At 37.9% G+C, this 72,089-nt stretch overlaps 1 pseudogene; it reads right to left on the reverse strand.

Annotated features, from left to right (window-relative positions):
- Positions 1-3,831: 3,831 nt before the first annotated feature.
- Positions 3,832-5,540, reverse strand: LOC143389116 (protein-L-isoaspartate O-methyltransferase domain-containing protein 1 pseudogene; annotated as a pseudogene).
- Positions 5,541-72,089: the final 66,549 nt, after the last annotated feature.

Consider the following 72,089-nt stretch of genomic DNA (forward strand, 5'->3'; position numbering starts at 1 on the left):
GCAGCTCCTATTGAGATATTTGCTAAAATGTTTCTTGGAGGTTTTCCTTGTTGGCAAAGGGGAAAGGAATAGACAGTAGAACTTCACATTGACTTTTAGAGCATTAATTTGAAAGTGATGTACATTACTTCTGCTCATATCTCATTGACCAAGGCAAGTCAGTGATGATGCCTGACATCCATGAAGTTGGATGTGATCATTCTCTCACCATGGATGGCAGCAGACATTGGAAGCAATAATATAATCTACCACAGCTCTTAGCTACTTTGCTCACTGGGAGTGAGAGAAAAGTAATATGCTATTATCAGTAGAACTATCACAGAGAGTTAAGAGGAATGGGACTTTCTATAGTGGCACATCACCCACTTCCAGGCCAGCTTGACTCCTGGGTCTGTGTAATCAGAAGCCACTTAACTTGTATAGGGGGAGATTTTCAGATCCTGAAATCTTCCTTCATTCATGAGCCCAACATGGCTAACACTATACCAATGGAAAGTTCTGCCACCTAAGGACAGCTATGCACTGAGTTATGACTTGTTCTTCACAGGGACTTTCTCCAGTCCCAGCTAAGGACAATAGATTCAAGTGGAGTTCCCTCAAATTAGAAGATGACAATAATGTTCTCCAAAGGTCCTCTCTAGTCCAAAAGCATTTAGGATTCTAAACCATATGAAGAACACTCTTCCCCTGAGGACAGTTCTTAGAAATCAAAGCCTGGGAATGATGATTGCATCACTATGTTTTAGAAATCCATGTTCTATAAAAGAGTCTCAGAAAGAGCCAGTGAATTAAAAAGAAACAATCAGGAACATGAAGAGAGAGCCTAAGAATGGGAGAAAACCTTTACCATCTGCACCTCAGAGCATGAATCTCCAGGATCTATAAAGAATTCAAAAAACTAATGGTCAATAAATATATGAAAAAATGTTTAACATCAACAGCAATTAGAGAAATGCAAATTAAAACTACTGAGATGTCAGTTCATTCCAGTCAGAATGGCTATTATCAAGAATAAAGCAACAATAAATGTTGGCGAGGATGTGGGAAAAAAGGTTCACTCATACATTGCTGGTGGGACTGCAAACTGGTGCAACCACTCTGGAAAGCAGTATGGGGATTCCCTAGAAAACTTGGAATGGAACCACCATTTGACCCAGTTATCCCACTCCTCAGTTTATACCAAAAGGACTTAAAATCAGCATATTATAGTGACACAACCACATCAATGTTTATAGCAGCTCAATTCACAGTAACTAAACAATGGAATCATGCTAGGTACCCTTCAACAGATGAATAGATAAAGAAAATGTGGCACATATATACAGTGGAATGTTACTCAGCCATAATAAAAGAGTGAAACTACAGCACTTGATGGTAAATGGATGGAACTGGAGACTATAATGCTAAGAGAAATAAGCCAATCCCAAAATAAACAAAGGCCAAATGTACTCTCTGATAAGCGGATGCTAACTCACAATAGGCCTGGCAGGGGAAGTGGAAGTTCACCAAATTGGACAGGGGGGAAGCAGGGAAAGTAAGAGAGGATGGGAATGGGAAAGACAGTAGAATGAATTGGACAAAGCTTTCCTATGTTCATATATGAATACATGATCAGTGTAAATGATATCATGTACAACCACAAGATTGGGAAGTTATACTCCATGTATATATGATATGTCAAAATACATTCTACTGTCATGTAAAACTAAAAATAATAAATGCAAATTTTTTTAAAAAGAAATACCCGGTGAAAGGGACACACATACATATATATCCTAACCCCCACTTCTCAGGCTTCCACATAGTCAAAAGCTAGGCCTGGGATAAGAAATGGAACTTTCAATAATAAGACTCAAGGTAGATGGAGAAAGAGAAAAGTTCCTTTGATGTAAAGATACTAAGAATGTCTCCCAGGAGACTTTCCATTTTGGTCTAGAAGATCTGTCAGGTATTTGCATTACTTGAAGTTATACTGACAAAACATCCCCAATGTAAATATCTGAAATCTGAAACACTCTAAAATCTAAAATTTTTTGAATGCCTACCTACCTGACAACACAAGTGGAAAATTCCAAACCATGAAATTTAGTTTCATACAGAAAATTGCTTTAAAATAATAAACAAATTACCTTCGGTTTAACACACATTAGGTATATAGAAAACATAAATGTTTATGTATTTGTTTAATTTTTATGTTTATATATTATATTTATTTAAGCATTAAATAAATATATAAACATTTATGTTTTCCATATACCTAATGTGTGTTAAACTGAAGATAATTTGCACATTGTTTTGAAACAATTTTCTGTATGAAACTACATTTCATGTTTAGACTTAGGTCTCATCCCTGAGATATCTCATTATATTAAAATGTTCCAAAATCCAAAACACATCTGGCCCAAGCATTTTGGGTAAGGGATACTCAATCTGTAAATGGTTCTGTCCCACCCTACTCTGCAAGGCCAATTTGGAGAGGATGGAGCTGAATAACTGACCATTCCATGCAGGAAGAGGAGGAAGAGAAGATCATAAAGAAAAGGAGGTTAAGAAGACGGTGGCCAGGCAGGGCCAAGGGAGGACCAACAGAGATGTTCAAAAAGGGAAGGTTTTTCTTTTTTTTTTTTTTTTTTTGAATTTTCATATTTTATTTCTACCTCTTTATTTAAAGTCAACGATAAAAGTCATACCTGTAAAATAAATGCATTTAAGAACACAAAAGATACAGTTCAATGACAAAAAAAATAAGCAGTGATCATGAAAAACTACTATATATTTTGCTAAGGTCAACAGAATGAAAGACAATATGAAAATGTCCATCTTCAAATATATCCTTAACAAAAATTTTACCAAATGGGTAAGAGCATCAACAAAAAAAATGTGTATTTTTATGCATCTGGCACCAGCTCAAATAACAACAATTTTTTAAAAAATGGGAGTGGGGAATTAGACAAGATGAAAACTCTTCCTAGGTTTTCTAGATAAAAATATGTGGGTACCAGGAATTCATGATTAAACTTCTGAAACAACTCAAGAATTAAATGAATATTTGTAACAGATAACAAAAGCATAAAACTGATTTTTTTTCTTAGAAATGAGATGGGGAATTTCTTAATAAAAGTTTAATAATTATTTAAGAAAAAATTTAGAATCCCCCATTCCATTTCCCAGCCATGAATATAAAACAAATACCTTCCAAGAAATTTTCTTTCACATTACTAAAATGATTGGGGGCAAATTCGTGTCTAGATCATTTCAAACAATTGCTTGTTATTGTTTTTGTGGTTCTGAGCACAGAACCCAGGGCTTCACACATGCTAGTCAAGGGGTCCACCACTGAGTTAAGTACTCACCCCAAACAAGTGTTTTAGATATGTGGAATTACTAGAGCTGAGATTTTTGAAACAATATTTGAATCTTAGTAAAGAGATAACAGTCTTTCACTATACAATGATTTGAGTTTCCGTAAGGAAATCTGAGCAACTGTTTTAATATGATGCTGGTGGTAATAAATGGTAATTTCAAATTTTTCCCTTTAAAAAATACATGATCTATGTTAACACTAAGTAGTAAATATATTACATTGTACATTTTAACAAGGAATGAGTGTTTCCAAGCCTTAAGAGGAAAAAAAAAATCCTAATAACGGCATTAATTACCTGTTTTGTCACTGATACACTATGTAGCTTAAGTACGCAACATTAAGCAAAAATGAATATATAATTTTACCAAAGAAACAGAAAAATATGGGAAGAAGTTGAATGCACATCGTGTAGGTCCCAAAGATTACACTATGATTCTGAACCAGATTTTTAACACAAATATGTCTACATACAAGTTCTGTGAATATTTCTTACACTAGAAAGATCCAAAGCAAATGTAGGCAAGTTTATCCCTATCTTATAAAGTTAAATATACAGATAGGCTAGAAGTCCCATTTGCTAAAGTGCATCAGCTGACCACATCTGCTCTGGCCCTGCTATTCGGAGCTGAGAAAGTGGTGATCACTCGTGCTTATTTATTCACTCTTTTCTCTATGCTATTATAGTCAGAGAGGATGATAGATTTTTTTAAAAAAACAAATACTTTGTACAGTGAACTACAGAAAAACAATCCTAAATATACTACCTTTGAAAATTCTGAGTTAAGATAACCTCGTTATTTTTAAATACTGAAAATGTAAAGGGTCCATACAAATTGAGTTGTATTAAGTATATACTTTCTACTTTAATATTCACTTGCTGTGCTCTTAAAATCTCTATAAGAGAAGCAGGTATTTTCCCCATGTCTTTTGGCAATAAATTCAAAAGTAAAAGCCGCAGGGCTGTAAAATTTCATGAAATTTGTGGGTTCTTTAAAGCTAAATTACTCAATATCTTGTATTATTATTGCACTCATATATTGCCCGGAACATATCTACAGCAACTCAGCAACAGTGATTGCAACAAAAGTAAGGTAAATAGGTCTACAAAGCATTTGATTTCCTTATTAGATAAGAAAGTTTTCATAGAGGAAATGCAAACAACTGCAATTCAAATCAGATTATATATGCTTAACAATTACTTGTATAAAATTAAATCTAACCCTCACCTCTACAAATCTGTAGGGAATCAGTAAAGGACTTACATTACACAAAGTCTTGACTATTGCTGCATTCCTCTTTGAAATCACTGAGTTAAAACAGCATTTTCCCAAGATTTAAAGAAAAATAGATTTTATAAAAGAGTTTCTTTTTCATCACTGAATACATCATCTTTGTTACTAAGAGAAACAAGTTATATTTTTTTCCACTATGATTCACTCTGATGAAACAAATAATTATCTTTCTTTTAACTCCTAATAAACACTACATTTTCAAGACTAAAGGAATCATCAGTAGGCATTCTTTTTGATATAAGTTATTTGTCTCTAAAATATGTCAAGTAAGCTTTCAAAGACTCAGGGAGGGGCAGCTTCATGATTTTTTCCCTCAGTAAATTCTGTGGTGGCTCCTCTGGCTTCATGGCTTCATTATGATCTTTCTCATCCTCTTCTTTGTTATCTTCTTCCATTTTTTCATCCTCCTCACTGTCTAAAGGCTGAGGAATGAGCTGATTACCCACAAACACATAAGTGTTGATTCTCTGTTTAACTCGCTTTCTTTTCCTCTTAGGTGGAGCCCTTTGAGGAATCCCCTTGGCCTGCATCTCATCATTTATGAAATTTCTAAGTGTGCGCCGAATGTAAATACGAGCCAAGTCCTGTAGATTCCTGACAGCACAGGGAGGGAGTCCCACAGAATCTGGTTTGCCATTATCATTCTTACTCGGTTGTACAAGTGGAGCAAATGAAACAGCAAGAATATTTTTACTTTCCCAAGTATTTTGTCCAGTTCGCATAATCTGTGTTAACTGATCCTCTATAGGCATAACTAGTATGCCTCCAACTTTTAGTAATATTTTCATGTAATTTTCATGGTCTTTCTGAACTCCAGCTCCACAATAAATTCGATCATACTGATGACTGTCAGATGCTATCTGGAGGCAATTACCAACCACAAATGCAGGTTCACAGAACTCAAATTTATCAAAGCTATCACTATTTTTGATGAAGCTCTCCAGTTTTTCCTTGGCATATTCCACCACATCTGAATGAAGCTCAATCCCATGATTTATTCCAAAAGGACCTGTGGCCCGGCGGTCGGTCCGGCCGGCCACAGCGGCGCGGGAGCCAGGCACTAGGACTCTGCAAGCTCCGAGGCCTCCGGCCGCCGCCACCACCACAACAACAACACCGCAGCCACCGCCGCCGGGGGGGGGGGGGGGGGGGGGGGGGGGGGGGGGGGGGGGGGGGGGGGGGGGGGGGGGGGGGGGGGGACACCGGACCTGCGCCGGGGCCAGCCGGACTGTCCCGGCCTCCTGTACCGCCCGGGAAGGTTTTTCTCTGTGACTCCAAGAAGGCCATGTGGCAGAGCCCCATGACTCAGGGTCATGGCTGAATGGAGGAAAGGCACACCTCTGACAACCCTACCTCCTTTCAAATTTTGGAATGGGGAAGGAGGAGTACTGGAATGGCCTCCACTAAGGCTCTTCAATGAAACATGGTTATTACTACTTCCTGTACAATAGTATTGAGTACGTGGACACAGAAGTCTTCTACTTTAGATTTCATTTGAGTTTTAAAGTAGAATCTTGAAATCTCACAAATTATTCCAATCTCCCTATTTCATAAGAAAGAAAACAGGACCCCAGATAAAAAGATTCATCTAAGATAACAAAACGAACAAGAGGGAAGTAGCACCAGAACCAGGACTTTCAGCTCCCAGTCCACTGCTCATTCCCTGCAGATCCTGGGTTCCCATCCCGGCAGCCCCATCAGTGAGGGATGGCAGCTGCTTGCTTTTACTGCTAACTTCATTTCCAGTTCACTTGTGGAGGCGGGTGAGTTGCAGCAACACCATCCTGCTTGGAAAGGAATCCAGCCCTCATCTTCCAGTGTTACTGGGCTCATCTCTGGCCATAAAAGCCACAGTGTTGGAGGATATGAACTTCTAGATTCACCTGGTTCCCACTGCCCCTCACATCCATTCTCTGACCTGCCTCATACTCCTTCAAAATGTCTCTCTGACTCTCCAGGGTGGTGCAGCCCACCAGCCAACTGCCAGTCAGGTCTTTCACAAGTTTGCCGCGTTGCAGTGACAGGACTGTGTCAAAGCCCAGATGCTTTAGCATAAATAAATAGTACATCCGGGACCTGGAAGGGGTTCAACTGCATATTATAGAGAAAAGTGGGGTGGAAACTGAGCCAAATGATACACAGCTGGAAAGTGTTAGGAGTAAGGGTGTGGGATGGGGGCGGGCGTATAATTGAAAAGAAGAAAGGGAGAAAAAAAAGATCAAACCAGGGATTACTATGGTCTAAAAGGCTCTGAATTAAAATTGCTAAGAAATGGAACCATGGTTTATATAACAGTTGAATTAAGAGCGTTCCTACAAAAAAGGATAGTTTATAATAATTGACCTCAAAGCAAAGAGGCAGAGCAGGGTTGAGAAGTTCCATTTCTGGACATCTGACTGCCTTGGATAGCTGGAAGGGGAAGGGGGACTTGGTCCCTGCCTAGATATTTGACTCTGTAAATGGCTTCAGGGTGAGCAGGGTGAAGGAGTTCAGTCATGCACTGCTGAGAACCCCAGTGCTCCCTGCCTGGGATCATCCAGCCTTTGGGAAACTTAGTGAGTTCCCAGGCTCTTGGGCAGCAACAGCTGAACACGCCCTATGGTGAGCAGAGAATTAAAAAGGAGGCCTGGCAGGAGGAGGATGTGCAGTGACATCAATCCCTTGCTTCCCAGGGACCCAAGCAGATGAGTCACCAGAATGAATCAGCAATGGCTGCAAAGGGAGCCACTTACACCCACACCCTGTCCAGCGCCTGAAAGCTACAATGACATCACCATACAGAGAAGATGTTTACGTACAGGGGAAATTAGGACAAAAGCAAGCGAGAAAAAAATAAATCCTTTTCTTCTTAATGGAAATTAAGTGCATGGATTACCTTCTTAATGGATGGCTTAATCTGTGATTAAGCCATTTTTAAAAAATGCCAGACTACAGCAAGCAAAGCACAGAACCACAGGGTAAAGACTCTCTCATTCCTTCCATCCCTCTTTGACGGTGTCCTGTTTTGTGACAGGTAACATTGGTTGGGTCCTAGAAAGGCTCCAACCAACTTGGGGCTGAATTTTGAGGGTGTTGAGATGAAGGCTTGTTCTGTAAATAAAGCGTGAAGCTTCCTGGTTTGGTCAAAATTCTAGGTTTTCTATGTGCACAGGGAAACTGAAGAAGATGATTTCCTTTGGATCCATACCAAAGAAAAGAAAGTTTGCAACTGTCAATGACAGCACTTTAGGGAATCCTCAAAATAATCGAACCATAACTCAAGTACTTACTTGTCGTGGATACCGATTCTCAGTTTATATGTTTCTGGTATTTTAGTGGAGGACAGAAACCAGTGTTCACAGTATCATTTATTACAATTCTAAAATCTTTTAATAAAACATGTAGAGGAATATGGTTAGACGGTTGTAGGATTCAGTTTTAGATTTATGCACAATTTAAAATTTTTGTTTCATTCACTCAAAAACCCTTTAAAAACCAGGCATTCCTCTGGGAGCTTGGAAATTCATTGTAGAATGTGATAAAGCCCCTGTCCCCAAGGAGTTTAATAGTCCAGCAGCCAGAGTTTCTGCAACCATCATAAAAGTGAGTGAAAACACAGTTGTTAATTCTGTTCCAATTAATTTCCTGGGGCACCAGTCAATTCTAGGACAAAAGCAGGCTGCATAGTTCTACAAATATCTCATGCCTCCAAATTAAAATAGAATTGTATCTAGAAAATCCTGATTTTGTGGCATTTTAACAGCACAGAAGCAGAAAAAAAGGGAAGTAAACCAGAATTCTTTCTGTAGCCTGGTAAATAATTTGTGTCTTAAAATCTACTGCAAGATACTCCAAACCAAGTAGTATTTTGAGCAAGGAGATTCAGAGAGATTGAATATACTGCAAGGCGTGTTCCCTAAAAGCATTTCCTAATTAAATCTCTACACTATTAAAGCTGAGAATATAGCTCAGTGGTTGAGTGCTTACCTAGCATGCTCAAGATTCTGGGTTTCATCCCCAGTATCACAAAAAAAATAATCCCTCCAAAATCCATACTATTCAAAACAATCCTAAAATAGATAATCTGGGTGCTGTTTGCTATTGGCATCACCATGTGGCAATAGCTTAAACACTGAAATTATTTTATTTTTGGTTCAGTTTTTGGTTTAATTTAGGAGTAGGCTGGATTTTCTGTTTGGTCCTCCAGAGTCTTCCTACTCTGATCTATATGCATAAGAAGTATGTCTATATTGACTACAACAACAGGTTCCCTTGCCCCCTGGCTTTCAGGCAGGTTTCACCAATGGTTGAAACAGAGAAATCAGGGAGTTGGGGAAGGGGGGCTGGGGTACCTGATCTCAGGGCTCTCTCTCTGCAAGGTTGCTCTGGGCCAGCTGCATCCTTCTGCCAAAGGACCCAGTTTCTATCAGGAGCATACTCCATATGGCTACCATCCCTGTGATTCAGAAACTGCTCACTCCCTCATCCCCCAGTCTGGTGGGGTCTCCGTACTAGTCCTGGTAATTTCCCTACATCCTGCCAATACCTTTGTAAATAGTCCTTTCTCCCATTTTAATTGCATCATCTATTTTCTGAAATGACAGACATTAGGGATTTCACATTATCTCAAGTCTCCTACCTAAAAAGAGACTTCATAATTATTTTCATATTATACTATTTCAAGTTTGCATGGTTCAAATTTTCAAGAAGAAGAAATACGTGCCCACCCCACCATGCTGCAGCCCAAAGATTCAGAGGAGAGGCCTACCCACTCTTCCACACCATGGCCCAGAGACCTGGAGGGGAGGCCCACTCCACACCCATACAGAGAGCCACCCCCACACCAGCATCAAGAGCCATCCCATGTGGGGTTCCTTATTCACTAAAGCATGACTCCACAGCCCAACATCAGGGTTCATATAGGCTTGAGACTGCTACCACCACTTCTATCAAGGGACAACAATAAGGACCTAGTAAGACATCACCATCACCAAGGTCCCTGTGGGCCTGGCTGCACCAGAGGTTTCTCTACTAAGGGTACTAACAGTTATCCTGTTGCTGAGGAAACAGGGAGTCTTGCATGGAGTTGCCTATCTCTTGTTTCTTCTACTAACAGCCAACTTTGTATGATTACCCTTACTTGTCATATAATCTAAAACCTCCATATTCTCACATCCTACCTCATAAATAGCCCAACTCCCCAGACCCCCTTCTACCATTAGAAACTGTAAACCATTACGCAAACCTATTGATTATATGGTAGAAGATAACCAAACTCATCATTTCTGATTATAGTAACAAAACTGTAAATGTAAAAATAGTAGCTAACATGGCTGCATGTTGGGTACATTGAGTGCTGTAATTTTGCTCTCTCCCTCAAAAGTGAGGTATTGGTAACCTATAGGGTCACTAGAGGAAGACACATAGACATCTTGAAAGAACAAGGGAGGAAAGTGCACCAAACAAACCAAGATACCATAATAATAAAATCATAGATAGCGCAGTAGGTGAAATGTCAGAGAAGGAGTTCAGAATATATATAACTAAAATGATTTGGGAAATAAAGAACAATCTAAGTGAGCAGATACAGGCAAAAATCAATCACTCCAACAAAGAGATAAGAGAACACATACAGGTGACCACTGATCACACTAACAGAGATAAGAGAACAAATACAGGTTACAAGAGATTACTTCAAGAAAGAGATACTGAAAAAAAACAAACAAACAAATTCTTGGAATGAAAGAAACAATAAGCCAATCAAAAAACTCAATAGGTAGAATCACAAACAGACTAGATCACTTGGAAGTCAGGACCTCAAGACAATGAAGACAAAATACAAAATCTTGAAAATAATGTTGACCTCATAGTAAAGATGGTAGGAAACCATGAACAGAATATCCAAGAATTATGGGATACAATCAAAAGACCAAATTTAAGATTTGTTAAGATAGAGGAAGGTTCAGAGATTCAAACCAAAGGAATGTACTCTTTAATGAAATAATATCAGAAAATTTTCCAAGCATGAAGAACGAACTAGAAAATCAAATACTAGAGGCCTATAGGACACCAAATGTACAAAATTACAATAGATCTACACCAAGACACATTATAATGAAAATGCCTAGCATACAGAATAATGATAGAATTTTAAAGGCCACAAGAGAAAAAAATCATATTACCTATAAGAGAACACCAATTCAGATCTCAGCAGATTTTTCAACCCAGACTCTCAAAGCCTGGAGATCTTAGAACAACATATACCAGGTTGCTCCACAGTTTAGCTATTGTGAATTGTGCTGCTATCAACATTGATGTGGCTGTGTCCCTGTAGTATGCTTTTTTTAAGTTCTTTGGGTATAGTCTGAGGAGAGGAATGGGACACAGCCACATCAATGTTTTTAGCAGCACAATTCACCATAGCTAAACTGTGGAGCCAACCTAGACACCCTTCAGTGGATGAATGGATAAAAAAAAAAAAAAGTGGCATATATACACAATGGAATTTTACTCAGCATTAAAAAAGAACAAAATCCTGGCATTTGAGGTAAATGGATGGCGTTGGAAAAGATAATGCTAAGTGAAGTTAGCCAATCCCCAAAAAACAAATTTGCTGAATGTTTTCTCTGCTATAAGGAGGCTGGCTCATAGTGGGGTAGGGAGAGAGAGCATTGGAGGATTAAATGAATTCTAGTTAGGGCAGAGGGGTGGGAGAGAAATGGAGGGGGCAGGGGATTAGCAAGGATAGTGGAATGTGATGGACAACTTTATACAAAGTATGTGTATGAAGACTTGAATTAGGTGTCAACATACTTTATATACAGAGATATGAAAATTTGTGGTAGATATGTATATTAAGAATTGTAATGCAAAAAACACAAAGCACATGTATAAAGTCATGAATTGGTGTTAACATACTTTATATACAGAGTCACAAAAAAATGTACTCTATATGTGTAATAAGAATTGTAATGCATTCCACAGCTGTCATGTATTTTAAAATATATATAATCAATAAAAGATAAAAAAATAAAATAAAATAAATAAAACAAGAAAAAAACATATACCTAGCTCTAAAAGATAATGGATGCCAACCAGGAATCTTATGTCCAGCAAAATTAAGCTTCAAATTTGATGATGAAATAAAAGCTTTCATGATAAACAAAAGCTAAAAGAATTTACAGCAAGAAAGCCTGCACTACAGAACATTCTTGGCAAAATATTCCACGAGAAGAAAATGAAAAGCAACAATGAAAATCTGCAAAGGGAAGAATAATAAAGGAAAAGCCAACCAAAGGAAAAACCAAGTCAAACTAAATACCAAAAATAAACAAAAATGACAGGTAATTCAATTCATGTCTTTTTTAACCTTTTTGATAAATTTTTACACATAAAAATTTTAACTCCAATATCATCTAATTTTTCAGGTTTTTGTTTATTTTGTATTTTTTGTTTTCCATTTCTCTTCACAAAGTTACACAAATATTTTCTTTCAAAGTTTTAGCATTTTATATGTTATATTTTAATATATAATTAATCTGGTATGTGTACATACATTGCCTGTGATACAAGATGAGGTATATTTTACTTTCTAATAATTAAAAAAAAAACATTCAAGATTCAAGGATGAAAACAGTCAATCGGTAAAAATTGTTTAATAAGGTATTTATAAAGATAAGGGCAAGGTTGAAGGAAACCAACAAATTTTGTGAATCACCTTTCCTTCTATAGACTTGGAGAGGAAGGAGGTGAAAGAAGAGAGAGCCTTTATGAAAAACTTGTAGGAGAAGTTGACCTAACTGAAGTTATTCCCACCATAAGCATGAAGAAACCAACTCACAGTCTAATAGAGTCTTATAGGGAGGAATAGAGCACCTAGCTCTACTCTTGTATATTCCAATTTCATCTCTTGGGTGCTCCTTTCTGACCAAACTCAACAAGAAACCACATAACAAGGGGACTTATCAAGCAGCCCACAGCTTATGTCTCACTAAAAGTTGAAAGATGGAGAAAGGAGCCAATAGGGCAGCCATTGGTTACATGAGGCTGCTGAGACTTTGAAATGTGTCTAGTCTGAATTGAGGTGTACTATGTGTAGACATTAGATTCCAAAGAAATACTAGGACAAACAAAATGAACATGAAATATCTTACTAACAATTATTTTCTTTGCAAATTATGTTGGTAATCCATTGGGTTAAATGAAATTAAAGTTAATTTCTCTATTTGTTTAAAAAAAGAAGTAAAAGAGAACAAAGTAACATTCTATATCTTGACTGTAGTACTCTATATCCATATATATATATATATATATATATATATATATATATAGTCATTTTTTATACTTGTGTTGTCAAAATTCATATAACTATAAAACTAAATAGGGCAAATTGTACCATATATAAACTATATCTCAACAAACATGACTTTAAAAAGAAATCTAGTTCATGAAGTGTTTTAACAGTATTGGGCACATGCTAACCACCTGATAAATAATGGCTATTATTATGATTCATTAAAACAACCTGCATCAGGCTGTTTCATAGTGGGTAGGAAGGGGGAGCATGGGAGGAATAGATGAACTCTAGATAGGGCAAAGGGATGAGAGGGGAAGGGAGGAGCCATAGGGTTAGAAATGATAGTAGAATAAGATGGACATCATCATCCAAAGTACATGTATGAATGGTGTGAATATACTTTGTATACAACCAGAGATATGAAAAATTGTGTTCTATATATGTAAATGAATTGTAATGCATTCTGCTGTCCTATTATAACAAATCAGAATAAAAAGAAGAAGAAATACATTTCAAAAGATACACAGGCCCATTTATGAGTTACAGGATAGAAAATCAAGGCTTACAATGAACTGCCTGAGATTTCCCTCTCTGGCTTAAACCATTACTATTAATAACCTTGGGGACCCTGCTTTTGGAAACCTTGCTTTATTTTTAGCTTAAATAGTAGGAGTAAGGTCGTCCAATAGTGATACTTTCTGCCCTGGCTTCATTTACTTCTTGGCAAAAGGACAAACAGACTCTAAAGTCAATGCCTTAAGGCAATCATTTCCAGCCTTTGGAAAGTCATTCCCAAGCAATGACCTCTGAAACATTTAGAAGCAGCCACATGGCATCTCTCCTTATCCACTATAGCACAGGGTTTGACTTCTGGGTTTTTTGCTTGATTTCATCATTTAAGCCCCTTTTGTGGGTTCACTGATTCAGCAGTAGACAGTTTGGCTTCCACTCCAGCGAGCAAAGCCAAAACACACAGTTTAGATGTGGGGCAAATGGGTGTCTGTCACCAAGAGCCATGGCACATCTGCTGATTTATGGACACAACCCATCATTTCAGCATTTCCCACCTCCATCTGGAACTCCCTATCCATCCATTTCCACGTTAGCATTTACAAGAAAATGCATTCTGGAAGCATAGTAGAAAGGGGCAGCCAACAATTTCCTGAGATTCATGTCAAAGCAGGGATTTAATGAAAAGGCAGGATAGACAGTGACCCACCTCCTGATAAGTCAAATGTATTCTACTTGCTAAGAGTACTGACTTTACAGTCAGGTTGGCATTTTAATCCCAATTCCATGTCCTATTAGCTGTATAACATGGGGCCAGTTGTTTGCTGCAGTCCTCACTTTTGTCCTTTGTAAACTGTAATATTATTAATACCTATCTCCCTCAATGGCTGTTGGGGAAATCAAATGAAATGATAGAGGTAAAGCTCTTAATGCAGCACATAAGATAAATGGTAGGTATCGATAAACGGTAGGTACTATCAAACAGTGAGCCCCTAGATGTCTTTCCTAGTGGAAAATGAGTCTCTTCAAATTTAGCACACATTCCACCTTCCATTGCCTGGGCACAACAGGCAGAAGCAGACAGAATTCCTCTGTTGTTGGAAAGTCTAAATTTTCTATACATCTAATTATATTTTCTGACCCACACAGATATCAGCAATATCAACCCACCATTTTGAAAAAGGGCAATGTCATAAGCCCATGAGTTTTTTTCCCTTTTAAAGTCATTAGTTGTGGATGAAGAGTTAAGCTGAGCTGGACTTCTCTGATACCTCTCTAAATAAAGGAAGATCAGAGTAATACCATTCAGCCCATAAAATTATCTAACCGCTAACCTTTCCTGTTGTCCTATCTGCTGACAACTTCTCCATCAAAATTACTGTATTCTCTACTCCGTGTCTCCAAAAACTATGAGATTTAAATTTGATTCTTTGTGTTCATCAGTATCACTAAAGAAAAAATTTTAAGCAAAGGGAATGTATATTTAGATCTTTAAAAGAACATCCTGGGAGTACACAAAGGATAGGAGAGGAAGGTACATGTTTCTCAGTACTATTTAGATGTTAATTAGCAGCCTGACGATCCTGTAAAAATGAAAAGTATGATTTGTAGTAGGCTTGGAGTGGGGCCCGTGATTCTGCACTTCTCACAATACTGCTTGCCCTGGGCCATGCTTTTTAATATGAGAGTCCAAGTTCTGTTGAGGGACAGTTGCCTTTTTGCTATCTTGCTCTGTGTACTCCTAGTATAATGTCTAAGATAGTTGACATGTTGGAAATTGCTTTCTGACAATGCTGATGTTAGTTGATGGCAATGCAAGCATAAAGATATATTACATTATTGAAAATGTGCCCAGAAGCTGTCCAAATCTTGATTTTTATTTGAGGGTAAAAAAAAAAATTAACACTGAGTTTACCTTAGTTTAAGCGTTGCTATCTGCCGTATTTTGCACCTGAAATGTACCCCAAAGACGCTCTGCCCCAGCTCATGGTGCGACTGGTAGGTGGTGGAACCCTTAAGAGGTAGAGCCTAGTTGGAGGCAGTTAGGTCATTAGGAATGTGCTCTTAAAGGAAACATTGAGATCCTGGCCCCTTTTCTCTTCCCTTCTTTTCTCTTCTCTATTCCTCCTCCTCCTCCTTCTTTCTCTTTATCTTTCTCATTCTCTGTATCTCCCACATACAAGAATGCTTGCACTTCAGCCACCATGAGGTCAATCACTTTGTTCTGCTACAGACACACCCACTATGATGTATTGCCTCATCACAGACCCAAAAGTAATAGGCCAACTGACCACAAACTTAAACCTCTTAAACCTTTAAAAAGATTTAAGTTTATTTATCTCATGTATTTTGTCTCAGTAACAAAAAAATATAACTAACACACTACCCAGCAATTTCAAGCTATTTTTAAGGGGCCACCAAGTCAACTTTTTACAACAGAAACGTTTTAGTTCAAGAAATACCACCTTCTGGCTCTGTCCTCATATGGAAGCGGGAACAAGCTAGCTGTGTGAGGTTCTTGATAAAAGTGCTAATCTCTTTCTGCCCTCATGACCAATCACCTTCTAAAGGCCTCCCCTCCTAATATCATCACATTTGGGATTGGATTTCAATATATGAATTTGATGGGGACACAAATATTCAGACCACAGAAGCTTTACTTTCTGCTCAAGTAAGTACGGCTCATGCTAATTTTTCAAATTTCAAGTAAGAAACAACCTTTATTGTAGCTAAAGGACCGCTTCACATAAGTATATGAGATTTCTATTAGAGCAGAACAAATTAACAAAAACTTAGAAATTTAAAATAACAGGTTTATTATCTCACTTTTCCATGAGTCAGGAATCCCTGACAGGTCAACTAGATCCTCTGTTTAGAGCCTCACAGAACCACAACCAAGATGTTGACCAGGGCTGTGGTCTCAACAAAGGATGAGTGCTCTTCCCAGCTCACGTGTTTGTTGGCAGTATTCAGTTTCTTGCTCCTGTTGGCTGCTGCTCCTCATAGGCAGTGCACAACCTATTTGCATCTCCTAGGCTATCGGGAGAATCTCTTATTTTTAAGGCTTTCACCTGATTTAAGTGATAATGTTTCTTTCAGATTAGCCCAGTCACTGGTGTGACTTCCCATCACATTCACAGGTCCCCCTCATACTCAGGGAAAAGGATTTTTCTAGATGAGTACAGGAGGGGGAATAATCTTAGACTTCTTTCTATCATATCAACAATGACTGTGATGCCCTCTGAGGCTGACCTTGACTTGAAGGAGCCCTCAAGGGGAACTACTACAGCAAGAATTTTATTTTATTTATTAATTTTTTAGATAATTTCATTTTAAAGAAAATAGAGCCTTTTAAACCTAGTCAAAGCCAATCCTAAAATTAGCAGAGTTGCAGTACAGAAATTTTTCAGACATTGGGATATGGAATGATGGCTTTCTGCTTGGATTATGCTTCTGAAGTATTTCTAGAGGCCAGGCATTCAAACTTCAAAGGCATCTAAGTTCCTCTAAGCTGCAGACCACCAATGTTCATTTTCTGTCAATTATAGGTAGGCATCTCCAGATGCCTATTACTTTCCATGTTATTTAGAACTGAGTTCAGAGACAAGGAGGGGAAATTTGGAAATAGGTAGCTAATCTACAGACTCAAATCATCCTGATCACCAGGCTTCAAGTTCATTCTGAATTTGTTAATTATATACATTCTTGCTCTCACTTTACATTTCAGGGTCCCTAAGAATGATGACATTCCAGAAGGGGGTAGATTTCATCAAAGTATACAATAGGAGTCATCCTTTCATAAAGAATATGCCATCTCCGTGGGTTTAAATAAAAGGAGTAAATGAAGCCAAGGCAGAAAGCATGTCCATCTGCTTTGTCTTTATTTAAAGACAGACATGAAGGGGAGAAGAAGACATGACCAGCCCTAACTGCCCAAAGGAGAAGATGAAGAAGAGCAATGCAATCTGACAGAGCCAGTAGGAGTGACCCGTCCCTCATCCCCACTCACTGAGGGATCTCCAGTTCAGGAGCCAAGAAGAGGCATGCCCCTTCCCTGTAGGAAGAGAGTCCATAGCGAGAGCAAATGGAGAAAGCACACACAGGAGATTGCAACAGCTTTACCCCAGGATTACAGAAACTTTAGACCCATTCTAGAGGAAATGATCCAACTTAAACACTAAGAAGAATTAGTGGGTGAGTTTCAAGGTAGAACCATTATTATAAATGAAGATGCAGATATTGCCTGTGACCTGAAAGAATACCCAAGAAATCCATGGAATTTAGACAAATAAGCCATAGTGAAGCTCAACAGGACAAAACTAGATGGAAAACTTTTGTTTGCAAGAGATGCTAGAAAGATCCAAAAATCTTCTACTTCTTATTTCTCAGCCTAGGAGTCCCCAAGAAAAAAATCTAGAGGGATATAATAGAAAATCAAAGTTTTAATTTGCTTAATGGAAGAGAAAGAGACCTTGAATTAGACTTGGTGATTGGGGCTGACACTGTTGTAAATTTCCAAACTTGGCAAGAAACCAGGGACATATTTAATATTCAGTCTAATGAAGCAAATGGTTTTCATGTGTACCTTCCACCCTTACCCCCAATATAGTCAACTGGTAAAAAGAGTAACTGCTTTACAGAAAGTGTCTCCCAATACAGTTAAGTTCACAGTTTATAGAAAATGTACAAGGGGCCTAGAGAGACATTTTTAGAAAGGTGAAACTAGTTTCTGTCCTCTCTCCTTCTCATAGTGTCTATTATGATCTCTGTGGCATAATTATAGAATGGTGGGGGCACAGATTGACCAGGTATACCTGCACGAGAAGATGGCAATTTGCTTATGTTCTTCTAGAAGATGGTAATTTGTTCTAGAAGAAAATAATTGATAAACTTGGGTGTCCTATTAATTCTTTGGACTGGTTAAACTAAGAGATTTTTTGTTGAATTAATTTACTCAGAGGCATCAAAGGAAACGCAGATTTTCCATCTGAAGGATGGAACACCTAATACCCAGGCCCTGAGAACCCACCTGATCCAAGCTGAGCCAAACATGCCTGAGAAGCATAACTCGGCCATTGAACCAATGATGCCCTAGAGACCTTAAAAAGTACAACACTGATCATGTCTTCTTCTCCCCTTCTCCTCTTCCCAACTGTCCTCCCCAATCTCCTGTTCCCAGCCACTTTCTACTGTCCCCTAACTCTGCAAGTTTCCCCCACTGCCTCCCTCTTTCTTCCCTCTCTCTCTCCAATTAGCCTTCTAGATCTGTACTGTCCAATACAATAACCACACGTGGTTATGGAGTTCTTGAAATGAAGCTCCTTGAAATTAAGATGTGCAGTGAGATCAAAATACACACTGGATTTTAAAGACTTAGCATGAGAAAATATCTCACTAATAACTTTTATATTGATTTATATTGATTCCAGGTTGAAATGATAACCATGTTTGGCTTTGCTTAGTTTGGTTATCCATATGCACTTCTTGGACACTTGCCATGTTTATAGATTACACTTAGGTCTAAGGGAACATTCCAAAGAAGCATAAGGCCCCACCCCTGCCTTCCAGCAGTTAAAAAGCAAATTAGGTGTCACCATTTGTTCAGAACAATCAGAAACACAAACATACTGTCCCCAAAATGAATGAATCAAACAGGAATTGTGGGCAGAATTATGAAAATCATTTGTATTATGGATTTTGGAAGTTTCACTAAGGCTTTTGATTTATTTATTTTTAAAAAATATTTATTTTAAAAAAATATTTATTTTTTAGTTGTAGTTGAACACAATACCTCTATTTCATTTATTTATTTTTATGTGGTACTGAGGATTGAACCCAGGGCCCTGCACCTGTGAGGGAGTGGTCTACCACTGAGCCACAACCCCATCCCCAAGGCCTTCAATTTAAACCACACACATGTACATACTTCCAGTCCACTTCATTTTCAAGCAGGTGGAAACATCTTGGTTGATTGGGAGTTTTATGTATTGTTATTGTTTGGTTTCTGGAAAAAAAATTCCACGGTATCTGTTTCTTTAGTGTGGACAGTGTTGTGAAGAAAAGTGGCTTGAGTTAAGCTAGAAAGAAACAAACAAATGTCAAAATATCTTCATTTACGTGTCTCATGGGTTTGAAGATAGAGCATCCGGGGGCTGTACCTTCATAGGTCTGCCCTGCCACCTTTTCTTCCCTGTTCTCTGCTCACAGAAAAGCCAGAGCAAAACCAATTAAACAGAAACCCCACTCAGAGTAGAAATATATTCTGAGAAAATGGCTCTTCTCTTTTCCTTTCACCAAGGAAAGTAATCATTCCGGTTCAAGAAGGCAAGGATAATTTCACTCATAAATTGTATACTTTGACCACATGATTTTTAGCACATATTAAGGATGGGATATAGTTTCAATTTTCTTTCCTTTGAATTTGATTATTTTAAAAGAGGGATGTTTTACTCGAAACATTTAGTATTTGTAGCCCAAACATTTTCTGTACATGGCTGTCTACAGACTGCCTTTTGGATATAAATGTCTCTAATAGATCACAGTTTAGGGCTTAAACTGTCCATGTTTATCCCAAAATGTTTATTTCCTTTCTCCTTCAGCAGACACAATAGTCAATTTCTTTTCCAGCCCTTTTTTATCTCAAAGAAAACAAGCTTTATCATTTGGAAGTATATCTCATGCCATAAAACCAGGTCAATATTAAGAGTGTAATCACATAGATCAGTATCAGACACAAAATGCAGAATTTAGAGTAGAGAAAGATGAGATTGTAAGGACCACATTAATTAATTGCAATGAACCAAGAAAGTGCAGCCCAAGCTTCAGCGTAGAGATCTTATTTATTGGGATCTGTGCCCAGGAACTGGGATTCCACTAGACAGGAAGAGAAAGGACTCTTTGAGACCCAGGTTCTCATTTAATCAATCATGGATTTACTTATCATTTTGTGACATTTGCAACCCTGAGCATGCCCACACTTTCTCATGCTTCCCCGTTTTTGTATTGTGTGCTCTTTTCTCTGCTTATTTTAATTCTTTTTTTTTAAAGAGACAGTGTGAGAGAGAGAGAAGGAGAGAGAGAGAGAGAGAGAGAGAGAGAGAGAGAGAGAATTTTAATATTTATTTTTTAGTTTTTGGCGGACACAACATCTTTGTTTGTATGTGGTGCTGAGGATCGAACCCGGGCCGCACGCATGCCAGGCGAGCGCGCTACCACTTGAGCCACATCCCCAGCCCTTATTTTAATTCTTCTCATGCCACATCTACTCTTGCCCCTATTCGTCCACCCTGCCCACCTACCCTTACTCAATCAGATTCACTCTGAGTCATGTCCTTCTGATCTCCACCTGACTGAACTGCTCTTTTGTCTAAGCTCCCTCCTGATGTTCTTGGCACAATTCACCACTAGTTCTTAGTACAACTACATTATGGTCCAATAAGTTGGACTTCTCCCTAGAGTATAAACTCTAGGTAAGGAACTGGGTCTTGTTTAACATGGTATGAACAGGGTCTAGCACAGTGCCTGAATTAGCCATACTCAGCCAACATTTTTGCATGAATGAATTATACCTTTAATCAATACTTTTTTTAAAAAATTATGCTTTTATTTTATTTATTTTTTTTAATTAATTTTTATTGTTGGTTGTTCAAAACATTACATAGTTCTTGATATATCATATTTCACACTTTGATTCAAGTGGGATATGAACTCCCATTTTTACCCCATATACAGATTGCAGAATCACATCAGTTGCACAACCATTGATTTACATATTGCCATTCTGGTGTCTGTTGTATTCTGCTGCCTTTCCTATCCTCTACTATCCCCCCTCCCCCCTCCCCTCCCCTAATCAATACTTTTTTATGCCTTTAGAACTGTTATGGGTACTAAGGGCAATTGAAGAGATTTCAATGAAATCTCTTCCTTTGTATCTAAAGGAAGTATTCATATCCAGTACTATGACAAAGCAAGAGATGATCAGGTTCTAGAATGGGAAGGGAGGTGTTACAGGAGTTGGGCGTAAGGAACTCACAGTGGCCTAAATTAACAGCTAAAGCATAATGTGAGCACTTATTCATTCATTCTTTCATTCATTCAGTAAGTACACATTGAAGGCCAGATGCTGATTCAGGGGCCAGGGATAGACACATGAGAAAATGAAACAGACCCAATTCCCTGACTTTGTGAAATCTATGTCCCATTAGGGAGAAACAGACCAAGAAGTTCAAACAACTTAGGAGGAACAGAGATACTGAGTTATGTTAATTTACTTCTTTGTACTACTTATACAATAGTATGAGCCAGCTGGTCTGTTTAGCTGAATACAAAGTGGAAGAACTGTTTAAAAATGCCTCAGTATTGTACCATTCTGAATTATCCTTTTCTTCTGTCACATTCCTGCTCCAAATCTCCTTCTTTTCTCCAGGGAGTTGTCCAGGTAATGCTGACCCACATCAGCCCACAGGAAGCCATTGGGTTTTGTGTCTGCACATTGGTCACATTGATTCTGGGCTGTGTATTATTGACGAATCAAGTCAGAAGTTGGATATGGCATGGACCTTGTGGCAAACCTCTGTGGCAATGTTCCTTCAACATTTTTTGAGCATTCTAGTGATCACTGATGAGCACACCAAGACAAGTAAATAATCCACTCATTCATTCAACAAATATTTAATGAGCATCCACAACCACCTAGGCAGCAAGTTGACACTAGAGATTCAATGATGAGTAAAACAGATGAGGTCTCTATCCCAATGGAGCTTGCAGTGTAGTAGAAGAGACAGATGTAAACAAGAAAACAAACATCAGACAAAGCATCACACAAATGATAACTCCCTATCCCTTGACGAATCTGAATAAGAAAACTTAGAATAATAGAATCTCCTGTAGTGATTAATTCTGTTGTCAATTTGGCTAGGGTAGGGGATGTCCAGATAGCTAGTAAAACATTATTCTAGATGTGCCTTTGAGATGTCTCCAAAGAGCTTAACATATGAATCAGTAGACAGAGTAAAGAAGATCTTCCCTTAGGAATATGGGTGTGCATCTTCCAATTTGTTGGACCTGACTACAAAAAGCAAAGGAGGCAAATTTGGTCTTGTTGTTTGAGCCGGGACATCCATATTCTTATGCCCTTAGACATTGGAGTTCCAGCTTCTCCAGCAGTTGGACTCAAATGGGAACTTATACACCATTGGCCATTTGGTCCTTGGGCCTTCAGACATGACTAGAACTACACCACCAGCTCTCCTGGATCTCCATTCTGCAGACAGTAGATCAAAGACCTGTCAGCCTCCATAATCATGTGAGTCAATCCTTCATAATAAGTTCTACATATCTTATTGGTTCTTTTTCTCTGTAGCATCCTGACTACAAAAGACGAGCTGCATTTCCTCCCCAAAGCTGCATCCTTTATCCGAGTCTCAATCTCAATCTTGTCTTTCTCTTTGAGGATGGGATTTCTCAGAACCTGTCTTACTTGACATCTCTCTGGAACTGACATCATCGATTCTCTTTTCTTGAAATACTCTCCTCTCGCTTTCTTTGCAAAATTTTTTCCTGATTTTTTTTTCTCCCACTTCTCTGACTGATGCCTCCTTGCCTCCTGTCTCCCACAAAAAGTGGGAGAAAATAAAAACCTACTCTCTTTTTGCCTCTGAAGTTGGGTTACTTCCATGAACAGTCTTACCTCCATCTACACACTGTTCATCCATTCACAAGGGTCCAATGGCATTTCTCTCTGAGGCCCCTCGGTCTCTCCAGGTGAGGCCCCTCCTCAGCACACTTGATTTCATTCCTAAATATTCAACCCTTTTTGGAAATCCCCTCTTGTTTGTCCCTCAAGATTTCCAAACAATACGTTCAAGTTGAACTTATCATCGCCATGACAACCAACACATTACAGATTTACCAGCTATTTCCTTTATTAGGAACCACTTAGGCCTTCCCTTCCTTGTTAATTTCCTGTCTCATTGAAAAAACTTTGATTCCTCTAGGACACCCATGAGTTGGTCTTTCTACCTTCCCATCTCTTCTTCCCAACATTTAGTCAGGTCTGAAGACCTATGTCTTCTACCCTGCTAACCTCACCCAAACCTGCCTCTTTTTGCGTCTGCTGGCTGCAATCCTCTTCATTTCTTGTTAGGATTACTCTACCTATATTCTCTTTTTCCATTTCCAACCCCTGATCTGTCCTGCCGCAGTCTGGCTGGGCACAAAATCATGAGCCACTCACAGCTTTGTAGATTCAAACAGCAATTCTTAATTCCCGATCTCACACCGACACTCTACAATCACGTTCTGGGGGAATCCACGTTCTCTGCCCAAATACTCTCTGAATCCTGTGAGAACTCAATGGGAACTACTGGAGCGGGCATGCCTGAGGCAGCAGGATACGCCCTATTCCCAGCAGGGTACACCTTAAACCTGGAACCACCCTAAACCCAAAGAGAGCCCTAAACCCTGATCCGCTCTAAACCCGGATCTGCCCTGGTCCTTGAGCAAGGTCACCTTACATGAAATGTCACTGCAAAATGTCCAAGGCAAGTCCATTTTACCACGAGTCCTTCCTGTAAGCAACATAGGGTACGCTGGCAAGGAAATTGTCATACCTACTTGGCTAATGGCTCTCAGCACTGTCCTATCTAATAGTTATTTTAATAAAGTGTAAATCTAAGTGGAATCTTAAATGCCCTTCATATCACTTTAGGATAAAACTTGCTTTATCCTAAAACTTATTTTAGGATAAAAATAGCTTCTTTCCATGACACACAATGACGTCCATGTATTGACAGCCCCATCTCTTGCCATAAGCCATGCCTATGTACTTGCAATTTCCCAAGTACTGAGCTACTGTCTCTCCCTGCTAAGTCATTTGTACCTCCAGCTTCCAGGAGCATCCTCCACCTTTTCATTTATCTGGTTAAATCTTAAGAACCCTCAGCAGACTCAGCAGAGAACTTCCTTCAGAAAGACTTCTATATCCATTTGGATGTTTTCAGCTTGACAAACAAAATATCAAACCAGGTAATTAATATGGTATAATATAAAGCTTTATATATATCTGTAACTGGCATATCCAGAGCTGGTTTATTTTGCAGCTAGATGATGTCTGAGCTCTAGTTTGACTTTTCCCTGTCTTGGCTTTTCCCATATGATCTCTGAATGCATGCCTTGATTCCAAACATCAGATCCACATAAACCCACATCCAACTATGAAAGAAATTAAAACCTCACCTTTGATATCTCTCTTTTTTATCAGAGAGAAAAATCCTTCCCAGAAGACTTCCTCTTTAAGATCTGGGTCACTAGCTCACCATAGATCACTGGCAAAGGGAGACGGGTTATTGTGGTTTATCTATGCCTCAGGGAGAAATTCATCTGCTTTGAGCTTACTCTGCCTCATGTTGAACTAAATTAGAGAACTTCTGGCAAGGGCCAAAGGGAAGATAATAGTTGAGAAGCTATTAACAGCTTTGGCCACAGTTTTTCACCTAGTTTCCCTTGCTCATGGCTCCCTCCCCATGTGATGCTTTTCAAAACTCTGCTATTGTGCTTTCCAAAATGCATTTTAGTTGTTGATATGTTTATCTATTTCCTTAAGTGAACCTTCAGAAAGTCAGATATTGTTTTCTTCATCTTTGATCTCCAAGACCTAATACCTGAGACCTAGCAAAGGCCTCATACATAGCAGGTCCTCAATAGAAATAATCAAGAAAAAAGTATTGATAGAATGATGGCATGATTGAATTAATTAATTATCAAAGGTCCAAAACACTTTTCACATAGTCTCAAATTGTGTTTGCATTGATGCTAATACCCATCTGTACAGTGATAGAGAAAACAGACTTCTATATGGCCAGTTTGTACTGTTTGCTCCATGTGATTTTTATTGTCTTCCTGTTTCCGTGACTCAGTCCTATGGTTCATTACCAACTGCAGCAGCAACCAAAGGACCTTTTTCTTCATTAAATAGAGTCAGTGTTTCCTGGTCCTCAAAAGGACCATCCTGGGGTTGTTGAACCGTTTTTCCCTCTTGATCCCCATCAATGCCCTACCAAACCAGCATGGATCAACATCGTCTACCAGCTTCCCATCTTTGGGGTAGACCTTCAAAGGCAGTTTTTTGTTTTTTCTTTTTTTCTGGGTCAAGTTGATGGGTGACTTCCATCTTTATAGTTATTTTCAGTCTGTATAACTGTTTAAGTTCTGCAAAGTGACCAAAAGCTTTTCATCCAGTGCCTTAACAAATATTTATTGATGTAATTAGTGAATGAATCATTTGACTGATGTGTACAAACCTTGAAAACAGTCATCACAGACAGGAGTTCTTGTTTAAAAGATATTTGCCATGGCTTTAAAAAATCTTTAAAAATAATTAAAATGGAAGTTTTACCAATGTTGACATTCTTTTCTCAAACTAATTATCTGCTTATGTAACTGACCTTATTAAGGATTGTGGCCACCTTCTTAAGGTATCTTTGGAAACTAAAATCAAACCCAAATTCAATGTATGATCTTTCCAGGTTCAAAAACCACAATTTTAATATGGCCAGAATTCCCAATGGAGTTCAGAAACCCAACTCAAATTCTTCTTGGATAATGGAGAGATATGAATAAACTTAATGAATGAATAATAAAGAAGACATCTGATGATTAATTTAGGCATGAAAATAAAAATACAAGTATCAACTTGTATTTTTGAAGAATGCACTGCTGATTTTCTAATATACAATTAGAATATACAATTTCCAATATACAAATTCTAATATATAATTTTTAATATACAATGAACATTAGCTGTTGATAGAAAATTTGATTTTGACATTTATATGGAAGATGATCCCATAGCAAGCCAAAGCACTGTAGGGTATTGTCATGGCAATACCCCATGTGACAATAAGGATTTTCCCCATGGCAGAAATCATAGCAGGGTCCTGGAGGATTCCCCTCAGCACAGTGGAAACATCAAATAGAATACTATATTAAAATTAGGATATATGAAACAAAGTCATGGAATCAAGCCCCAGATAGACAGGCAGGAATACTTCTTGACACAGGTCCCCTACTCAGAAGATCAATAAGATCAAGATGACAACCTAGCTACTTAGCAGAAAAAGTCATGCTGGCATAGGAAAAGCATGCTCAAAAAGAACATGTATAAGCACAACTTCAACAATTTAGCAATCAGAAATGGGGCTCCTTTGGTTCAAAATATAAACCAACCTATGAAACAAAGAAAAAGAATTGCCAGCAAGTATTGTTTATCATCAAAGTCCAATCTTGGGTCACTAGCTCATGATCTCACCCATGGCAGAAACAGCAGATGATGATATTATTCATAAATACTATCAATATTTGGGCCAACTCTGAAGTGCATGTTCATAGAATAACTGAGTGAAGATGAGATTTGGAATTAACTTAATCCAAATCCCTCACTTAATAAAAAACCAAAGCAGGGCTTGCCTGATCTCACTTGACTCTCTTCAGAGAGTTGAGGCTGGACCCCTGGACCCTTAACTCCTACTAAGGGCCCTTCTCACTATAATTCTATACCATACATCTGCCACACTGCCCTTCTTTAAGTTGGCTTTCAGTAAAACTTGATGAATTAATCATGTCAATCATGATTATGCATTAACATGTATCGATCTGGCTATGTGGTGACTATAATTTGAGGGGAAAGCATTCTTTAAGAAAAAAGAATATGGAATGAGAAATACAGAACAGATATGAAAGTAAATATTTAGAATGAGAGAAGAAAGTATAAATCTACAACAAAGTTGACTTATACTACAAGTATCACAAAATCCAGGAATATAATATTTAATTAATAACTACCTGATTCATTTCTATGATACTGTCATCCCCTACAGTTTTGGGTTTCATACTCTCTGATTAACTCTTCATATATAATAACACTTGCATAATCTTTTTTGGAGAGAAAACAGAAAATTCAGTCTTCTAGCGGGAAAAATTGGTATTGTACTTCTAAGAGTACAGAAAAGTTACTTTCAGCTTCACAACTTGTCAGTAATGGTATTACATAAATTATTGGGATTGTCAACAAATTTGGGGAAAGTCTTACCCAATTGCTTTCAGAAATGAACTGTGGGACTGCAGAACATTTCTTGGCTAATCTTAAATATTTTTAGATTTCACAACACACATCCACCCCAGAAAACATACTTTAAAATGACTACTGTGCTATAATGAGCTACATAATTGTACAACAAATTACTCTTGTGCTACACAATGATTCAAAGATGAATACGTATGTGAGTTTGTTCAGTGGAATGCTTGTTTCTTCAGGCTGTTTCTTGCATGCTGTTTCATCTGGAACCACTAGACTTCATCAGGACAAGATATATTAGATTCCCAAAAACATAATCTGATATACATGCAGAAAAAATGCAGCTTGACATTCTGAACAGAGCTGCTGTTTGAAGTACTGCCACAAATTTGCTTCCTACACACACAGGAATTCAGATAAACTCTATCTTTTGAGACTCCTACCATAACAGAAAAAGACAAGTACAAGGAGTGTTTAATCAATATACACACTATATTACTGAAGTATATCTCTAACAGAGGAGACTTCCATTTTGACTAAGAGTCGATGGGCACCTAATGTTCTAGCTACAATTTTACATATTTGGCAGTTCAAAAAAATCTTCACAGACTAGCATCTGAATATACTTCACACGTTGTTTCACCCTCCTCAGTTTCAGGGCTGGGCACCAAAGGACACATACATGCTATTATGTGTCCTCTGGTCCTACACTTTTGTGTCACTTTGCTGAGTTGGCATAGTGATAGGAGGAGAATTTCAGAAAGTCTTATACATCTGGAGAGCTAGCAGTCAACTACCCATGCAAGAGACTACACATCACATAAATATATTGCACTAAACCAAACTAAATGTTTCTCAAACTTTCCATCCCCTTAGCAGGATTCACCAAAAGTTCCTTGCCACGATAAAGTCACCCTTTATCATGTTGACCCATGGGAAACTCAGAGAGGAAAAAGACAAAGCACTTAATTGATTATGGTTAAAAATACCATTTGCAAATTTTACAAAAATATAAGCATGAGAGCACAAATTTTTGTGTTTTCCATGCCCTTGGAATGGGTCTTATAAATGAGTGAACCTGAAGTTTTAGCTTCATGAATGTAGTGGTCATTCTGACACCATATACTGGCCTTTCTATCATCCCTGTGTCAAGACAGGAAAACAATCAGCAGTGTCATCTTTACAAGTGAAGGACAGAGATTTGTCACATGGGATGATGGAAAGTGTATTAGTTTTGTAGGAATGCCATTACAAATGACATAATGGATGGATGGTGGATAGATGGATGAATGGTGGGTGAGTGGGTAGATGGATGGATGAATGGATGGATGGATGGAGCAAGCAGAGCCCAGTCATAAAAATAACAGCACAACATTAGGGAAAGACTTACATGGCATTAGTGACTTCATTTTGGAGGTACAATCCTAGGCTTGTTCTCTTCATGTTTTCCTGCCTTGGATTCATCTAAGAGCAAGACCAAAAAGGTTGCCTTCTGCATACCAATCCAGGCTTCTGAAAATAGCTGTATGGAACAGAGTTCAGGAGAATTCTAAGGCTGCATCTGTCTGGGTTTAGCAGAAATGAGGATGGTGATTGCTACTTTAGGCAGAGGGAAATAGGAAGCATAACAGGCATATTTGCAACCCTTTTCCTAGAATACATTGTAGGCCCAACCCTGCTGGCGGAAATCAAATCATCTCAGTGATAGGAAGAAGGAAGCCACAGAGGATGAGAAAAGACAGGACCTGATAGTAATATTTTTGAAATGCCATTTACCACCTGTGCTAGCTGTGATTACACTAAGGCTGACAGTTGCGTGATTAAACACACTGAGATGATTAGTCTGAATGGGATTTGGGCTCCTGGCTTTTTTCCCAGTGATTTTCAATGGTAATAATAACACACTGATGACTTCTACAAAGGGAAAGAATACAAGGGCACAAGAGGACTTTCACGCCCACCTTATCCAGACTTAACCGGACAATGGCCACATCTCACTAAATTGTTGCTTGTGCAAGCCCCCTTTTCATTCCTGCAACATTATTTCTTTTCATAGGATAACTTGATGCAAAGCACCTGGAGCCTGATGAAGCCTCTTCTGACAGTAATTGAAGGTGAAGACTACACCTTTAATTTCAGAAGCTTGCTATTACAACAAGCCATACAGCTAAGGTGTCTCTTTTCACCATTCGGTGCATCTTGCAAAATCATTTTCTATTTGTTTAAGACCAAGCATCTCTTTGCCTATAAGAAGAAAGTCACTTGACTGCAGCCATATTTAAAGGTTAGATGCCTCCTAATATTCTGTAAGGTCCTGGAATTTGAATAGTACAGGGGCTGAAACCACACAATGTAAACAAGGCGTTTTAAGTTCTTGAGGTTGCCCTCAAATGTCAAATGTCAAAGAATCTCTTTGCACATCAGTGCAAGTCTCTCCCTGATGGAAAGTCAAGCCTGGTAGCCCCGTAGCCTCTCTATTAGGCAATCTTCAGAGTTATTTACATTATTCCTTTAATGTTTCTGCAGCGGGGATTCTATCACCTATCATTACCAGGATGATTGGCAGACCCAAGCTGGTGTGTTGGGTGTGTGTTGATATACATATCTATTTTCAGGTCTTTTACCTATCTTTTAATACAATTTTGTTGTATTTTCCATAAAATTTTTGTATATTTTTAAAACTTATTACCATGTACCTCTTATTTTTAGATGCTGTTTTGATTATTTTTTTATTTTTTTAAATGTGTTCCTGGCTTATTAATTCTTTATTTGTATTGCTCTGTTTCTTGTTCTAGTCTTGTTGATTGTTTTTCCAGACACTTGACTAAACTTGCTTATTAGTCCTTTGGATTTCCCACATAAACAATTATATATTCTATTAATAATGAAACAGAATTCTTTCTTTCTGTTCATATTCTTTCCTTTAGTGAACTAATTAAGATCATTACTACAATTTGAAATAGAATTAGAGATATATATTATCAATATTACTGATTGAGCATCTTTATAGAACTCTACCTCTTTTCTGTTTCCTCTTGGATCCATTTAGTTTGCTATGTTTTTCTAGAATTTGTGAATTTCAGCTAAATTTTTAATTTATTGGCATTAAGTTATTCAACATTTCCTTTTAGATAACAGTAGCATCTGTAGTCATATCTTTTACATTATAAACTTAAACATGTCATTTCCACTGTTAATTTGTGTTTGCTCACTGCCTGTCTCCCCTCACCCCCCGCCTCTAATTTTTCAGTATTTCAGTTTCATTAGCTTTGAAAGAGAACTTTGGCTTTGTTTTTCTTATTATATGTTAACTTTCTGCTTTTATCTTTGTTATTTCTTTCCCTCTACTTACTTTGGGTTTATTTTGCTGCCCCCCACCTTTTTTTTAACTTTTTAAGAATACTTAGTTCATTAATTTTCTACCATTTCTTGTCTGACTGTTCTTTAGACTGTACATTTCTCTCTAAAGATAACTTCAGTGGAAACCTGAATTTTTATAGGTAATATTTTTAAAACTAGCTCATTCTAAATAAACTGTCATTCTTGTTATTTCTCCTTTGGCTTTGGAATGTTTCGAAGTTAGCTTTTTAATTTCTAAACAAGTGGAAACTCTTAGTGATACCTTTTTTTGTATAGCTTAATTAAGCTAAGATTAAAGAATGTGAAGTGTATGATAAAAATCTTAAATTTTTTGACCTTGGTATGTGGTAAATGTTACCTGGTTTCCTCTAAAGAATGGGTTTCTTGCAGCTGATAGAGGCAATATTTTGTTTGGGGAAATGATTGATCCATGAATAAGTGAAAAATTCATTTTCTTATGCAAATCTTAATCATCCTTGATGATTTTTTAGTCTATTTGTCTTAGTACTGAGATATATTGAAATCTCCTACCATGATGGCAGGGTTGCTGATCATGTTGCTGATCTCCCTTGTAAATTTTTTCTTTATCTATTTTTAGGCTAATTATTAAGGTTCATATAAACAGAATTGTGTATTTTTCTTGAACTTAATTATTTCAAAATGAAGCAATCTTTCACTAGAAATATATCCCTCTCCTATGGTTTATATATAAAATATAATAAATAATATAATAATATAATATAATAATATAAATATTAATAAATATAAACTAGTTTTATTTTAGTTATCATTTGCCTGGTGAATCCTTTTGCCTAACCAGCAAATAGAGTAAGTTTTATTTCCTATTCAGTGTGATCATATTTTTCTTTTAACTGGACTGTTCAGTTCATTCTCATATATTAAAATCATTGGTTATAATTGGATTTATTTCTGGTCATGTTAATTCTGTCCCCCATAACTCACAATATCTCTTTTGTTTTTTTCATCTCTATTTCTACATTCTAGGTAATTTCTTCTTATCGTCCAGTTCAATAATTCAGTTCAGCTGTACTAATATATAGTTAAATGCATAAAGTTCAGGTTAATTTGATTACAATATTTAACATTTTTAGAGGTTTTATTTGATTCTGTTTAAAATTTTCTTGCCTATCTTTTTTAGATGTCACTGTTCGTGTATTGTCTCTTACTTTTTCTTACTTGTCTCTTACTTGTCTCTTACTTTTTCTAAAATGCTTAACCATAGTTATAGATATCTGTAGTATTTGTACTCTATTTCTTAAATCTGCTTTTTCTCCTGATGCCTTAGATCCTTGTAATTTTTATGATGAGCTTCTCAGTTTGCTTGGAAGTTTCTCTCTGGAAATTATTTAAGGCCTGGAATGAAGATGGGTTTCCCCAGCAATGATTTACATTAATTTTTTCCATACTCCTAGAGGTCTGTCTTTAAAAGTTTAACTTTTGATTCTTGGTTCAACATTTTTTGAGCTGCCAATTTTACATAAATTCAGACTCAAAATTAGCATAGGGTCCAGCTACAGCTAAAAATTCCAATAGGACTTTTTGATCTGATTAGCACCAAGTGTTGAGAAAATTAATTTCCTCTGCAGTCAGGAGTAATAGAAAGAAAGAGAACAGGAAGCTTTTTATAAAGACCAGGGGGGTCCCAGCTTTATAAAGACAGGATCTGTTGCTATATTCCCCAGAGTATTCTCCGGTTCCCCATTACCTATGAGACCTTGAGAAAACAAAGATCAAGTTCACCAGGATCAACAATTCTGCACAAAGCATCTTAAGGCCTATAATAGACCTCAATAAGCAATTCATGTCACCCTGTGTTTTAGAATTACTGTATTATATATTTTGGGAGGTCAGAGTCTTTTTGACATCTTTTCAGTATAATGATTTGACTCAAGTTCAAAGATAGTAAATATGTTTCAGTAATTCAACCACACCTTCAGGGTTACATCATTAAGTATAAAGGAGAAAGTACTGATGAGAATGGAGAGTGAAGAGAGTGTTGTAAGATGCAGGCAATATCCTTGGGTAATATCAGAGAGGAAAAAAGCTTGGCCCTTAGATATCTCAAGTCCAGAATCTTCATTTCTCAAATGAGGAAACTAATGATCAGAGATCCAATGTTTTATATCACACAACTAATAAATGTCACAGCCACGGCCAGACACCATCTAAATTTCAACTTAGCCTTCTTTCCTCTTAAACAAATGTTTTCCAAACTGAAGTATGTGGAATAATAATTTCCCCATGAGTCATGAGTAACTCCTCAAAGGATTCTTTGATCAAATAAATTTAGGAAATTCTATACGTTATAACTCCCTTTTGGAGATTACAAAGCATATAACATACCAAGGGATCAGAGACATTGTAAAGAAACTATCACTTCCCAAAGTAATTTAACAACAACAAAAAAATCCTTTTCTACAGAACACCTGTTAAAATTGCATAGAACATTTGTGTTCCCCAAAGCAATTTAGGAAATGGTCTCCTGATGAAAAGTTATCTCTACTATTTTCTAAGTAGCATAAAACTTTGTACAGTCGTTACATTCCCAACAAAAGAGAACCCTGTTATGCATATAGTTTTATTATATTTGAAGTTGGCATGCCTAAAGGCATCCATCAAAAATGTGTTTCTTATTATTGATTTGAACCTCCAATTACATAAATAAAAAATTTTAATCTTTGTGATTCTGCAATTTGTATACGGGGTAAAAATGGGAGTTCATAACCCACTTGAATCAAAGTGTGAAATATGATATATCAAGAACTATGTAATGTTCTGAACAACCAACAATAAAAAAAATTCAAAAAAAAAAGAAAAAGAAAATGGAGGAACTTTAATTCGGCAAAGGGAAAAAAATAAAAAATAAAAATAAATAAAAATGGATTATAGCCGGGTGCAGTGGTTCATGTCTGTAATTCCAGCAGCTCAGGAGGCAGAGGCAGAAGGATCCCGAGTTCAAAATTACCTGAGCAAAAGCAAGACACTAAGTAACTCAGTGAGGCCCTCTCTCTAAATAAAATCCAAAATTGGGCTGGGATGTGGCTCAGTAGCCAAGTGCTCCTGAGTTCAATCCCCTGGTACCAAAAAAAAAAAAAAAAAAAAAAAAAAGGATTATAGAGAACTTCCACTTCAACTACAATGTAGTATCATTCATCAGACCACCTCTTCTGCTAAGAACAATTATAAATGCTGAAAAAGAGAAATAGCTGCTATCTGTGATCAGTCCTGGCACCAAAAGTTGCTTGTTCAAAACCCCAGGAAGGAGAAAAGGGCATTTCTGTGAGCCTAACCTTCTCTTCTGCAAATTCAAAAGTAAAGTAGCATCAATATGCCTACCAGAATATAACTTTTTAGAGCTTTTGATGGTTTCATGGGGCTACAGAAACAAAAACTGAAGCTCTAGGTGACAAATAGATCAATACCTGAAGCCCTAAGGTCCTGGAGAAAAAGGAAACTATAGAAAAGTGAACCCAAAATTCTATATGCATAACTTTCTCAACAAGGAATTTGCTGATTCTCAAGTTGCACCATACACAAATCAGCACCTAGGAGATTAAAACCTAGGCAGAACTCTGAGGATGCTAACAATACAAGAGAACCAAAGTAGACATTAGGGCCTGCTCAGATATGGAGTCCTGGTTAGCACAGGAGACTTTATGATTGGAGTACTGAAGGGCTACTCTCTACGTGAAGACAAAACTGGAAATATTTTAGCCCTTAATAAGACTGAAATGCAGTTTGGAATAATCATAGTTCCTAGCTAGATCAAAGTCATCTGCCTTCTCGAACTGCTAAAAAAATTAATCTTCTCTAGGATAAAATTATGTCAACCAGTCTTTAAAATTCTAATATACATATTCTTTCCTTTAATAAAAAGAAAAAGTACTTAGAAAACTAATAAGATATGCCAGGAGAAAGAACTACATGCATAAAAACCAAAGGGAAAATTAGGGCTGGGATTGCGGCTCAGTGGTAGAGTGCTTGCCTAGCATGTATGAGGCCCTGGGTTCGATCCTCAGCTCCACATAAAAATAAATAAAATAAAGATATTGTGTCCAACTACAACTAAAAAAAATATTAAAAAACTAAAGGGAAAATTAGATAAAATATAAAGACCTGCAAATGCTACATGTCTGATAGCTATCAGATAAGATTTCAAAATAATTATCTTTGATATCTTCAAGAAAATTGATGACAAAATGGAAAATATCACCAGAGAACTGGAACCCAGAAAAAAAGTATGAATGATAATTTAAGATTAAAAATTACAACTAAAACTAAGAAACCAATGGTTGCTTTAACAGCAGACAAGTGATAGCAAAATAAATTATTAGTAATGAATGATGTGTCAGCAAAAAAAAAATATTACAAAATACAGCATGGAAAAAGGATAGAAAATTCCTAACAGAGGCTAAGATACATGGAGTGTGAAAAAAAAAAAAGTGCTAACATTGTAATAGCCTCCCAGGGAAGATAAAACATATTTTAAAATCTCTACAATGCCAACTAGGAAGTTATACCTAACTTCACCATTGAAAAACTATGGAAATCAGAAGAAAGAGGATATGTTCAAAGTACTTAGAGATACAAAAATGCATTACTTTCAAAGATAAGGTAATACTGGCCCCCCCGCTGGTACAAAGACCTCTCCACGGGTGTGGCTGTATACTGGACTGGTAGTCAGTGACGGGTAAGATCCAATTGCAATGGTACCAACCTAAGACAGAAGGCTGACTCCTTGAGGTCAGCTCATCCGATAACGGGTAAGAACCATATGTACTATTGGACAACCTAAGGCAGGCACGGTCCCTAAGCCACATGCTTGTTGTTTAAACAGAGAGGGGGAGATGTTGAGAGCCACAGCCAAAAGGGCCCCAGCAAAACTTCCAGCTGCCAGCAAACTTTCAGACTGCCAGCTGATGATTGGCTCACAGCAGCCCCAGCAACATCTAGCTGATTGTCTGCGGTGATGCTCATTGGGCTGTTTCCCTGCCCTTTCAGGACACGGAGCTGCTCATTGGGGGACTTTTTTGGCTCCACCCAAGCGACCCAGCCAATCAGCCTCAAGAGCAGGAGGATTGTGGGAGGTGGAGAGGCTTGTGGTGAGGGGGGAGGCTTGTGGGAAGCCGGTGGTGGCAGTTGGGCTCTGAGGGTTTTTCCTGAGGACCCATTTTGTTTGGCATGTGTGGTTCTAAAAATAAAGTTAGTTTCTTTTGACAAATGGCTCCTGAATTGTGCCCAGCCAGACTGCGGCAACTGGCAATAGAAATAATGAAAGCAACTACATTATTTTTAAGATGCTGAATGAAAATAACTGCCAAAATCTAATGAAAATTGCCCTTTGAAAGTTATATATATATATATATATATATATATATATATATATATATATATATATATATATATAAAAGTTTCATGAATATCAACCTCTTCCCTTGGTTTTCCTAGCAGCAAATGGTAGCTGCTTCCTGTGATTACTACTTCTGTGATACCTAGGGTCTGCTGTTAGCCTTTTCTCTTCCACAAAATGTAGTTAGCAATTCTTTAAGTTAAATTCTCTCTTAAAATAACTGCTGTGGGTTTGTATCCTAACTGACTCTTACTGAGAAGATGGTTAATGGTAACTGTTGAAAGCTCCTCCCCCAAGAATAGGATACTGCTGACATCCCTTCTATAAAACAATATACTGCAGACCTAGCCAGTTAGTAAGACCAGAAAAAGAAGTAGAAGGTAAAAGGATTGGAAAAGAAATAAAATTCTTTTGACAACTTGGTTGTATACCTAGAAAATACAAAATAATATACCTATAAGTTATGAAAATTAATGATTTAGCAAGATTGCTAGATAAACACATCCATGTCAAGAGGGAAAACTAAATTCTATTTCCAAAACCAGCAATACATAACAAGAAAATAAATTTTTTTAAAAAGCCTTTACCATGGTATCAAAATCATCCAATATATATGCAATATTGATACAAAGAATTATTGACAGAAAGCTTAAAGGATCTAAGCAAACAGAATCACATTCACTGACTATATACTGCTGTAAGTGTAAATGCTATTTCAATAAATTTATTTTGTACTAAGCCAATGAAATCTAGGGTTCATTTGTTACATATGTTATTAGGATACATCTACATATTAGAATAACAAATGTATAGGCTGAATGCACAAGCCAATATGACATTATTTTTCTCAGAGATCAATTAATTACCTAACACCCAAAATAAGGTTTTTATTAGTTTTCATTTTAAAGCATTTTAATTAAAAATCAGTGTGTCTTTCTCATTTTTCATGTTGCTCATTTCAGTAAGCCCAAAGACTCTCCTATTTGCTAGGCTTTGGGGATGGGCTGAGCCAACTTGGTCTTGAGCCAACTTGGTCTCAAGCCCACACTCACATCCAAGGGAGGAAACCCTGGGAGGAACCCTTCTTAGTCAGCTTGCTTTCCTTAATCTCTAACAGTTCTATTAAAGCAAAGAGGATCAACGAGAAGCTTGACTCCTTTGCCCACTGGTACCTTCAGAACGTGTGCACTAATCCACAGCTTCTGGTGAATGAGCAGTTGGTCATGTGGTGTTACACCCACCAGCCAGAAGGTCACATGACCCAGAACGACATGATTTATTGGTCCACCATAGACAAATCATAATAAACTCTTTTCTGGGACTGCAAGGTCGTTCGAGCCCATTTTAAGCCATATTCATACCAGTAAGAAAACCAGGAAACCATCATGCAAAGAGAAGCCAGAGAGTAGTATTCATCTCTGGGGAAAATCAGGAGCCATGGAACATTTGGAGATAAGAGAACTCCCAGCAGTTTTCTACTCCCTTTGATTCCTAGCTGTGCTTTCTGAAACTGAATCTTATGATACTTCCCTGTGTGGCTGCCAATAAAGTCTTTTTCACCTGAGCTAATTTGAGTTGGCTCCTGTTGTTTGTAACCAAATAGACCCTGATTGAGGTAGAGAGTGTTATGGTGGTATTTAACCAGGAGTCTGAAAAATAGATAAATCCTGTCTTCTCTCCTCTATCCTTCTGCCAAAGTAAAATTCTCAATATATTAAAAACCTAATTTTCATATAGATAGATAAGTAAGCACATATCAAAGTTTTATTCAACTCATTAATGAAGAACCCAGCAGGATGACAAAGCCATTCAAAAGAGAATATGAAAAAAAAAAAATGGGACTTTTGTAGGCTGTGGGGGAAGAAAAGGGTGCTGAATTAAGACTGCAAATTCAGATGCAAACTGAGTCATGTCCAAAAGAAAAGGAAAACCATAATATTTGGATTTGTCTTCTCTATTATATAGAAAATAAAATCATTGCCATCTTACTAGTATTGTAAAATATATGAGACCAAATTAATGGTACAAGCTATGTTGCATTCCCCCAGAAAGTGAAAGGACCCTTAGGCAAACTTCTCTAGAAGTTTAAAAAACAAATCCTTTGGCCCTGGCCCCCTGAAATTCTGACTCAGTAGATCTTAGACAGGACCTTGGAATTTGCATTTTAATAAGTTCCCTGGGTGACACTGTTAATCAGCAAACTAAACATTAAGTAACACAACCTTAGATGACATTGAAGTCATCCTTTGGCTTTATTTCCAAGTTTTGAATAATATTTCTTAAATCTATACTCAAGATCCCCAAAGGAGAGCTAAGCTTCCAGATGAAGAAAATTTAATAAGGCTAAATATCACTTTATTCTTAGCTAAAATTTGAGTTTAAAAGTGAGTTAAGAAAGTTGTAATATAAAGGAGTCTTTTTTCCTGTGCTAAGCAGGTTTCAGTAGTATTGAACCAAAGGCCCTTGGCTGTTGGAACAAGTTCAATTTTTTAAAACATTGAGCAAGAATAAGAATCTCAGTCTCCTAGATTTTCTACTGCTATGGCTTCAAGTTCACTAATCCTTTCTTTTGTGTTATCTAATCAGCTATAAATCTCATTCAGTGTACTTTTAAATCTCAGAGGTAGTTTTATCTAATATAGATAAGTGTTGGATGTAAAGTGTATACCATTTTCTCCAATGCACCCTGGCCTTTTTCACTGCTTTGAACTTCACACATCAGAAAGATTCAAAACAGGCCTGGGGATGTAGCTCTGTGGTAGAGCATATGTCTAGTGTGCACGAGACCCTGGATTCCATCCCCAGCACCACACCAAAATAATAATAATAATAATAATAATAATAATAAATAACAAAGAAAAAGATTCAAAACAATCTAGAAAATCAAAATCAAAATCCAATACCAGAAAGGAAATAAGAACTTTGTTTTCAAAATCTCAATTAATACTATGCAGAGTTTGGAATGGGATGGAAGGGAGGGTCCAACATTGTGCCTTTTGCTTGGTTAAAGTTGAAAATCTAAATGAACCAACCAACATGAAAATAGTGGGTAACTTTGGGAGTTATAACTACAGGTGATTTTTATTTCCTAATTCTATCTAAAATTAACAGGAGACTACTTTTTAAAATTGACCTGCATTCTTTGTCCCTTTAGCTCACCCTGTTTAAAGCTCTATTTCTCAGCCCTTTCCAGGCCACCAGCAGCGGATCCCTAAGAGTTCCCTTTTGATGGTATCCATAACTCCTAGAAGTCTGGAAGTTGCAAAAAAAATCCCAACATTCCCCTCCTGCCTTTGCCTTCCAGATCCAGCCACAGATTATCTAAATAGCAGATGGAAATGTGAGCTCCTGCCTGCTAGGTACAGAGCCAGAATACCTGACCCACTCAGGTCCAGCTCTGATTTCTGAGACCCAAGACAATTGGATGACTAGGGCACGAGATGTAAGGAGGCACTCGTTGGACACTTAGACAACCCTCACGGTCTTCTTGCCTTTTTTTCCCTTATCACCTCACTTCACCTGATGACCTGGATCCCAATCTTGACCATGTCCAGGGAGACAGCTAGGACCCAAAGCATTCTCATACAGCCCCCTCTCCAGCCCCTAAAAGAAAAAGAGGATTTATCAGTCAGTTCTCTGTGGCAGAAGTACTGCCTAGAAGCCCATCCAAGAACCTGAGGTTGTGTCCACCACAGGGAGCATGGCAGCCTTGGCTCCAACCCAGTGGAGACAGCATAGTCTACGTTACCTATTTCCTGGGTTATGGTGCCCTGTGCATGGTCAACCTGTCTCCCCAGGCTGCACACTGTGTGCCTATTAACAGTTCCTTTCTTCACAGGCAGGTGCTGTATATCCCTCAGCGTGGACCTTCTCTTCCCTTCTTTTAGCCACACAAAAGATCTGTGACGTTATTAATTCCTCCAGAGCTTTGTAGACCAACCCCAACCCAGTCACCACTCTCTGCTACCTGTTCTGACAGCAGCCCCCCCCCCCTTCAAAAGCCCTCAAGGCCCCAGGAAAGTTCTTCTGGCTTCTTCTATGGTCTTTTGGGTTTGCGTAGGTCAATATAATTTTTAGTGTTGAAAGCAGAGGATTATTAATTTGTGCTAATAATTCTCTGTCTTGCCTTCTAGACTCTTTTTAGTCATTCCAGCCACAATTTCAGCATTAAAATGATTCAGTGTTTCACTTGCTTTCCTAAGGAATTCACTGCCTGGCTTATCTATTTGGCCCACTGAAACCTCCCTTTGTCCTTCATTCCAGTTTCCTTCTCTTCTTTTCTGACATTTAGTGTTTCTGAGTCTTCTTTTTTGGCCTCCAGCACTGCCCCTCACTGGAGTCAGAAAAGGCTGGTAATAATAAAAAGACAGCTAATTCTTCTGCCTTTGGCATGCCTCCTGAATGCTGTCAATAACTAGCAATTTAACAGGTGTCACTTTTAGTAAAGATCATCTTTATCAGTTTTGCTTCCCCCAGCTGGGTTCCTTGAATGGACCATGCAACAGTGTGACATTCCTCTCAACATATCTTCTGGGCTTGTTTTCCTTCCTCAATAATGAACTATGCTTGGGTCTCAGAAAACAGACCCTGAAGCTTCCCATGTCCTGGCTGAACTGTGAAGTCTTTCCCCACTGTTCCCAGATATCTTTAGGGTTAATACTGCAAAATGAAGACCTTTGGCCTGAATTCCCTCCAGAATTTTGTCTTGCTAGGCATGACACAACACAACACAACACAGTCTTGCCTCTTTCCTCTCGTAAGTGCCATGTTTTGGGAGGAAAAAAAATTATCTTTCTTCTTTCTCTCATACTCAGGCCCCCAAATATATGGAACTGAGCTAACTAAAAGACATTGAATCTCCACTGGTGGAATTTATGGAGGAGAATTAGCACCTGATACAATGCACACTATCCTGACTCTTGGGCTAGTCTGAGTCCTTTTTTCTATTTGTCTGTGTTTGTTCTTAAAGCTAAGAGAAACCTGATGAGTAATGAAGAATATGAAAATACATTCAAAGCCTCCATTGATTACTTTCCACCCCAGCATGAGAGAGGTGGTTGGTGACACAGATGTTTAAAGCATGGCCTACATTGGTATCTAGCCAGAGACTATCAATGTTATTGTGAGATGATTAGTAATTTAAAATTGGCAAGATATTTGGTTTCATTAGCTCCAAATCAAGATGAGCAGTTTCTAAATTGCTTTCCCTCAGTAAACAAATTCAGTCCCTCTAGGAAAAAAATGTGATGAGGATATTTGTGGATGAAGAAATGTCCCTAGACAGCAAAGAACAAAACAGATCATGCTTATATGCACTGAATAATGATTAGGATAAATGGTTTGGAGCAATGACTAAATAGGGTCTGCTGATGTCAGACCCTGCCTGAAGCAGCGGAATGAAGCAGAATTTTCACCCATAACTGCCTGATACTTGCTCATTAAAAAGTTAACTCACTTTGCCTCCTTACATCTTCTTCTAAGTTCTGCCTATTTGGCCCTATATGACAAATAGCCCTCTTACTTAATTCTACTTGGAAAATGCTGGAAAAAAAATCCATGTGCTGAGTATGATGCATTTGGAAAGGGTGGGGGTGGGAAAAGGCCTTGAAATTCTCTGCTCTGCAATTAGAGAAATGCAAATTAAAACTACACTGAGATTCCATCTCACTCCAGTCAGAATGGTAATTATCAAGAATACAAGCAACAATAAATGTTGATGAGGATGTTACATTGCTGATGGGACTGCAAATTGGTGCAACCACTCTGGAAAGCAGTGTAAGAGATTCCTCAGAAAATTTGGAATGGAACCACCACTTGACCTAGTTATCCTGTTGAGGGCCACAGCCGAGTCAGGATGACGCATGGCATTTTTGCCAGAAGTAGTGGTTGAGAGGTGACGCCAGCGAGCCATTAAGATGATGATTTCGGAGTTCCCATTGAGTTCCGGTTGAGCTCTCATGGGGATTCCCGAAGAGTTCGCATTGGTTGGGGAAGTGCCGAAGGAGGGATTTTCCGGTGTGTGGTTCCTGGAGGAGCCGCATGGCCGTTCGGGAGAGTTCCCCAGGAAGCATGTGTGGAGTGTGCTGGTGGAGTTCAGAAATAAAGTTTGTTCCTGCTTCAGTGGCTCGTGATTTGTGCCCAGCCAGACTGCGGCATTATCCCATTCCTTGGCTTATACCCAAAGTACTTAAAATCAGCAAACTTCGGTGATGCAACCATATTAATGTTTGTGCAGCTCAATTCAAAATAGCTAAGCTTTGGAACCAATCTAGGCGCCCTTTAATAGATGAATGAATAAAGAAAATATGATATACACACACACACACACACACACACACACACAATATAATACTATTCAGCCATAAAGAAGAATTAAATTATGGCATCTGTTGGTAAATAGGTGGAACTGGAGAATATCATACTAAGTGAAATAAGCTCATTCCAAAAAATGAAAGTTCAAATGTTCTCTCTATTATGTGACTGCTAACCCATAATAAGGAAGGGTAGAGAGGGGAAGTATAGAAGTTCATTGGATTAGACAAAGGAAATGAAAGAAAAGGATGGGGGGAAGCGAATAAAAAAGATAGTTCATAATCTATGGATTGGACATAACTTACCTATTCTCATATATAAATACATAACCAGTGTAACTCCTCATAATGTTCAATCACAAGAATGGAATCAAAATTGTAAGAGGTAGCACCCCATGTATGTATACTGAGTCATGTATATCTAAAAACACCATATTTTTTAAAAAAATCAGGAAGAAAAAAAAAAGAAATTCACTGCTCTGAGGACATTGTCTTATCCTTCTTGGCTGCACTTTGGTTTCTCTAAGGGAAATGTGGCTGATGGTCAGGGCATGTTTCACATGAAGCAGAACTGGTTCCTTGGGAATTAACCCAGCTGAATACATAACAAAGGTCTCTTTAGCCTTTGTTTCCTTTAGCCAGTAAACATGTTTATCCCACATATCAATGGGCACAAAACAAATGTTTGGAGCCCAAATTAACCAACACCACATTGTAAAAGCAAAACCACAATATCCCTACTTGCTAAAGAAAAGAATCTATAAAAGGACATGTTTCCCATTTGCAAAACCAAACATGCCAATGACAAAGGTGAATAAAAACACTTAAGAGAAAAATAAAACATTCTACCTGTTGATAAAAGAATACATGTTCAGATAATTTTAAAAGTAAAATTTGTCAGAATATTGTTTTTTTATGAAATTAGCTCATGAATTTTGTTTATGAGCCAAACACATTTTATAAATCTGAGCTATGTCAAAACATGCCTGATTGAATAATAAGCCACTTGAGAAGAATGGTCATCTTGGGGCCAGTCTCCATCAACATTGCTAAGAGCCTATACTTTTGTTTGCAATTGTCAAAGTACTTTTGTATTCAGGGTACTTTTGTATTCAGGTCTCACTTGAGATCTTCATAGCAATCCTATTAGGTAGTCAAAATAACTATTACTCCCATTTGACACATGAAAAAACTGAGACTGGGAAAAGTGTGGCTTTCTGATTATGTAATGTGCCCATCAGGGAGGCTCTTCCCATGAGCATCAGCGTTGGCCCTGATTCTCCAGCTCCAACATCCTTTCCACTCCCCCATGGTGTCTCCTGGGGAAAGTGCCAGTTGCATTAAGTACCAGACATCCAAGTGGCATAAGGGATTCCTCAGTCCTTCTCATTAATTCAATTTTTAATTCACTTAATAAACCCTCACTGATAGTTGCTAGGCACAGATATATAGCAGGGGTGATGCAACATATATAATTCTGTCCTCATCCAGTTCATAATCTATAATGGTAATAGAGTGCTGAGTAAGATGTGGTTCGACTACAACAGGCAGGTGGGAATCACACACCTAAATTCCCTGCAAATATATGTGTACCATTCAACTGCTCCCAGGCTTTGCTGCCTGTTGAGAGCCACAGTTGAAGGGGCCCCAGCAAACTTTCAGACTGCCAGCTGATGATTGGCTCACAGCTGCCCCAGCAACATCTAGCTGATTGGCTCCTCTGTGGTGATGCTCATTGGGCTGTTTCCCTGCCCTTTCAGGCCACAGAGCTGCTCATTGGGGGACTTTTTTGGCTCTGCCCACACGAACCAGCCAATCGGCCTCAAGAGCAGGAGGATTGTGGGAGATGGAGAGGCTTGTGGTTGGGAGAGAGGCTGGTGGGAAGCTGGTGGTGGCAGTTGGGCTCTGAGGGTTTTTTCCTGAGGAGCTGTTTTGTTTGGCGTGTGTGGTTCTAAAGATAAAGTTCGTTTCTTTTGACAAGTGGCTCCTGAATTGTGCCCAGCCAGACTGCAGCATTTGGTGGCCCGTACGGGGAGAACCTGCAACCTTGGCGTTATCAGCACCAAGCTCTTTTGGTGGCTCACACGGGGAGCGACTGAGGGTAAGTAAACTGCTTGCCCCTGAGGGCAGGGCGAGAGGATGGGTAGCCATTTTAAGATTCCTCTTTTGTTTTGCTTCACTTTTGTTTTAAGTTCCCTGTCCCTGGAGATGAGTGAGACGGAAGAAAAACCGCTCACATCTGAGGAAAAACTATTTACGTCTGAGGAACAGATAGGGAGAAAGGACGGATGCACATGTCAGGAGGATAGAAAGGCTATAATGAATTTTTGTTGTTCCCTTTTTATTTCATTCTGTCTCGGTTTTGTTTGGCGTCATCTTGTTGGGTTGTATTATAGTAGAAATACGGGATCAGAAATTAGTAAAAAACAAACTGAAAGAGTGTTAAGTAAATTGTTAGAGGAAGGAGGCATCTCAGTAAAATCAAGAACAGTCAGGGCATACATTGATACAATACAAAAATGTAGCCCATGGTTTTTTAAGGAGGAGTTGTTAAATATATCACAATGGAACCATCATGGTGAAGATTTAAAAAGAATAGAAAAGAACAGCCCAGGGACTCTGCCAGTTGGCACATTGCCATTGTGGACTTTGGTATCTGGTTCGCGTGGGCGGAGCCAAAAAAGTCCCCCAATGAGCAGCTCCATGGCCTGAAAGGGCAGGGAAACAGCCCAATGAGCATCACCGCAGAGGAGCCAATCAGCTAGATGTTGTTGGGGCCACTGTGAGCCAATCATCAGCTGGCAGTCTGAAAGTTTGCTGGGGCCCCTTCAGCTTGCTTCATCAAAGTCAAAGAGAATTCAAACAAGACAGAGTCATTCTTTTACAACCTAATCTTCTCTATTACTTTTGCCATTGTCTATTCATTAGGCTACTCAGGCCCAGTCCACATATACACAAAAGGAGAAAATTACACAGAAGTAAACATCAGGAGGTGGAATCACTGGAAGTCATTGTAGAAACAGCTAACTTGTGGTATATACAGAACCCAAATCTATGTGTGACTGGAAATACCTCTGTTCACCATAACAAATGACATAGCCTCAAAGGTTTCCAACATATACATAGTTAATCATGTTACATATTCCAAAGCACTATTTTGTTTTAATTTTATTTTATCAGTTCTTTTTAGTTATACATAACAGTATAATCCATTTTTTAAATTACACAAGCATATGATATATCATATTCTAATTAGAACCCTATTCTTGCGGGTGGGCCTGATGGTGGGTTCACTTATGTATTTTCATATGTGTACACAGGAAAATTATGTTAGATTTATTCTATTGTCTTTCCTATTCCTATTTCCCTATCCCTTCCTTTTGTTCACCTTTGTCTAATCTACCAAACTTTTCTTCTTCCCCCCCCTTAAAATCAGCATACTACATTGACACAGTCACATCAATGTTTATTGCAGAACAATTCACAATAGCTAAGCTATGAAACCAACCTGGTGCCCATCAACAGATGGGCAGATACACAACAGAAAATTTCATAGCCATAAAGAAGAATGACTTTATGACATTTGCTGGTAAATGGATGGATCCAGAGACTATCATGCTAAGTGAAATAAGCCAATCAAAAAATACACACACACACACACACACACACACACACACACAAAGGTCAAATGTTTTCGCTGACATGTGGAAGCTAAACCAAAGCACTATTACAGTGTGATTTCTTTAATTCAAGATACATACAGGCAGTTATTTTTACTCTCATTTTATAAAAGATAAAACTGAAACTCATGGACATGTAAATGATTCGTGGCTTGTATAGGCCATTATAATTTCTACTGTCAATGTTTAATAACTTTTTTGTTGGAGCTCAAATGATTTTCTCAAGCTCACACCAGATGAAGACTAGATGCAGGTTTTCTGCTTCCAAATCCCAAGAATACCAACACTGCAACTAATGAGTAATGAGTAGATGTAAATGAAAATACCCTCATATTCAGTTCCTAACCCCCATCTGTCTGTGGGCAGCAATGTCAACTCTTAAAGCTCATCAGAGGGGACTTCAGGCTCTCATGGCTCCCCAGAGTTACTGCAGCTCTGAGGCACCATGAAGGAAGAATTGTGAATGAGGCAAAAAGAGGAGCACCTGCCTATGGGACACATATCTCACTGTCCTGCCCATGGATCACAAGGTGGCTTTTGCAAAGAAAAGTGGAAAAATATACACCCAATACTCAGAGTGTCAGTCTTATTTTCATTCTTTTGTATATAGCCCAGGCCCTTCTTCTTCTTCCCTCCTCCATTGCAATCACTAAGAACTCCCAATAATCTTTCAAACCCATTCTCTGTGGCCTGATCAACACAATGGCCTCCTTAATAAGTGGTCTTACTATCTGTAGTCTACACCACTGAAATCCATTCTTCATAGCATCCAGAGTTAACTTTCTAGCTCAAATCTAAATTTGAAACTCTCCTTCTTAAAACCTTCAATACTTTCCCATTGTTCTCAGCAGAAAACTGATATTTCTTATCATAGTGACAAGGCCCTTCCAGAATGGCCCCCTCCTTTCCTTGCCAGTCTCAGTTTTTACTGTCCTCAACATTTATGCTCTGACCACATTGACCTGGCATGGCCAGTATTTCTTGTGTTCCCTGATCTCTCATTTTCTAGCTATCGCTTCATTCCTTCCCCTTCTTTTCTCCTTAATCTGGTTGTTATCATTTGTATCTGAAACATTCCCCAAAGGCTCAAATGTTGAAGTTTTGGTCCCCAATGCAACAATGTTCAGAAGTAAGGTTCTATGGGAGGGATCGCATCATGAGGGGTCTGAGCTCATCAATAGATTAGTCCACTGATAGGTTCACAGCTGATGGTGTTTGGGGGCAGTGGTGGAAACTTAAGGAAATGGGGCTTAGTTGAAGGAAGTAGGTCATGGGTAGCATGCCCTGGAAGGGTATATCTTCTCCCAGGCCTCTCACTCATTTTTGGCTTCCTGACTCCCATGAGGTGAACATCTTTGCTCTGCCACAAGCACGTGGCACTCCCACCACAATGTTCTGCCTCTCCACAAGTCCACAGCAATGGGGCCAAGCAACTATGGACTGAAACCTCTGATACCATAAGCTAAAATAAATCTCTTCTTTTTTGATTTTCTCAGGTTTCTTGTCACATCAACAAAACAATGATTACACACTGGTCAAGACTTCCAACTTACCCTTCATATGTCCATTTCTCATGAAGGCTTTGTCTAACTGCTCCCAAATCTGGATTTGCCATCCCATAGAACACCTTGTTGTGACTGTCACATTGTGTTGTTGCAGTATGGCCCCCACCAGAAGGACAAAGCCTTGATTTACCTCATCTCCACTGTGGCCAGCATAGCATGAGACCATGGTAGTAACTTAACAAAATTTTGCTGAAAGAATAAGTGAGTGAATGCAACCCCTGCTCCTATGTTCTTGAGATTAAAAGTTTCCAGTTGCTAATTCATCCACTTGTAGTCACTGAACTTCCTTTAGCTCTGATGACTCAAGAGGAACTGTCTAGTCAATGATGGAGGCCCCACAGCCTCACGTAAACTATTCATTCATTTATTCTGTCAATAAATATTTGCTCCAGGCATGTGCTAGGTTCTAGGACAGAGTCAAATACAAGCTAGGCACATAAGAGTTCAGACCAAAATGAGTTCTCATCTGGTGCCTGGAACTTATGCTATTTCAGAGAGCTCCTCAGGGGAAAAATAGACTCATGTTTATAAAGTACCTTAATAAAGACACTACCTTGGTATTACTATTCTCTCTCAAATACATCTAACTTTTACTCACTATAACATTACTAGCCCATTCTGGAATTTTATAATCACATACTGTCCCATTTTGTTTTATGACTCAAGTTTTGAGGTTATATGGCCAGTAGCTGGCAATGCCCCCTCTGGATTGATGACAGCATACCCACCAGCTGCAACATTATTGTTCAGAATTGTTTTTGAGATGGTAATAATTTTAGGAGTTACTGTTAAAAAGTAATATGGGTCAGTAATATAGTCAGTAATATACTTTCACATTTTATGACCCTTTCTTCATTTCTTTCTAGTTAAAAAATAGAAATCCTTCTCATAGGTTTAGGAGTTTGTGAGCTTCCAGAAGATTTTAAGTCATCATCATTAGAATTTGCACAGTTAATACTGCAGGCTGCTTCAGTCCATGGGAGGAGAGAATTCCCCACCAGGACAAGGCCAATATTTTTCTCAGGTATGTTCATTTATTCAAATATTTATTTATTCTCTCACTAGTTCCAATACTTTTAGCAGTAATAATTATATGGCATTATGTCAGTACTTATATGCTCACTACAACAGCCTTTAAAAATCAGTACTCTTGTTATTCCCATTTTACAAATGAGGATGCTGAGGATTTAACAAGGTCACATAGATTATCCAAGGTCATGCAAATATCAAGTTGTAGGACAGGAATTTGACTTCATATGGGTGTGGCATAAGAGCACACATATTCAACACCTGCATCCTTCTCAATTCTCTTAATTCCACACATATCTGAGGTGACCTACAAAAACCCATTAAGTACACAAGATAAATCAGTGAAGTGAAGTGATAAAGAGGAAAATTATTAGAAACAAATGATATAAAGTTAGAACTAGTATACAACATATATACCCACAGAGTCCAATGCACTTGATACAAGAAAGCAGTAAATTTAGTTCTATATTTCTCAGTCAAAGAGGAAAATGTATTCATTACATGCTTTACAGTATCCATAAAATAAAAACAAACTAGGTGCTCAAGGGGGAACACAATTTCTATCATGGTACTGAGAAAATTTCTCACTTGGGCCTCCTAAAAGTGACTGTGATATAATGATAGACAGACCATGGTCCTCAACGGCACGCTTGGAGCAAAATCTGTGGCAGCTCTGGAAGCTTTTCATAGATTCACTTCTAACACACAGTGCAGGGAAAACGTTGGCCCAGGTTAAAAGAGCAAAATCCAGAGTTTACAATTTCCAATGATTCAGCTAAATCTCAGGAAAAAAGCAAAGTTCCAAAAACACATTTTATAACACCAAGCTAAGATACAAAGCTGGGGTACAGGCATTCCAATGGCACCAGTTAAAGGCAGGACTGTGTCCTTCTGTAAAGTGTCTAGGTATTGACATCCTTCTGAGAACAACAAGAGCATTTTGAGGACAGGGACCCTATGTGCATGCCCCACCCCATCTCTGTGCACGGCCAGACACAGAACAGTCACAGGGCAGGGCTCAGGTCCCTCAGAAAAGTATTCTGGGTACATCATGGTAATATGAGTAAGGGTCTCCAAAACTTACTCCATAACAATGACTGACCATTTCAGCCTAGAAAACTTTAGGCTCAGCCATTAAAAATAAATAAATACACACAGAGATTAAAGCACAGCTTGAATATCTACTTTAAGCAATGTCATATCCTGCTGAACCCTCCAATGTTAACCCAAAACCTAAATATATGGATTTGTTACACAGGGTTGCCAGGATAAATCAGTTAAATGGTGGGAGACATTTAAGATATGATCAATTGGACTCAATCCCAGCATCTGGAGCTATTATTTTTTCCTCAACTTTTTGAAGGCAGAATCCAGGCATTTGTATTCTGGAGCCTTGGAGTCAATTTTGCCACCTGATCAGTTCAACATCATCCTAGACTCAACCAGGGGTCTACCCATATCAAGTGTAGTAAAGTCATGGGAAACCAATGCAGGAAGGAAAGCTTGCTATACTGAAAAGCACATGGCCTTTGGAATGTTCTAGAAATTAGGTCAAATCCTGCTCCTGTTAGTCACTAGATAATTCATCTTAGATGAATTATTCAATCTCTAAGAGTCACAATTTTCTATGTGTAAAAAGTTTAATAATACTTTGAAGAAGTATTATCTTTGGAAAGGTATAAAGGGTAATTTGTGATTATTATGGGAAACAGCAATTCCTATTATTTGAGAAGGAATCTAAGTTAATGGCTGAGTAGAGAGAAAATTTGAACTTGGTCTTGAAAGTTGAAAAAGTTTGATGGCTGGAGAAAGTAGGAAAGGTGTTTTGGTTGAAGAAACAACCTGAACCAAAAATAGAAACAAAATTGTGGAATATGTTGTGTTCATAGGAACTGGCATTAGTAAAGACACGGAGAAATGAGTAAGAGTGGAAAGTCCTATCAGGGACTAGCTGGGGAGACAGGCTGGGGATGGGCTATGTAGACCTTGCCTGAAGTGCTAAGAAGTGGCCCAGAGAAGGCCCAACTCCATACTGTAAGATAGTGGTCTACAAAGAAGAGTGTATAAGCTGACACAAGGTACATGTTCTCATCCCCAGAGTGGACCTCAAAATAACCCACAGCCTTAGAGAAGTAAAGTTGATGTGCACGTGTAATATGGTTAGCAAACAGCAGGGATGGATTCAAACCTATTGATCTGATGGCAGATCCCATATGTGCTCTCTGCTTTGCTGTGCAGGTGGATCCTTTCTTCCCATTACCTGTTGCTTTCACCTCACTTTAGCCTTTAGTCATTTTGTCTATGATTAAATAGCAACTTCACTATTTCTTTCTTCATTGCTCTGTAAGACACTTGAAAGAAGAAAATATGTTTTACTCAACTCTCTGGTGATCAGTACCTACACATAGAAAGCATGTTCACAAATGTAAAGTTGAGCCCTACAAGCAGAATAATTGCAAAGAAATCTTGATTCACTGCATGTCCCCTTCTTTTGAGCTTTTGTAGCTATTGGTTGCCAGCATTGGATTCAAAGAATACATAAAGAAAATTGAAAAGGGTAGAAGAGACAACCACTTATTGCTATCCACTGAAATGTATTTATTTATTTATTTATTTATTTAATGTGGTGCTAAGGATTGAACCCAGGGCCTCACATGTGCGAGGCAAGCTCTCTACCACTGAGTTATAACCCCAGCTCCTAAAAGAGCAATCTTTTTTTTTAAAGAGAGAGTGAGACAGAGAGAGAGAGAGAGAGAGAGAGAGAGAGAGAGAGAGAGAATTCTTAATATTTATTTTATGGTTTTCAGCGGACACAACATCTTTGTTTGTATGTGGTGCTGAGGATCGAACCCGGGCCGCACGCATGCCAGGCGAGCGCCCTACCGCTTGAGCCACATCCCCAGCCCCTAAAAGAGCAATCTTAATAAGCCAAAGGCTGTCCTTGGAAACTGGTAGCAAGATTATATCTGTCTACCAGAAGCAGGATCCTGGCAACATCTCCTGAAGGATACCAGAAGTCTAGATGGTCGTCCCAACACCAGAACATTTCTGGGGACATGGAGGGATGTTACCAATATGATGATCCCCAGGGGAGAGCCTATGAAATCCTCCACTCCTCTTCTCTCCAGCCCTCCTATACTTAGTGAGCTTTTAGAGAACTACAAACATGGCTAAGGATAGACATAGTAGGTCAGTCCATTTTGCAAGTAAGTAGTAACTCTAGTGTAATAGGCTGAATAATGGCTCTCAAAGATATCAGACACAATCTCTGGAACCTGTGAATGTTATTTTATGTATTAAACTCCATGTGGAAGTGATGGAGTTAAAACCTTGAAATGGAAAAATTATCTAGAGTTATGTGAATGGGTCTTGCACACTATCATATGTATCATTAAAAAGGAAACTTGACAGAGAAAAGAATACCACCACAGAGGCAGAGATTGGAGTAATCTGGTCACAAACCAAGAAAATGTCACCAATTACCCAAAATTGGAATATGGAAAAGAACAAGTTCTCCTCTATAGCTTCCAAAAGGAATGCAGCTCTGTTGACACCTTGATTTCAGCCTCGTGAGGCTGATTCCAGACTTCTGTCCTTAAAAATTGTGAGAGAATAAATGTCTGTTGTTTTGAGCCACCAAGTTTGTGATGATCTGTTATTGCAGCAACTTTGTGGTAATTTGTTACAGCAACCATGAGAAACTAATACACTTAGTGATAGCTTTAGTGGAAGGTAATAGGAGCTAATGAAAGAAATAACACTTAAGAACTTGAGCATGGTACCCAACACCTCTCCAATTATAAGCATGCTTAACTTGGGTGCAGGAAAACCAGGCTTTCTCACACAATCAGACACATGTCATTTTTTTCAACCTCCATCAGTCCAGAAGGAGGATAACTATTTCTAAGATAATAACATCCCTACCACCTACCAAGGTCCCCCAAATTAGGAATCCTTTATGAGGCTTATCAGCTAAACCCGCCATGATCTCATGATTCGTTATTATTATTGAATATGCAGTCTATGTGTACTGTCCTCACATTCATTCTCATCCCCATACCTCCTTTGGGCCTCACTCTAGGCCCAAACTCCCACTGATCAGAAGCCCTCCTCTACCAAGCCCTTGGGAGTCCTATCCAACTTAACACACCCCTCCCCTACTCTTCCCAGCCTCATGTGGAAATTGCCTTTTTTCTAAATGTTTCTTCCTCTGGCTTAAAAACTGATAATTCATCCACATCCCCATATTTCTGGTTTACTTCCCAATGCCAATGGTTCTAAAACCATTAATCCCTGCATGTATGAATTCTGATTAGTGGAGACTGGACCACAAAACTATAACATCTTCTAAGCCTCATGACCATTGTCTTTCACCAAACTCCAGACTATTACCCCCTTGTATTAAATAAAAACCTGGCCCCAGGCTCAGAACCCTCCTCTTCACCCACTCTCCTCTTGTCATCTTGGGTAACATCCTACACTTGGGAATCTCAGCTTCCACAAACTTCAACTCCATGGTAAAGCAGACACTTTCTCCTTGAGTCCTGTGTTCCAGAATAGGACATAACAAAGTTATTTTGTCAAATTTCTGACAAAACCTCCTCTCCTCCCAACTCTCTCCCTTAACTAATTTCACTCTTTCTGGGTCTTTCCCTACAATGTGGAGAAGCCCATGTCATAAATTAGTCCCTCTTTTCTTCTCTTCCTTCCTGTCTAGTCCAGATTCCACAGTTCATTAGTTCAGCTGCCCCCTTGCCAATATCCTCAACTCCCCTTCTCTATATCTCCTATTGTAGCTATCTGCTAAAATCCCATACCCACATCAATCCAAACATCTGGCTTCTCTCATCTCTATTCGGGCTTCCAAACATAGCTGCAGAAAGTCAAAAACACCCATCAAAACTCTAGATAATCAATATCTCCAGCCCCACCTGGACCCTGAAGGAGATACAACATGTTTTGTGTTTTTCTAGTTATCTTTCTTTCCTAATCTCCAGAATTGCTCAATCAAACCTCCTCCACTCTCGCCAAACCTCCTACTATTCTTTATTTCTTCCATTTCCTGTTTTATTGTCTAACAACAGAATGCCCAACATAATGACAAGGATGTGAGGAAAAGGGTACACTCATACATTATTGGTGGGATGGCAAAGTAATGCAACCACTCTGGAAAGCAGTATGGAGATTCCTCAAAATAAACTAGGAATGGAACCACTATTTGACCCAGTTATCCCACTCCTCAGTATATATCCAAAGGATTTAAAATCATCATACTACAGTGAGACAGCCACAACAATGTGTTTTTTTTTATTGGTTGTTCAAAACATTGCAAAGCTCTTGACATATCATATCCACATCAATGTTTACAGCAGCATATTTCACAATAGCTAAGCTATGGAGTCAATCTAGGTGCCCTTCAGCAAATAAATGGATAAAGAAAATGTGGTATATATGCACAATGGAGTATTACTCAGCCATAAGGAAGAATGAAATTATGGCATTTGCCCATAAATGGATGGATCTGGAGAATATCATGCTGAGTGAAATAAGCAATCCTAAAACACCAGAAGTCAAATGTTTTCTCTGATATGGGGAAATTAACCCACAATAAGTGGAGGCGGGGGTGTGGATTAGAAGTTAGTGGAGTAGACAAAGGGAAATGAAGGGAAGGGAGGGGGAATGGGAAAAGTAAAGACAGCAGGATGAATCCGACATAACTTTCCTAAGTACATATATGAATATACCACAGTGAATCTCACCATCATGTGCATTCACAAGAAATTAATTTAAAAAATAAAACTATGTAAATGTCAGAAAGATCAATAGAAGGAAAGGAACAAGGGTGGAAAGAGGGAAGGGAAAGGAGACGTACTGGGGTCTGAATTAGAACAAGATATATTTCATGCTTGTATAATTATGTCAAAGTTGATTCTACTGTCATGTATAACTAAAAGGAACCAATAAAAAAGAATCCAAGGGAAATTAAATAAATACTTCATAAACCTGAAAATTGCTTAAAAAAAGAATGCCCACATGAACATAATTGCAAATAATATCAGCTATGCAAAAGAGGAGCTGGTTCTGAAGTGCAGATAGGAGACATGATTTTTTTGCTTTAAAGAAATGCTTAAAAACAACATGCATCCTACAAGCATCTGGACTATAGATCTGCATAGTAGAGACAATTACCTAAGAACTGCAATGACATTATGATTCCCCTCCTTAAGTAATCGATACTTGGAATTGGGTGCTTCATCCGTCAGCCTTTTGCACTTACTTATGCATTTATTGTTTCTTTCAACAAATATTTTTTGGTTATCTATCATTTGTCAGGCACTGCACTGAGTATAGGAAATCCAACAGTGAAACGAGAGACATGATCTCCACTCTAATCGGATTAATAAGCTACCAGAAAATAGCCTCTCAGCAGACCACATGGTCTGCCCTTTCATAGGGAAAGAGAAGTCACCCAAGGGAGATTTCCACCTTCCTGACACCAGACTCACAACACTAGACCCTTCCTTTACCCCTACAACCTGTACCTCAACCAATGCTCCAAGATCCCTGGCCTCCTAACTCATTAGGCTTCTCTTTGTGCCACCTCTGACTTGAATTGCCATCCATCCTTTCTCATAAGTCCTTTTGCCATCAGCATTAAAAGCAGCCTTGGGTCCTTTCCATCTTAACTAATTAAAACTCTCCCAAGCTGTTTCCTCATTTCTCCTCTTCACAGCCAAATTTCCCTAAAGATTTGTCTGCATTCATAGTCTACTTCTCTGCTTCCCAAGTCTTCAAATACTAACAGGAATTTGGCCTATGCCTGTGCCTCACTTCCCAATTTTGCTGTATCTGTTCTCCATAAATCCAGTGGACATTCCACAGTTCTTATCTTTCTTAATCTCTGACCAGGATTTGATACTATTCATTTTTTTTTTCTTTTTAGTGCCAGGGATCGAACATAGGGGTACTTTACTATTGAGCCATAACCCCAGCCATCCCTTTTTTATATTTTATTTAGAGACAGAGTCTCACTGAGTTGCTAAATACTTTGCTAATCTGCTGAGGCTTGCTTTGAACTCTCAGTCCTCCTGCCTCAGCCTCCCAACTTGCTGGGATTATAGGCATGTGCCACCGCACCTGGCTCTATTCCCTCCTTTTTGAAACACTGTTCTTTAGTCTCCATAGCACTACCCTCTTCTGGTCACTCATTTATTTCTCTGTGGTAAGTATAATTCTAAAAACGTCCTCCACAAATTCCCATTTCCAATTATTCAAACACTAATTCAGGTTCTACTGTGAAAGTACTTCCTTCATTAAGGAATTAATTAAGGTTACTAACCAGCTAACCTTAAAAATAGGAAGATTATCCTGGATTATCTAGGCAAGTCTAATGAAATCACAAGTGCCCGTAAAAGCAAAAAAAAAAAAAAAGGAAGGCAGAGGAGTCAAAAAAGAGATGTGGTCAGAAGAGATCCAAAATATGAGAAGGACTTAGGCCACCATTGCTGGCTTTGGAGGGAAATAATAAAATTTTCTTCCCTTCTGTGTAGATCCCTCTTCCTCTGCCTCTACCTTAAGCATTGCTTCCCGTCCTTCTCATTTCCCCCAAGTAATATTAGCACCATGGCTTCAATTTCCATATGCTACTAAATCCATATGTCATCCCTCCATGTCAGATATCTTTGCTAAATTACAAACCCATAGATCTAGCTATCTCCTAGATATCTCCATCCATATGACTAAGGTGTGCTTAAAACTCAACATATTTAAACATGAGCTCATTATCTGCCCTAAAGCTGCTCCTACTCCTGAGATCTCTGCATACCCAAATGGTATGACAGCCATCCAACTGCCAAATCTAAACCTGAGCCACATTCCTGCTTCCTTATCTATCTTCAATGCTAAATCCAACCCCCCATCCTATCGATTCTAATTCCTTCTTTTCTCTAATCCATCTACTTCTCTCCATTTTCCAGTTCAAGTCACCATCATCTTTCACTCATGGTACTGAAAAAGTTCCCTACTGATGTGACCTCCTATCCATTCTCCCATCTGCAGCCAAAGTATCACCCCCAAGAGAAAATCTCTATTGGGGGGAAAATTTAATGAAACGATTTGAGAGGAGACTAAGTTACTGTTCTGAAAAATAAGATGAAGGAAATCATCCATAACTAGGACAAGAAGATAAAGAACAAAAAACATAAGGGGAAAATGTAAGAGACATGGAAAACTACTTCATGAAGTCGAATATTACTAGTGATTTTTTAAAAGGTTAAATGGAATGGGAAGTATTTTTTCTAAGGAACAGAAGACAATATCCCAAAATTGTAAAAGAAGTTTTCCAAGTGTCTGAGACTATGAATGAACAAAGACTCATGGCCAAGCATGTCAATAAAATTTCTCGTTGGTAGCATTGGATGGCTAAAGACAAAAGAGAAGCGTACTAAACTTCCTAACAGAAAATTGTGTCAAATCTAAGAATCTTATTTTCAACCAAACCAACTTAATATGGGAAAGCAAAATGAAGATACTTTTCAGATGTACATGGACAAAGGCTACTTCTCTAGAGGAATTTTCTGCGATGTACACTAAGCCAGGGTTTTGATTATCTTCTACAATTCTCTGACATAGCTAATTCAAGCAAAATTAAAACATTAATTTGACCACAACTGGTAAGCAAAAAAAATGAGAACTTAATTTAGATAAGGGGTACATGTGTTACAGCTGACCAGTTTTCAGGATTCTGCTGTCTCTGATGTTATACTTTGATTCTTTGACTCATGCAATAAGATAAATTTCAAACACCAAGAGACAGGCTAGTCAAAAAGTCTCACAACTCTTTATTCACTATATGTAATGCTTAAGTGATATTTAGATACTGCAAACATTGATTTCAGCTCTCTGCCAAAACACTGAAAATACCGATTATGCAAACTGTTCCAGGACCCAGAGCTAAAACTGCTTGTACAGTGCTTAGGGTAGAATACACAAGGAATGCCAGGAGCCTAATGCCAAACCCTGCAGGGAATTTTCAAGGTTATAATTCCAACAAGCAGATTATAGACCCACGGTGAAATTTACTTAAAACCATCACCCAGGGGGAAATCCATTATGAACTCTGGCCATGGCAAAATCCCATTATAACTTTCTTCTAATACAAAGGCACATAACAAAAGAGCAAGCACTCAAGAGTCCCAAACAAAAAAGCTTCCAGAAGGACCTTGAAAATATTTTTCTCCTGTCTTAAATGTATTGTAAAATAGGACAGAGATCCCTTGCCCCATACTGCTGAAAAATAGTGACGATTAGCATCCTCTGTCTATTCCAGGGTTTTGTTTTATTACTGACTGTTACACCAAAGACTACGCAGGCTATATTAGTGACATGGTGGAAGCCTTTTTAACCTTAAAACTCACGCCAATGTTGCAGTTTAATTTGACTGTTATTAAATCTTGTGTCTGATTTTATATGAATCTATACTGATTCATATTTTTCCTAAGATACCAACTTTTTTTCCTATCTTCCCTACACAACATGTTCTCACCAATTTTAGTACACATTCTTATTATCTTTAGGAGTTTAAGTTACACGATATTTTCTTGTTTTTCTTCAAAATTTTTTAAATCTTAATTTTTCCATGAAAACATCAACAAATTCACTAAGTCATAAGTAAAACATATTATAAACCCCCTGTGGGAGAAAAGCTTCTCTGAGGCAGCCTGAATAATGGCCCCCTAAATTGGCCACATCCTAATGTCCATAACCTGTGAATGTTACTTTATATGGCTAGAAGGACTTTGCAGATGTGACTGAGTTAATAATCCTGAGAGGGGGAGAGTGCCCTGGAATACTCAGGGGTCAGGGGGACCAAGCATGTAATCACAAGAGAGAAACAGAGAGAGCGAGAGGATACCACAGAAGGGAAGGCAGTGTGGAGACAAAAGCAATGGCTGAAGGGATGTGCTTTGAGGATGAAGAAAGGGGCCACAAGCCAAAGAATGCAGAGCCACTAGAAGATGAAAGGGGCAACACATGCTCCTCTCAGAGCCTTCAGAAGGAACTGCCATTGCCAGTATTTCAACCTTAGGTCAGTGACACTGATTCCATACATCTCACCTCTGGAGCCATAGGAGGGAGAAATCTATGTTGATTCAAGTTGTTAATGTGGTAACTTATTACAGCATTAATAGGAAAATAAAATAATCACCCACCAAAAAAAAACACACATAAACACAACAAAAACTGAATTACTTGGAAATTTAAAAGTACTCTTCAAAAACCATCTATTTAATTAATAGTATAATTACAGACTCTTTATAAAGAAAAAACTATACTACACATTGGATGCTAAGGGATTTGGCCATAGTAGTAAGAAAAAAAAATGCAAAGAGAGGATTCTGGAACAATGGAAGAGTCTCTCCACCTAAATAGCCATAAACTGGAAGAATCTGACTTAACTCCTGGCATGTGTCACTCAACAACAGGGGTGCATTCAAGGAATGGTGTTGTTAGGTGACTTCACTAGGTGACTATCAGAGTTCTTATATAAACAAAGATGGCTACAATGTCTCTAGGTGACATAATCATATGGGACCACCAATGAATGTGCAGTCACTGACCAAAAATCTTTGTGGCTCATGACTTTATTTTGATACTCTGGAGTCTATTGAGGCTTGAAACTTTCACAGAAAGGCTTGAATGGTAAACTATGATTAACTTTCATCAATTTCAGCTCCTAACTAGCACAGTAGTAGCTACCATGGTAAGCAACTATGCACGGTTTACTAAAGCAACCTGCACATGGTTTTCAGGAACCAAGATATGCAAAAAGCACCCTGTCATGCAAATATCAGGGGTCTGTGCTCTGATTATTGGTTGCTGCTTCTGATCCCAGAGGTGTAAACAGATTCCAGCCAGTGTAATTACACAATGCAGTCCCCATTGTTGCGAGCCCCTTCTCCTCCAGTCAAAGTGACTTCCAAGAGATTTTAAAGGCCAGGTCTCCCCTTTTAGGAGCCTAAGTTAAACATTAGGACATTCAAAAACAACTGCACATGCAGGGAGAATTAAGAAGCATACCACACATGCTCAGGGAAAGGTACAGACTCAGGGGGAAAAACCCTGAAAACTAAGTTTACCCTAATGATGAACCCTGTCATAGAACCATCAATAGCTTGGTAAATAAAGCAAAAATGACCACAAAGAAACAGGAAACCCTGGGAAAGAGAAGAACCTGATTTTCAAAGTTAGCCTATTATTAGATTCAAATGTCCAGTTTCCACAAAAATAATCACAAGATATATAAAGAAACAGGAAAGTATGAACCATTTGAAGGAATAAAATAAATCAATGGAAAGTCCTTGAGGGAAACAGATCTAGACCAAGACTTTAAAACAACTGACTTAAAGATACACAGAGAACTAAAAGAAGATGTAGAGATAATAAATAAATTATGTGTGAAAAAAAATGGAAATATTCATAAAGAGATAGAAAACTTAAAAAAATCAAAAAGAAATTCTAGAACAGAAAAATACAATAATTGAAATGAAAAATTCACTAGAAGAATTCAATAGCGTATTTGGGCAGCAGAAGACTCACAATAGCCAAAAGGGGAAAGCAACCCAAATGTTTATTAGTGGGTGAATTACTAAGCAAAATGTAGTATATTTCATATACCAGAATATTAGTCAATGTTAAAAGAAATGCTGAAAAATGCTACAATGTGGTATCTTTTGATGAGCTACCAGGATATCATACTAAATGAAATAAGCCAGTAACTAAAAGACAAAAATTATATTATTCCGCATGTATGAATACTTACAGTAGTCAAAAAATCATAGCAATAGAGGGTAAATGGGCTTCCAGGGGTGGTGGAAAGTTATTGTTTGGAGTACAGAGCTGTATTTTTACAAGATGTAAAGCATTATGGAGATGAATGGTTACAAGGGTTGCACAATATTCTGAATGCCACCAATCTGTACACTTAAAATGGTTAAGATGATAAATTTTATGTTGTATAGTCTACCATAACAGAGAAAACTGCAGGAAATAAGTAAACATGTCACTCAATGACAGGGGTGCATTCTGGAAAACGTGTTGTTAGATGACTTCACTATGTGAACATCAGTGTACTTCTCCCTACAGGGAAGAAAAAGAAAAATACATAATCTCATGAGTTTACTAGAAAAAAAAATAATTAAATATTAGCTGCTTTTAATTCTAGAATCTAAATTAAAATAATAATCCCCAAAAGAATTAAGTAATTTATGAGCAAAAGACAGACATTAATGTATTAGAATACAAACTAAAAAAAGCAGACTTAAAATTAATATTTGGTTCTTTAGGGAGATCAGTAAAATAAACTTAGGTAAGTCTGGTTAAGAAAAAAAGTGAAAGAAAAACAATAAGAACATAGCTGTAAATATAAAACAGACCCTTTAAAATATGAGAAATGATTTATGCAATATTTTACCAACAAATTTGAAAATTCACATGAAATTTAATGCTTTTCTTTGAATACATATCACTCAAAAAACAGGAAAAACGTAATGGACCCATAATCATTTAATATTCTTTTTAGATGTTCAGAGATTTATCCTGAAATGGTAGTAGGCTCAGATGATTCTAATGCCAAGTTCTACTAAGCACAGAAATTCTGTCTTTTAAATTAATACAATAGGGGGAGGATGGGCAGCTGTTCAACTCAACAGGAAGTGCCATCAATCTCCCTGACACAATATGAAAACAGATAAAATAAATAAAGGAAACTATTGACCAATTTTAGAAAAAATAAATACAAAGTCACAAATAAATAGCAGCAAATGGAATACAGTAACAAAATTTTAAATATACATAGTGAGTTTATCCAATTGTGCAAGAATGTCTCAGTATTATATCTGTGAATTTACTTCAACACATTATCAAGTTAAAGAAGAAAAAGACATAGAAACCACAAATTCCATAGAATATCATGTTTTAGTCAGCTTTTCTCACTGCTGTGACTAAAAGGACCCAACCAGAAAAATTATAGAAGAGAAAAAGTTATTTGAGGGCTCAGGGTTTCAGAAGGCTGGCTCCATTCCTTGGGGCTATACATCATGGCAGGAGAGTGTGGCAGAGGGAAGCAGCTCAGATTATGATGATCCTGAAGCAGCAAAGAAAAAAATATACTCCCTAGGTACAAATATATACCCCAAAGACATGCCCCAAATCCCACCTCCTTCATCCACACCCCTACCACTTCAGTTACCACTCAGTTAATCTCTATCTTGGAATTAATTTACTGATTGGGTTAAGATACTCACAGTCCAATCATTTCTCCTCTGTACCTTCTTGCATTGACTCACACATGAGCTTTTGGGGGAACACCTCACTTCCAAACAATAATACATTGGATAAAATAATCTCATATCACAATTTGGGATAAAAAAAAAACTTAGTAAGCTGAGACTAGAAGCAAACTAACTTAACATGGAAAAACTATCATGTTAGATAGTTTTCTTCTTAGAGAAGAAACCTTATATTAAAAATAGTCCCAGTATTATTAACAGCTGCCATTCTGACTGAAGTGAGACGAAATCTTAGAGTAGTTTTGATTTGCATTTATCTAATTGCTAGAGATGTTGGACATTTTTTCATATATTTGTTGATTAATTGTATATCCTCTTCTGTGAAGAGTCAGTTCAGTTTCTTGGCCCATTTATTGATTGGGTTATTTGGTTTTTGTGGTGTTAAGATTTTTGAGTTCTTTATAGAGCCTATAGATTAGTACTCTATCTGATATGCATGTGTCAAAATTTGCTCCCATTCTGTAGGCTCTCTCTTCACTTCATTAATTGTTTCTTTTGCTGAGAAGAAGCTTTTTAATTTGAATCCATCCCATTTAGTGATTTTTTATTTTAATTATTATTTAATTATTTTAATTATTCTTAATAAGAAAGGCAGGGCCTAATCTGACATGATGGAGATTTGGGCCTACTTTTTCTTCTATTAGGTGCAGGGTCTCTGGTTTACTTCTAGGTCCTTGATCCACTTTGAGGTGAATTTTGTGCATGTGAAAGATAAGGGCTTAGTTTCCAGTTTTCCAAACACTATTCATTGAAGAGGCTATCTTTTCTCCAATATATGTTTTTGGCACCTTTGTCTAATATAAGATAACTGTAATTATGTGGGTTTGTCTCTGGATCCTCTATTCTGAACCATTGGTCTAAAAATCTATTTTGGTGCCAATACCATGCTGTTTTTGTTACTATTACTCTGTAGTATAGTTTAAGGTCTGGTATAGTGATGCCACCTGCTTCACCCTTCTTGCTAAGAATTGCCTTAGCTATTCTGTGTGTCTTATTTTTCCAGATGAAATTCATAACTGCTTTTTCTATTTCTATGATGAATGCCATTGGGGTTTTGATTGGAATTACATTAAATCTGTACAATGCTTTTGGTAGTATGGTCATTTTTAACAATATTAATTCTGTCTATCCAAGAACAAGGAATATCTTTTCATATTCTAAGGTCCTCTTTAATTTCTTTCTTTGGCATTCTGTAACGTTCATTGTATAGGTCTTTCACCTCTTTCGTGACTCTCAAATAATTTTTTTTTAAAGCTATTGTAAAGGGGGTAGTTTTCCTAGTTTCTCTTTCAGAGGATTTGTCACTGATGTACAGAAATGCCTTTGATTTATGGGTATTGATTTTATATCCTGTTACTTTTCTGAATTCATTTATTAGTTCTAGAAGCTTTCTGATGGAATTTTTTTGATCTTCTAAGTATAGAATCATATACCTAGTGATAACTTGAGTTCTTCTTTTCCTATCTGTAATTTCTTTCATCTGTCTAATTGCTCTGGCTAGAGTTTCAAGGTCTATGTTAAATAGAAATGGTGAAAGAGGGCATCCCTGTCTTGTTCCAGTTTTTAGAGGGAATGCTTTCAATTTTTCTCCATTTAGAATGATGTTGGCCTGGAGCTTAGCATAGATAGTTTTTACTATGTTGAGATATGTTCCTGTTATCTCTAGTTTTTCTTCTGTTTTGAACAAGAAGGGATGCTGTATTTTGTCAAATGTTTTTTCTGCATCTATTGAGATGATAATATGATTCTTATCTTTAAGTGTATTCATGTGACAAATTACATTTATTGATTTTCTATGTTGAACCAACTTTTCATCCCTGGGATGAACCCCACTTGATCATGGTGCACTATCTTTTTGATGTGTTTTTGTATTTGATTTGCCAGAATTTTATTGAGAATTCTTGCATCTATATTCACTAGAGATATTGGTCTGAAGTTTTCTTTCTTTGATGTGTCTTTGGTTTGGGAATCAGGGTGATACTGGCCTCACAGAATGAGTTTAGAAGTGTTCCCTCTTTTCCTAGTTCATGAAATAATTTGAAGAGTATTGGTATTAGTTCTTCTTTGAAGGTCTTGTAGACTTCAACTGTGTATCCACCTGTTCCTGGGCTTTTCGTGGTTGGTAGGCTTCTGATGGCATCTTCTATTTCATTGCTTGAAATTGATCTGTTTAACTTATGTATATCATCCTGATTCAGTTTGGGCAAATCATATGGGGCTCTAGAAATTTGTCAACATATTTTTTAATAAATAGGATAAGGAAGATAAGAAATCATTTCACAGAAACAGAGATAGAAATGTGAAAGAGATTAAAAGACAATAAAGTTCACTAATTATTAGAAACCCCCAAATTAAAACAACTCAGAGATATATTTTTATCAATCATATTTGCACAAATACAAATGCATGAAAAGCTAGTGCTGGTGAGAGTTTATGAAAAAGAGCACTCTCATTTTAGGCCATTTTTGGGCCTGAAACATTAGTAATGCCTTTTGTATAAAAATTAAAATACACCTACTCTTCCTCCCAGAACTTCCAGTTATAGTTATCTACCTGAGAGGCAAACTTACTTGTGGGCACAAACACATGTTCATTGCAACATAATTTACAACAAGAAATTTTTGAAGGAAAAATTAAATTTCTATAGAAAAGAAATGGTTGAATGGATTGCAGAAGGGTAACATAGGTGGCTAGGTTTCTAGACCAACTATCCCACTAAAGTTAACTAAAATGCTAAGAATGATACTAAAAGCACATTAAAGGCAAAAAGATCTGCAAAGTAATTAAGAAACATTACAGAGAGGTGATGAATTGCAAGCACAGAAACTGGCTTTGGCTCTAGGGTCACCAGAGCTAGAGTCCATATTTCTTTCATTTTTATAGTGTGAGGAATGCCACGCCCACCAAAAAAATGAGGAAACTAATTGAAAATATTCATTCCATAAAGCTAGAACCTCAGGGGTTATAGTCTCAGAAGAAAAAACAGGAAAAAAAATCTATAGGTAATATCCATAAGCCATTCCATAATAATTTATTGCCTAATTTTTTTGTTTTGTTTTTTGACAGGATAGTTCTAGAGATTTAACCCAGAGGCAGTTAACCACTGAGCTACATTCCCAACCCTATTTTTTGTTTTCTATTTTGAGTCAGGTTCTCACTAAGTTACTTGGGGCCTCGCTAAGTTGCTGAGGCCAGCTTTGAACTTGGGATCTTCCTGCCTCAGCCTTCCAAGCCACTGGGGTTATTGCCTAAATTCAGTGCTTGAGGTCATCCAAAAAATTCTCAACCATTTCACAATGAATACGTATTTCAAAACAACATGTTGAACATAATAAATAATACACTTTTTATTTGTCAATTTAAAAAGAATAAATTTAAAAATTTATAAGGTTTTTCAAAAATCTCAAAACAAGTGTTTGATTTAAAATGATTCTAAATTGGTAATGCCCTCAAATGCACTGCAAATAAATATTCCCCCAGGAATTCACCTTCATTCTGTCTCAAGAAATTACACACACACACACACACACACACACACACACACACACCAAGGTATCTAAGCTTTTCTCAAAAAAATTTACAGTGCCCCAGAAAACCCATCACCATGAACAAGCAGCAGTTATACAATAGACAGCAAAAACAGGCCCCCAAAGCAGCAGCATCTACTATGACTAAAGAAAGAAAACATAACCTTGAAAAATTAAAAATAGAAAAAAATTATAAATTTTCTAAAAAGAACAAGAAGATATATTTGGGAGAAAACAAAATTTCTAGACATGAGAAATACAATTAGCATTTAAAGCTCAACAGATAGATTTAACAGCAGAATAGATATACAAAAATAAATAAAATGGAAGCTAGACACCCCAAAATTATACAGAATGAAGAATTAGGGAGAGAAGACACATGGTAAATATAAACAACTTAATAGGAGACATGGAAGATAGCTTTAACATCTGTCTTGCTAATTCATGTTTCAGAAGGAGAGGAGAGGAATTATTTGAAAAGATAATGGCCAAGAATTTTCCAATAGTATTAATCTATAAATTTAAGATATACAATTTTCTGAAGCAGGACAAATAAAAATAAATTCATAACTACATATATAAGAGAAAACTGTGGAACACAAAGAAAAAGAGGCTATGTTAAAAATAGAAAACCTGGCTGACTTCCTGTCCATTGAGCTGAAATCCCAAAAACCACAATGGAAATCAAAAATCAGCTTACAAGACAGGCACTGTGATGCACACCTATAGTCCCAGTGGCTTGGGAAGCTGAGGCAGAAGGATCGCAAGATCAAATAGTGAGGTGCTAAGCAACTCAGTGAGACCTTATCTCTAAATAAAATACAAGATAGGGCTGGGGATGTGGCTCAGTGATTGAGTGCCCCTGAGTTCAATCCCCCATACCAAAAAAAAAAAAAAAAAAAAAGAAAGAAAGAAAAAAGAAAAATCAATTTAAAATGATATTGTTAACAAAATGAGAGAGAATAATCATCATCCCATAATTTCATACTGAGAAAAAATAGTAATAGTTATGACACATCCATACTATGGGCTATACATAATAATGAGATAGATGCATAAATGCTAAAAAAGAAAAAATTTTCTGGGACATATCATCATGACAAAAAAAGCATGTTGCAAGAAATTCAGTATCACTCATTGTATGCAAAATATAGACTGTGTTTGTGTATTTACTTACAGTATACAAATGTAATAAAGGAAAAGGTCTGGAAGAATCCTCTAAATAATAAATGATGATTACCTCTGAGGGGAAGTGATTTATCTAATTGTTGAGAAAGGGAAATAAGGAACTTGTGTGACCCAGCCCTGTGCTCTTTTTGGCTCTTGAGTTTATTTTCTTTTTTTTTTTTTAACTTCACAGGGTAGGATAAATTTATTTTTGAATCATAAAACCTTGTCTATTATAATTCTTTGAGGACAGGTCTGAGTCTTGATTCTTCTGAGTAACACTTCCTTCCTCTGCCCAAGGACGCTTTCTTACGTCCCTGAGGGGTGTTTTAAAGAAAAGGATATTGAAAAAAAATTATTATGACGTTGATCCTGTGGCTCTTAAGGGTTTTGGAGAGGCCCGGGTGCTGAAGGCCTGGTCTCCAGCTGGTGGTACTACTGGGAGGTGGTGGAAACCTCGGGATGTGGGGCTCGGCTGGAGGAAGCCCTAGGTCACTCGGGGCATGTTCTTGAACAGTCTGTCTTGTCCTCTCTCTCTCTCTCTCTATCATCTCTCTCCCTCCTTCCTGGCCACTATGAGGTAAGCAGCTTCCCTCTACCACACTCTTCAGCTGTGATGTGTCCCTCAGCACAGGTCCCCAAAATGGATCCAGCTTACCCTGGACTGTTGAATACACAAGCCCAAATAAATGTAGGCTCCATTTATTGATTTTCTCAGGTACTTTTGATAACAAACCTTGGTCTTTGTTCTTGATGCCAATCCAATAACGAGAACAAGGTTTTAAGAAAAAGGAAAAAGTTTTCTGGAGATTAATCCCCTGTCAAAGGTGTAGCTGGCAAAAACTTTCTCCCATTAGGTGGGCCTGTTCCTCACACTCTGAATTGTTTTACCTATTATGCAGAAAGTGTTTAACTTGATGCCATGCCACTTCTTGACTCCTGGTTTTATTTATTGAGTTTTAGGGGTCTTGTTAAGGAAGTTGGTACCTGTGCCAATATTTTGGAATAGGATCCTGATGTTTTCTTCTACACAGGCAAACTTTCTGGTCTAATCCCAATTCTTTGATCCATTTTGATTTGACCTTTGTGCAGAGTGAAAGACGGGGATCTAGCGTCATTCTTCTACATAAGGATATTCAATTTTCCCAGCATCTTTTGTTTAAAAGGCCATCTTTTCTCCATCCTATGTTTTTGGCACTTTTGTGGAGTGTTGAGTGGTTTGGGTTTCTCTCTATTTTCTAATCAAGTCTTTTGATAGTCATGCCTGTTTTATGCCAATATCATGCTGTTTTTGTTACTATCGCTCTGTAATATAATTTGAGATCAAGTATTATGATGCCCCTAGCATCACTCTTCTTGTTCGATATTGTTTTGGCTATGCTAGATCTTTCATGATTCCAAATTAATTTTAGGACTGTTTTTTTTTATAGTTCTGTGCAGACTGTCATTGGTATTTTGATGGAGATCACATTGAATCTATATATTGCTTTTGGTAATATGGCCATTTTGACAATATTAATTCTTTATTCTAGAACATGGGAGGCCTTTCCATCTTTTAAAATCTTTAATTTCTTCCTTTGCTTTTCTACATTTTCATTGTAGAGTCTTTCACTTCATTGGATAGATTTATTCCCAAGTTTTTTTGAGGTTTTTGTGAACAGGATTATTTTCCTGATTTCTCTCTCAATACACTCACTCTTGGAGTACAGAAAGGCTAGTGACTTATGAATGTTGATCTTGTATCCCACTATTTTGCTGCATTTGTTTATCAGTTCTAGAAGTCATCTGATGGATATTTTGGGTCTTCTAGATATAGATATTGTCCTATTTGATTTTATCATTAGCAAACAGAAATATTTGACTTCTTCTTTTCCTATTTGTAGCCTTAATTTCCTTCTCTTGTCTGATTACTGTAGATAGTTTCAAGAACTATATTAAATAGAAGTGATGAGAGTAGGCATCTGTGTCTTATTCCTGGTTTTATAGGAAATACTTTGTTTTTCTCTGTTCACCTCTGTATGATGTTGGCTTTGGGTTTGCTGTATAAAGCCTTTAGAATGTTTAAGTTCCCTGTATCATTCATTTCTCCAGTGTTTTTAATATGGATGTGTGTTGGATTTTCTGCACTTATTGAGATGATCATGTGATTTTTGTTCTCAATTCTATCTATATGGTGAATTACATTTATTGGTATATATATATATATATATATATATATATATATATATATATATGTATATGCCAAATAAAATGTTAATGGACTTTTATTTTATTTATTTTTATGTGGTGCTGAGAATTGAACCCAGTGTCTCACACATGCTAGGCAAGCGCTCTACCACTGAGCCACAACCCCAGCCTGGTTTGCAGATATTGATCCTAACTTTTACCCCTGTGATGAAACCTACTTGATCATGGTGTACCATCTTCTTGATGTCTTTTCCAATGCAATTTGCTAGAATTTTATTAAGGATTTTTCTGTGTTCATCAAGGATATTGGTATATAGTTTCCTTTTCTTGTTGTGTCTTTGATTTTTCAAATTGGGATTATTCTGGCTTCACAGAATATATTTGGCAGTGTTCATTCCCTCTATAATTTATTAAATAATTTGAGGAAGGCTGGTTTGAGTTCTTAAAATTCTGGTAGAACTTGGCTGAGAATCCATCTGGTCCTGGGATTTTCTTTGTTGGAAGGCTTTTAGTTGCTACTTTAATCTTAGAGCTTGATATTGATCCATATAAATTTTCCATATCTTTCTGGTTCAATTTGGGCAGGTCATATGTGTCTAGAAACTTGTTAATGTTTTCTGGATTTTCCAATTTATTGGAGCATAAATTTTCAAAATAGTTTCTAATGATATTCTGAACTTCAGAAGTGTCTGTAATGATGGGGCTTGGGTGGGTTTGTGGCTCAGTGGTAGAGCGCTTGCCTAGCATGTGTGAGGCACTGGGTTTGATCCTCAGCTCCACATTAAAAAAAAAAAAAGTATTGAGTTTAGACCAAGCTATATGTAAGATACCTTTGTTCTCCCTTCCTCCAGAAAATAAGCCACCAAGCCAACTGTCTGGCACTGTGTGCACAGGCCATGCACCGCCCTACAAGTGCCCAACTACTCCATCCCTGCCTTGATGGACAAGTTCAACTCAGGATGGAGAAGCATGTTGCCTCATTTGATCTTGGGTTCAAACAGCATTTCCTCAACCTGCTTTGGCAGAGATATCTTTCATATTTTGATCCCAATCTGACTTCTGTGTCTTATTCTCAACAGGTCCAGCAATTGAAATTGACTTCTGATTTTCGTTGTGGTTGTTGGGATTTCAACTGAAGGGATAGGATCTATCTTTCTCCTCTCTCTCTCTCTCTCTCTCTCTCTCTCTCTCTTTCTCTCTCTCTCTCTCTCCCCCCCTCCCTCTCTCCATAAATATACATGGGGTGTACCAGAACCACTGAGCCACATCCCCACATCCCCAGCACATTTTTACTTATTTAGAGACAGAGTTTCACTGAGTTACTTATTAGTGCCTTGCTTTTACTAAGGCTGGCTTTGAACTCACGATCCTCCTGCCTCAGCCTCCCAAGGCGCTGGCATTATGTGTATGTGCCACTGTTCCAGGTCCTTTTATCTATATTGTAATGAATAATGGACCACTTCAAAACTCCAACAATGAGACTGTGTTTATGTATTAACTTGGAGAATCCACACCCATAACATGATATGGAACACAGAAAGGCAAAGGTTTGTTGTTGTTGTTGTTGTTGTTGTTGTTGTTGTTGTTCTTTTTTATTGAAGAAGCAGATAGCCTTCTGTTTCACTCAGTTCAACACACAGATATTAAGCACCTCTTAGATCAAGCATAGCACTCACTACTTTTAGCAAATACTAAGGTGAAAAAGACCACGTTCAAACTTAAAGGACATGACTATGAAAAATGCTAATGCAAAGCAGAAGAAAACAATTTTTTTAAATAGAGATAAAATCAAAGTTCTGTGCCAGCAAAGAGACCAGTCAATTAGCTTTGTTTGGGGGGCAAATGAGCAGCTTTCACAGAAGAAAATGCGTTTGAGATCTTTGAAAGGATGCATAAACTTGTAGAGGAGACTGTAAGGGCAGAGAGAATAGTGGAAGCAAAAGCAAAAGCAGGAAAGTGCATCCAGGTTTGTGGCTCTGTGAATTGCAACACAGATGGGACCAAAAACAAAACAAAAGAGTGAGCGAGGAAGTGAGCAAAGGGAGATGTGGTCAGATGAAGGTTCTGGCCTCAAGAATTCAATGACATGCTCTAGGAGTGGGAAGCTGTTGTGGATTTTTGTCCATAACGTGACATGATCAGATCTGTGTCCTAGGGGGGAAAACACTGTAGTGTAAGGGGTGGAGTGGAGAAAGAAGAGAGGGGGCCAGTTAGGAAATTGCTTCAATATTGATCCACATAAATGGCACAAAGGTCATGAACCACAGCATCCTCAAGGTCAAATATGAAGAGTTTGATAGAAGATAGGGCTAATACAACATGTGAGAAGTGGTGAAGGAGAACAGTTTAGGGCTCAAGAATGAGACTTCAGGTGGGGTGGGATGTGGGGGAACAGACCTCTCCAGGTACAGGCCTGGCCACACAGGAATAGGAGGCAGTGCCAGGAACCAGGAAACCTGACTTCTGGAACAGGCTGAAAAGGGAGATGTCATTGCAGAGCAAAATGAAACTGAAGAGATTCTGCAAAGCAGCTTTGGATCCCCTAAACAAAACTGAGTGACCTACTTTTAGTATTTTTCTTTTTAAACGCAAGGTCTCTGATGCTAGTTAGCATCCTGGGATAGGGTTTCCCATCTATCCCCAAGGACTCAGTTTTCTGCTTCCTGAACAGAGCATCTGGACAGATCCTGAGTCCGAGCTATGAGCCCGAGACACAGTTGCGTTTAGGGGCACAGCACCCCTCCCACTCTCCTAAGCCACATCACAGTGAGTGAGTGGAAGGGCATCTGGCCCCATGAACACACACCATCCGGCCACACTGGGATCATCTAGGACAGGACAGACATGAACAATCTGGTTTATTCCTCCCTGTTGTTTTCTTCAGTTTCATTTTAAGTCTAGACAAAAGCCAAATCTCATTTGGGTATCTCCAAGATCTCCAGAATGTGAATGCCAAAAGCCTCTATATCTTAAAGCCTCCCTAGTGGAGGCTTCTTTGATCCCTACAAAGGACTTTAATCATACAAAGATC

Source organism: Callospermophilus lateralis, chromosome 16, assembly GCF_048772815.1.
Source record: "Callospermophilus lateralis isolate mCalLat2 chromosome 16, mCalLat2.hap1, whole genome shotgun sequence".
NCBI lineage: Eukaryota > Metazoa > Chordata > Mammalia > Rodentia > Sciuridae > Callospermophilus > Callospermophilus lateralis.